This window comes from Vicia villosa, unplaced genomic scaffold (assembly GCF_029867415.1).
Source record: "Vicia villosa cultivar HV-30 ecotype Madison, WI unplaced genomic scaffold, Vvil1.0 ctg.000351F_1_1, whole genome shotgun sequence".
NCBI lineage: Eukaryota > Viridiplantae > Streptophyta > Magnoliopsida > Fabales > Fabaceae > Vicia > Vicia villosa.
The window spans coordinates 680,126-752,214 of NW_026705157.1; the positions used below are offsets into that span (position 1 = coordinate 680,126).

The following is a 72,089-nucleotide window of genomic DNA, read 5'->3' on the forward strand; positions in this document are numbered from 1 at the left end:
CGGTTAACCATAATCAATAAAAAGTAAAAGTACGATAAAAAGGGTAAAATACTTAGCTTCGATTAATGAAGGTTGATGGGCAAAGATTTGCCTTGAGCATGAAGCATTGACCCTGACCATTAAAGAATTGACAAAAGAATAGAAAGAAGGAAGTGAGTGTATGAAGGTTCTTCTAAAATACCAAGGCAAAACAAATAATCTAAAGGAGTAAAAAAGGACAGAAATAATATTTGTGTTTAAATATAAGGAATAATAAAAGAAATTTAATCGAGACTTAGCTTTGTGAAAGGCGTGGCGCGTAATCGAATGAAACCATGTTGCTAACCCTGAAAAAAATGCCCCAAGAAAGAAGGAAAAATTCTCAGCGTAGGAAGGATCCTTGTAAACCCTGATTAGGGCGCAAGTTAACTATAGTTAATAGAATAAATAAAATCGAACTAATTAATTATTGGTTTTCAACCTAATTAATTAAATCGGTAAAATATATATTTTTTGATTTAAATTATCTAACCCTAATAACTTAATCAATGAAAAAATGAAAATAAAAATAAATTAAATAATTAAACAAATAGATTAATTTATTTAATCATTTAAATTAAATAAAATTATTAGTAATAATAAATATTTTTATGTTTTATGTTTTTTTAAGAAAAAGGAAAAAAAGAATTATAATGATTTTTATTAAAATGAATTTTGGAAAGAAAGAAATATATAAACCAAATAAAAATAATGTTGCATAATTAAAATATAAAAAAGAATTAGAAATACTCAGCTTTTATCCAGTGTGGTTGGCGCTGATGACCATGGTATGTTCCTTATCTTTTAGATGCGTTGGATCCGAGGTTGTCTTGATCTGAGAACTGGAATTGAGAGGCTTACCATGCACGTTGACGGGCTAGGAACACTGGATCTTTGATCATGTAATTGATAAAAATAAATTGGCGAGCCTGGGAATCGAACCCCCTCCTGTTGGGTCATGCGCACGTCTCCCTCGCCAGTTATGCCATATTGTGTTGCTGTTAACTAATCCGTTTCCAATCAAGATAAACAAATTCATAATATTTTAAAAAAAACACAAAGCGCTAATACTGTTCATCGTCCCCCTCGTTGTGCTTGTCCTGGATTCGCCCTCGACCATGGTAGGAACCTGCAAGACATTCATGATAAACCCTAACCGAAAACCCCGATCAACCTTAAACACTTCCCCGAGTCCAACGAAACCACTAATTTGGCCTGAAACGGCCCCTATCAAAATTCCCCATTTGATAAACTCTAACCTAATAATGGCAATTCGCCATAACAGTACCGAAACTGCAATTAAGTAATCCAGATATGTTCTAAATCTCAATACAAATGCAGCGATACAATTAAATCGTGTTCAGCATGTATGAATAAACAGAATTAAGTATGGAGACGAATGGCAAACCGTGAGTGTTTGCGAAGGCAATTCTGGGTGCTTTAAGCGCCTGTGACGATCGCGTTTGGTCCAAGGAAGGTTGGGGAGACGTTCTTGATCCTTAAAACAACTTGAATGTGCTTCAAACTCCTTCTGCCATCTCCACTCGGTGCCGCGTCTTTAAGCTTTGGAATAGGTTTACTAAGCCTCCCCTGATGAGAGAGGGGTAGAGAAAATAGGGTTCAATTGTTAGCAGAGAATAGGGTCGGAAAAAAATCTTCCCTCTATGACTAAGAATGCACTTATTTATATTAGTCAAACTAGGTCAACAAAAAGGGAAATAACCAATTCAATCAATCAAAAATAATTAAAAGTTCAAAAATCAACTTTATTTGATTTTGATCTTGTGATTATTTTTGAATCAATTACATGATTTTTTCTATAAAAACATATTATTACCCTGAAAATAAAAAGTGAACATAATCTTTTATATGTTAGGATTTAATATTAAAAAACAATTCTTTTTTATTTATTTTTTTATAAAAAGTGAAATAAAAATTAAAACAAATGAAAAGGGAGAAGTGGGGTTCGAACTTGGGATCTCTCGCCTTTGGACCCTTTTCACCCAAATCCTTACCAATGTGCCGTGTCAATTATTCGAAGTAAAATGACAATTGCAAATATGTGAGGGCAAATTTTGGGGTATGACACACGGTCACACGCCAGTGGTGAAAAGCAACATACTAACAATCACACGCTACCTAACAACGGACGTATGTCATCATTATATGCATTTCACAACCATTGTGAAAATTGTATTCCGTAGTAGTGAATAAGGCAAACTATTTTATCCAATTCGTAACTAGTATTTCTCATATTGACCATGACCGACCACCACAGAAGGATCTCATTGCTTTCCAAATATTCTCAACACACGAGAGTTATCATCTTGTCGTTCACAAAGAATCTCAACTGCAAGTAAATTCGACAACTTTCTATAATCCACTCCTAACAAATAACGAGTGTGTTATTTCGTTCCCTCTCTCTATATATAGAAGATACGCCAAATTGAGGTAACAAGTTTCAAATTCAATTTTACTTCACTCTTATCTCTCATATACTAACTCGAGCATTGGAATGATAACCTTGCAGATCCCCCACTCCATCACATCAGAAGCTTAAATGCATTGTCATCACCGTTTCTAAATGAAGACCTTGCAGATCCCCCACTCCATAGTATAAATGAAGAATAATTTTATAAATATTTTCTTAAGTTTTCAAATACAATAATCATTACATTTTCAAAATAACTGCACAAATGAAAAAAAAAAAGACTTCAAATACAAAAATGAAGATAGTATAATTAATTACGATTTTGAATATGTTAGGCAAAATAAATTACTATTTTAAAGTGTTTGCGAATTTTGATTTTCTTTTCTTCAATAAATTTTTAGTTTATAAAAAATGTTAATCTTCTCAAATAAATTTTTTAAATGAACCAAGACATACCTCAAAAACATCTCGGTTAATCTATAACCTTAAAAATATGAGTTAATTTTTTGAGCTGAATCAACATTCATTGATAAAATGTCTTAATAGTTAAAATTGTTGTAGGCTCTGGTTGGTAGAAATTAGCTAATAGTTGTAAATTATTTAATAGTTTATAGGTGATAATTTATTACTTATAAGTCATAGCTTATGCCAGTAGTTTATTGTTAATGACTAATATTTGATAAGTTAATTAAATTGTTTAATAAATTAATGATTTCACTAACTGATAAATATAAAATGATATAAAAGAATATTATTAATTAGTAATTCAGTGGATTTATTATCTTTTATATATTGTTATTAAATTATTTTTTATTTGATAAAATTAAATGTAATAATAAATATATGTAAAATTTTAAATATAAATATATAATTAAAAATAAAATTAAAATGTATTAAACTCATATATGTAAATTTTGGGGACATGACGAAGTAGGAGAGAAGAGGGACATTGATAAAGAGCAAGTATGAAATTAACAGAGAAAAACTAATAAAAAAATGTGAAGTTGAAACGGTGAGAAAGAAAATGTAGAAAATATTGTAGTAAGATATCCATGATTTTTTAAATACAAAATTTAAAATTTTCCATGTTTGCAATTTAAAAATAGTCTAAATTACAATTTTTATCCTCCATTATTTTACATTATTTGCTAAATTAGTTATTCTATTTTTATTTCAAACAATTTTTATATCTTATCACGATATTCCATAAAAAATCGATGAAATACATAAATTTTTCATGTTTAAAAAAAATTGTCATTTAAAAAATGGAACACCGTTAATTTTAAATATAAAGGTATGAAAGAGAGAACAAAACGGTTTAATTTTAAATAAGGGGACCCATTTTATAAAAATAAAATAAAGAGTAGTGCTATTTAGTACGAAGGAATTTGAAGAAGAAATGCAAGAATGAATATGTGTCACTATTTTAGTGGATAATTTTAAATTAATTTTATATTTAATTTCCTTTTTAATAGAGATCATGGGGTTGTGGTGATAATGGATGGTTGAGATTTATTCTTGCATTTCTTGTTTTTCTATTTTCTTACTAATAAGCATTTTCCTAAAATAAAATAGGAGAACTAAAATTACAATTAATCATAAAAATATTCAAATGAGGAATGCTAACCAATGCCTCATGGACTAGGGATGGCAAAAAAACTCATACCCGCGGATAAAATTCGTCACGGGCACGGGTTGGATAGTTTAATGGGTATCCACGGATATTATAAACGGATATGTAGTTACCCGTTTACTTACGGGTACGGATACGGATTTGATGGTATCCATACCCGCGGGTATCTATATCCGTTAATAGTGATTAAAATTACTTAAATATCATTTTAAAATTAGTATACTTGAATATCTTTTAATATCAATTAGTATACTTAAATATTCTTTAAACATTTTCTCACATTCTACATCAATATTCATTATAAGATGCTTTTGAATTTAATATAATAAATGTATAACACATACTTTTCTACTAATAAAAAGATAAATTTTTTATTCAATATATAAAAAATTATTAAATTTCAATTAAAAAAATATATTCACGGGTATCCGTAAATACCCGCGGATATTTAAAATATCACGGATATGGGGCAGATACGGATATCATTTTTATTAAACGGATGGGTAGCGGGAGACTAGTATCCGTACCCATGGGTATCCATTGTCATCCCTATCATGGACACTTGTTAAGAATTTAAAAAAGTAAGTAATACTTGTATTTAATATTTTACAAATGAAAATAATTGACTTTTTTAAAAAATAACAAAATTTGTTTTATTGAAGTTATTGTATTTAATGCATTGAAAATTAGAATAAATAATTTATTTAAGAAATATTATCTTTATATGAATTGCTTAAAGAATATCCCTAGTTAGCATGACCCTATTAGAATGATGTAACTCAACTTAGTTAAATTACTAAATTAAACTGTACTAGTTAAGTTAAATGAATGAGGGATATTGATCTAGATTCAATCTTTAATATTTATAAATCAATATTTTAAAAAATAAAAAATATACTAACTTTATTTTAAATGATAATAATAAAAAATAAGATAGAGTTATAGTTAAAATATTAAGAATAAAATTAAAAGGAAAAAAAAAAAAGAGAAACCAAAAGTTATAAGCTAAGAGCAGCTCCAGCGCTGGTTCTTAGGGAGAGTTTGCCAGCATGGCAATGCTTTGGGGCCCACTTTTTCCTTTCCTTGAAACTCCACCTGGCCATCAGTGCATAAATAGGTAACGGTTCTTTAAAATTTTTTTTGATTTTAATAATAAAAATAGCAGTTGGTAACGGCTAGTTTCTTTTTTTTTTTAGTTATTTTTTAGTTATAAATATAGTTTTGTGAAAAAAATTAACCAACACAAATTTTACCAACACTTATATTTTCTCTTCAATTTCAATTTTCTCTCTCACAATTTCATCATTTTAATTCAAATTTTCATTTTTTTTACTTCAAATTACAATAGTTTAGGTCAAATGGATCCTAATCATTTTCATTATCAACAAGCTATGTTCAATTTCATGCAAAATTATCAAAATCCTAATCCTCAAAATTCTCAAATTCCACCGATGCCACCATTTTCTACTCAAGTTCCACCATTTTCTACTCAAGTTCCACCATTTTCTACTCAAGTTGGTACTGAAAATGAAGAAAGGGTTGTTGTTAAAAAAAAATCTCGAGAGCAATTTACAAGGGATGAAGATATACTACTTATCCAATCATGGCTCAATGTTTCAAAGGATCCAATTGTGGGAGTTGATCAAAAGGCTGAGAGTTTTTGGGTAAGAGTCGCTGCCAATTATAACCAGTATCGTGGGGAATCGCGGGAAAAGTTAAAGGGACAATTAAAATGTCGATGGCATCGAATAAATGGCTTGGTTCAAAAATTTGTTGGGTGTTACAAACAAGCTGTTAATGGAAAGAAAAGTGGGACATCGGAGAACGATGTCATGGCTGCTGCAAATGCATTTTTTGCTTAGGATCAAGGTACAACATTCAACCTTGAGTACGCATGGAGATTGTTAAAAGATGAACCTAAATGGATGGGAGAATCGATTGAAAGTTCTTCAAAAATAACAAAGACTTATGCTAGTGAGGCATCATCGGAGAACCCAAATACACCTTCAAGTTATGAGTTTAACTCATCATCACCAATGGAGCGTCCAATGGGACAAAAAGCAGCAAAAAGGAAGGGTAAGGCAAAGGAAATTCCAAATGAAACGCAAGATGCAAGGAATAAAAGAGCAATGTTAATGGAAAGACTAGCGCAAAGTAAGGAGGACGAGATAGAATTAAAGGTAGTGCAACTAATGATGAAAGACACTTCTACTATGAGCGATAGTCAACGAGATATTCATGAAAAATATTGTAATAAGATGAAAAAAAATATGGAATGTAGTTAGTATCTACACCTATGTAACATGGTAATTAGTACCACTTTAATTTATCAACACCTATGTAACATGGTCATTAGTACCACTTTAATTTATCGACACCTATGTAACATGGTCATTAGTACCATTTTAATTTATCAACACCTATGTAACATGGTCATTAGTACCACTTTAAATTATAATAAATATTATGTTATTCAAACTAGCCGTTATTCAAACTAGCCGTTATTCAAACTAGCCGTTATTCAAACTAGTCGTTATTCAAACTAGCCGTTATTCAAACTATTATATATACTACCACTTATGTCATTATTTTCTCATTCTCATCTTATTCTTCTCTCATTATTTACTAAAATGGATTCAGACAATTCAGATAATTACGATCAAGAATTTTGGGACTTGGTTGAAGAAGAATTTATGGACGACAGTGATGAAGAACAAGAGCCTCAGAATGAACTTCAATCTGGAAGTTCCTCTAGGCCAAAGAAAAGAACAACGATAGATCGAGGTCGTGAAGAAGGGCATAATCGATTGTTCAATGACTACTTCTCGGAAAATCCAGTATACACAGATGTTCAATTCCGAAGAAGGTTCAGAATGCATAGGCATGTATTTCTTCGAATTGTAGATGCCCTTGGAAATCATGATGAATATTTCCAAATGAGGGTCGATGCAAATGGTAAAATGGGTCTTTCACCATTGCAGAAATGTACATCTGCTATTCGTATGTTGGCGTATGGGTCTGCTGCTGACATTGTAGACGAGTATGTTCGAATCGGTGAAAGCACTTCAATTGAGTGCTTACAAAGATTCGTTCAGGGCGTGAATGCTGTATTTGGGGCTGAGTATTTGAGAAAGCCTAACAACACTGATGTTGAACATCTTTTACAAATGGGAGAGTCACGTGGCTTTCCAGGTATGTTGGGTTCTATTTAGGGGTGTGCAAAAAAACCAATTTGAACCGGTTTTGAAACCAAATTAAAACCATTTTGCAGTTTCTAATGGTTTTTTATAAAAAATGGTTTGGTTTAAAACCAGAACTGCTAAAATGGATTGGTTCTTGAAATATGGTAACCATGCACACCCCTGGTTCTATTGATTGTATGCATTGGGAATGGAAAAATTGTCCTGTTGCATGGAAAGGACAATTTTGTCGAGGTGATCATGGTAAGCCCACAATCATGCTTGAAGCAGTGGCATCACAAGACTTATGGATTTGGCATGCTTTTTTTGGTATTGCAGGTTCAAACAATGACATTAATGTGTTAAACCAATCTAATGTGTTTAACGATATTTTGGAAGGACATGCTCCCAATGTGCAATATACAATCAATGGGACACCATATAATATGGGGTATTATTTAGCAGATGGTATATATCTTGAGTGGGCTACATTTGTCAAAACCATTTCAATGCCACAGGGAGAAAAGAAAAAGTTATTTGCTCAACATCAAGAATCAGCTAGAAAAGATGTGGAGCGGGCATTTGGAGTGCTTCAATCTCGATTTGCAATTATACGTGGCCCAGCACGTGCTTGGCACATGGACACCCTCAAGCATACCATATATGCATGCATCATATTGCACAACATGATTGTTGAAGACGAACGACATACATATGGAGGTAATTTTGATTACTCTTATGATAATGTGGATGACAACAACTCAACAACCGAAACATTTAGCGGTCCTCATCCGAATCTTGCAACAAGACTACAAATAAGAGCAAGTATTCGAGAAAAACAAGTTCATCGTCAACTTCAAGGAAATTTAGTCGAGTATATTTGGGAACGTTTTGGACATGTAGATGATGAAGTTTAAGTTTAATTTATTATGTGATGTTATTTATTTTTATTGTTTTTAATTATATGTCATGTATTTGAGATTAATATTAATTATCATTTTAAATTATAAGTTCAATTTGAATTTTATTTATTTTATATCAATTTTAATTTAAATAATTTAAATTATTATTTTAATTACTATAAAATTTAATATGAATAAAATATTAATAACTAAAGTAAAATTGTGGGACCCAATATGGGTTCTTCAGAGTTGCACCATTGGAGATAAAATTTAGTTGAGTTCCTTCAAGCTGACGTGACTTAATAGGTCCCACAAGGAACCCAAAAATAGGTTCACGGTTGGAGATGCTCTAAGAAACTAATTCAAATAATTTATATAAAAAAAAAAGGCAAATGCTAGTAAAAAAATCTAAACGCTCGTGTTAAATATCTATTACTATTAAATAGAGTTTTTATTGATGTGAGTGATAAAGATAAAAGATAAAAGTTAAAATTTGTATATCAAATTCAAAACTAGATACTCTTCTCTATCTTCTTAAAAAGTACTATTATACTTTTTCTTTTCCAATTAATTATTATTACTCCCTCCGGTCTCAATTATAAGCAAACATTTAATTTTTAGATTCATTCAACAATCAATGTATTTAGTCTAATAATAGGCTAAATACATTGATTGTTGAATGAATCTAAAAATTAAATTTTTGCTTATAAATGAGACCAGAGGGAGTAATTAATAATATCAATATCAATACAATATTTATGATTTTTTTTCTACAAATAGCTCAATTCCATTATAAATATATATTTTTTTAAATTTTTTACACATACTAAAAATGTAAATAAGTTTATTTTTTCCAACAACAATTATCCTTTTTCTCTATAAAACAAATTTCTTAAAAGATTCAAATGTAATATTCAATTTGACACTAAAAAAAACAACATTAAAGTGTTACGGCTACGCATATAATCCCAGTCACCTATTTACCAACTTTATTGTTCTTCTTTTTCTTCCATACTGCCGTCCCCTCTCTCTCTCCTCTTTCTCTCTCTACACACATTTCCACCACCATTGACCTGTCCTGCAAATTTCACACCTTCTTCTTCATTTTCATCAACCCAACCAACACAACACAACACAACTATTCTATGTCTGTTGTTAAATCATTGGATCATGTTTTTTTAATGTTGTTTATTATCTTCTGATCCAATCTTCAACACCAACGTTTTAAATTATGTTTTTTTTCAAGATCTAGTAAACTCAAAATCAACTATTCTCACACAACCATGATGGAAACTGACAACAATTCATCATCACGTACAACTTTCGCTCACTCAGAGTCCAAACCAGTGAGACATGGTTCAAATTCTGAAGCTTTCAGTATGTCTCAGAAGGAAATCAGTGATGAAGATGCTAGGTTGATTTATGTGGATGATCCTCATAAAACAAACGAGAGATTTGAATTTTCAGGGAATTCAATCCGTACTGGAAAGTATTCATTTTTCACTTTTCTTCCTAGGAATTTGTTTGAACAGTTTCATAGAGTTGCTTATGTTTATTTCCTGTTGATTGCTATTCTTAATCAGTTACCTCAACTAGCTGTTTTTGGGAGAGGTGCTTCACTTTTACCATTAGGTATTGTTCTTCTTGTTACTGCTGTTAAGGATGCTTATGAGGATTGGAGGAGACATAGGTCAGATAAAGTTGAGAACAATAGGTTAGGTTTGGTTTTGGTTAATGGTTGTTTTGTAGAGAAGAAATGGAAAGATATTAGAGTTGGTGAGATTGTTAAAATCAATGCTAATCAACCAATTCCTTGTGATTTTGTTTTGTTGTCGACGAGTGATCCGACCGGGGTTGCTTATGTTCAGACGCTTAATCTAGACGGGGAGTCGAATTTGAAGACTAGGTATGCGAAACAAGAGACTCAGTTTAAGTTTCGTGATAAGGAGAGGTTTAGTGGTTTGATTAAGTGTGAGAAACCGAATAGGAATATTTATGGATTTCAAGCGACAATGGAGGTTGATGGGAAGAGATTGTCGCTTGGTTCTTCGAATATTGTGCTTAGAGGATGTGAGCTTAAGAATACTAGTTCTGTGGTTGGTGTTGCTGTGTATTGTGGTCGAGAGACGAAAGCGATGCTCAACAACTCAGGAGCTCCGTCTAAGAGGAGTCGGCTTGAGACTCAGATGAACTCTGAGATCATCATGCTTTCGTTATTTCTTGTAGTGTTGTGTACAGTCACTTCAGTTTGTGCTGGTGTTTGGTTAAGGCAAAACAAGAATAAATTGAATCTATTGCCTTATTATAGGAAATTGGATGTTTCGAAGGGAAAAGAGGAGAATTATCAATATTATGGATGGGGAGTGGAAATCGTTTTCACATTTCTTATGTCAGTTATAGTTTTCCAGATTATGATTCCTATATCCTTGTACATTTCTATGGAGCTTGTTCGTGTTGGTCAGGCCTATTTTATGATCAAGGATTCCAGATTGTATGACGAGGCAACAAATTCAAAGTTTCAGTGCAGGGCCTTGAATATCAATGAAGATTTAGGGCAAATTAAGTATGTCTTTTCGGATAAAACCGGTACTCTCACTGAGAACAAGATGGAGTTTCAATGCGCGAGTATCTGGGGTGTTGATTACAGTTCTGCAAAAGCCGGTCTTGAGAATGAGCAAGTTGAATACTCTCTTCGAGGTACAATTTTTCCTTCAATTATGCTTGTCTGTTGTGTTCTAATATACCGTTTTTCGTCTTGTCATTAACGTGATGTTTATTGTGTCATTATTTGGTCTCAGTGGACGGAAAGGTCTTGAAGCCAAAGATGAAGGTGAAAGTTAATGAAGAGCTTTTGCAATTATCGAAAAGTGGGTTTGCAAATAGAGATGGAAAAAGGATTTACGATTTCTTTCTTGCACTCGCAGCATGCAATACTATTGTGCCTCTTGTTATTGACACATCTGACCCTACAGTCAAGCTGGTAGATTATCAAGGGGAATCACCAGATGAACAAGCGTTGACTTATGCTGCCGCTGCCTACGGTTTTATGCTTATTGAACGAACCTCAGGTTACATAGTCATTGATATTCATGGAGAAAGACAGAGGTAAGTTTATTTTTTCATTGAACCCTGGCCTTTTAACTCCTTGAAATCTTGAATTAGGTTCTAGGGTGATCCTCCTTTTAATGATTGTTCCCATTATGGGCTATGCAGGTTCAATGTCTTGGGTTTGCATGAATTTGATAGTGATCGGAAAAGGATGTCGGTTATATTAGGATACAGTGACAATTCAGTGAAACTTTTTGTCAAAGGGGCGGATACATCAATGTTTAATGTAATCAATAAATCATTGAACACAAATATAATACAAGCAACAGAAACCCATCTTCTCTCGTATTCTTCCATCGGTTTGAGGACGCTTGTTATTGGGATGCGTGACTTGAATCCTTCAGAATTTGATCAATGGCACTTTGCTTTTGAGGCAGCAAGTACTTCTTTGCTCGGTAGGGCTGCTTTGCTTCGTAAGGTTGCAGCCAATGTAGAGAATAACTTATGCATACTGGGCGCTACCGCTATCGAAGATAAACTGCAGCAAGGTGTGCCGGAATCTATTCAGTCTCTAAGGCAAGCTGGTATTAAAGTATGGGTATTGACTGGTGACAAACAGGAAACTGCCATTTCAATTGGCTACTCCTCAAGGCTACTAACAAGCGGCATGACTCAATTTAAAATTAAGAGCAATAATCGAGAGTCGTGTAGAAGGCATTTACAAGACGCACTTCTCATGTCCAGAAAAAATGAAGTTGGCAATTATTTCGACGGAAATTCCGTTGATGTTGTTCCGACTCCGATGGCCTTGATTATTGATGGTACAAGCCTTGTATATATTCTTGACAATGAACTTGAAGAAGAGGTACGTGCTCACAGATCTCACATCAATGGCGTTTACAATGCATGCAAGCTTATCTCTTATGTGCTGATTTTATTCATTGCTGCTGATTCCAGCTCTTTGAACTTGCACAAAGATGTTCTGTTGTTCTATGTTGTCGAGTGGCTCCATTGCAAAAGGCTGGAATTGTGTCGCTCGTGAAGAAAAGGACAGCTGACATGACTCTAGCCATTGGAGATGGTATGATATCTTCTGTTTACTTGTTTCAGATTATCATTTCCCGAGAACAAAACACGAGGATCAAGAAACCGAAAAGAAACAAAGAAAGAAAAAGCACAGATTAAAAATAGTTTTTTTTAACCTGATTTATGTTTTTTGTGAACAATCTTTCACATTGATGTGTTATAGGTGCTAATGATGTATCGATGATCCAAATGGCTGATGTTGGGGTTGGCATCAGTGGACAGGAGGGTAGGCAAGCTGTAATGGCTTCCGATTTTGCAATGGGGCAGTTTAGGTTTTTAGTTCCTCTCTTATTCATACACGGACATTGGAATTACCAACGACTCGGCTACATGGTGCTATACAATTTTTACAGAAATGCCGTCTTTGTTCTTATTCTATTTTGGTAAGTTATCATTAAGGTTATGCATATACGTACGGTGCCACTTTGACTTGTGTATTTTCCAAATAGACACTAGTTAGGCCAAATTTGTTCATAAAAACTCTTCTGAAAACGCAGCGATCATAGATAGATAGCTCTTATTGGCTTTTAAGACGTATGGTTCCAAATTTTGGCATCTTACTATCTTGTCGTGTTTCTTTGTCTACCAGGTACGTACTCTTCACTGCCTTCACCGTGACAACAGCTATAAACGAATGGAGCAGTGTGTTATATTCGATAGTCTACACGGCAGTACCAACTATTGTTGTTGGTATTCTTGACAAGGATCTCAGTAAAAGGACTCTCCTGCATAATCCTCAGCTTTACGGAGCTGGACAAAGACAAGAGGCCTACAACAAAAAATTGTTTTGGTTGATGATAGCCGATACTTTATGGCAAAGCATCGTTGTCTTCTTTGTTCCTCTGTTCGCATATTGGGGAAGCACTATAGATATATCAAGCATAGGGGATCTTTGGACTCTTTCGGTAGTTATTTTGGTCAATTTGCACTTGGCCATGGATGTAATCAGGTGGAGTTGGATTTCTCACGCATCCATTTGGGGATCTATTGTTGCAACTTTCATATGTGTCATGATTATTGATGCTATACCGGCACTTCATGGTTACTGGTACGTCCTCTCTTTCCCGTTCTCTCTTTTTACATTTTTATTCGAATGAACCAACACATTCATTTTGTACAAAACTTTGCAGGGCTATCTTTGATGTTGCAGGCACTGCATTGTTCTGGTTATGTTTAGTTGGAATACAAATAGCAGCATTGCTTCCCCGTTTTGTTGTAAAATTCATTCATCAATATTATTATCCGAATGATATTCAGATTTCAAGAGAAGTAGAGAAGTTTGAGAATCTAAGGATCAACGGAAACGCAGAGATAGAAATGCTTCACATCTCAAATCCACAAAGATAACACATGTATTATTTCTTTTGTAAAGTTATTCATTCTTTAGGCTACGTCACAATATTATTGCGGTTGGTTGCCATGATTTCGCCTATGTTTGGTAACACGGTCACTCACCGCTGCCTCACGTATAGTATCCTTTCTACCGTGATTTTGTGAAGCTACTATTTGTAGTAGCTTCTCTCTCACCGTGATTTGTTACTGAGATTTCTCCTTTTACCAAAACACACACTTCCTTGTTTTCTATCCAAAGGGTAGGGGTAGAGTTTTTGTTTCATAGAAAAAGGTTGTTGTATTTTTATTCTTTTGGGATTGGTAAATTATATTGTTGTAAATTTACAATGATTATAGAAAAAAAAGAAAAAGAGAAATGTTGAATACATGTTACTACTAATCAAATTTTAACATGGAGAGTTCTTTTCATTGTCTCTTTGATGATGTTTCATGTGTTTACCACATATGTATGAGCCTGCTTAGTTCAATTTTGGTTTGATGCAATGCAACTATATACTAGTCCTATCATATGTAATATGAATATATAACTTGTGCTGCTGAATTGAATCAGTATAATGATGGAAAAAAAATAGACCTTAGGCTATGTTTCGATATCGTAAAATCAACGGAATGGAGTGGAGTGGAGTGAGATGGAACGGAACGGAACGAAGCTACTATTCCATTGTTTGAAAATTTTAGGACGAAATAAGTTAAATTGTTCATTCCACCAAAATCGGATGGGAAGAAAAATGATGGTAAGTGATGGAATGGAATGAAATTCATACCATTCCGCTCTGCTCCATCCATATTTAAATTATCTAAACAATAAAATATTATTTTATTTCATCTTATTCCGCTCCGCTCCGTCTGGTTCCATCAATCCAAACATAGTCTAAATTTGGAAATTTTGAATTCGACCTGGTAATATTCTTGAAGAGAAGTCAAACTTAAATCTCTTTGAGTGTTTTTTAAGTTCTAAGGTGTTTTCTTTTGACCGGATAACTATTTTTTCACTCTAGTTTTTTTTTTTTTTTTAAATAATAAAAATGAGATTCTCAATTGTGGAGTTTTTATGCCAGAGAGTTCATTAGAAAATAATCACCACTCGATTTGAAATTATTTGACTTTATGTGGTAAAGATAAATGAGTGGCTGAGATTTCATTAAGAATTGTGAGATCACCAGTTTAAAAAAGAAACAATTGTAGTGGAAAAAAAAATACAACTTGTGTAGAAAGAGAGAAAAATGAAATATCTCTAAAACAAAATTGTCTTATCTGATCCATGTTATTGTTTTTCTTGAAAAATAATTGATGTACTTTATTTCATATAGGTTAGACTTAGGGATGGCAGTTTTTCTTGAAAAATAATTGATGTACTTTATTTCATATAGGTTTTGCAAAAAGACAATTTCTTAATTCACCCCATATTCTCTTAACTAACTAGCGCAATTCTATTTATGTCTTTTGATTTTGGAAATACATATTTGGACGCATCTTTTTTGGCCAAAAATTGTTTTTTGGAGCTACATCTACAAAAGTATTTTAAACTTGTAAATATTGGAAAAAACTTCAAAATAATTTGGTCCACAAAAATTTATGTAGATGCATATCCAGAACGTCTTAGCGCCAGACTTTTCGTAGATATAGCTTCGAAAGTTTCTGCTATATTTTAAACCAGCATGACCACTCCCTAATTGTTGTTTTTCTTCTTCCACACTTACCTTCACCAACCTAAAAAACCATATGTCATCAATACCATTTTTCACTCCAAAAATCTAACTTTTTTATGCAACAAATCAAAGAGAGCAAGAGAAGATTGAATTTTAGGTAAAGATTCAACTTTATCCATTACATCATAAAATAGTACATCAATGTCATCAAAATATATCATAAACAAGAAGTGATCATATGTCATATACATCATCAAAAAATATTACATCATTGTCATAAAAATATAGTACATCAAAATAATCACCACAGTCATTACTCTGTGTGCCAGACAATATCTTCATTCTCTCCTCTGCCTATGCCTCTGCTGCCTCCTCTGCCTCTACCACCTCTGATGCTTTTGTCACCTCCTCTTCCTCTACCGCCTCCTCTTCCACCCGTCCTGGCGCGATGTTTGTGGTACATAAGTGTCCCCTGTGCCACCGCAGTCATGACATCCATTCTACGCCTGACACCAGACCCCTCAGGGAAGAAACCGGTCTCAATGCCTGCTCCCCCATCTTAACTATCTGACGACAGCGAGACAACACATCCTGAGTATGGTCCAATAGAGACTGTTTCTCCTATAATATCTCCTAATGAGCTGGTCTGGGCGATGATCCTTTTGCAATGGGCACCATGAAGGGGTGTGAGACAGTGAAGAACCACATGTTGTAGTCATGCAAATTGACTTTTTGAATCTCTGATCGTCCGTTTAAGACAACAAACAATACGTACATTGTCTCTAAACTATATTTCTAAAACTATCTAAGAATTTCTACCCCTAAAAGTATATTCTAACTCTTTTACGGGAAATACTCGAAAATACCTCGGAAACTAAAAAACTTACCGATTATATTGAGCTTTGAATGATTAGAAGTGTGTTGATCACTAAAGTTGATGCTCTTTATCGAACTCGAGTGAAAAAACCAAGTTTGGTGGAAATAGATTTTTTGAGGTTTGAGAGAGTTTGGAGAGATTGAAGATTAAAAGTGAAGAATGAGGGAGGAGAAAGGACTCTGGCGCGAATGTATCAAAAAAGGTTCTAGAGATACATAACTGAAAATATTTCGTAGATGCACCTCCGGAACAAACCAACGTTGAGTAAACAAAATGTGCGTCTGGAGATACATCTCCGAAAGCATGGGTATTTTTAGAAGCGCACATGGTGCCTAAGAACCCCAAGAGGTGGGGTAAGAAATCCTCTAGCAAAAATTAATCATAATGAGTAGAGTAAAAACTACAAAATGGACACGGATATGGACACATGCAATTATCCATTAAAATAAGCGGATATGAGTCCAGGTACAGGTATCTTAGTACCCACTCACCCCATACTCGCACTATATATATTTATACATTTTTATTTTTATTATTATATAAACATGTATTTTTATTAATTTTTTAAAATATATTACTATTTAACTTGTACATATTTTAATATAAGTGTTTGTTTATTTTTTAACGCAACATAATATTCTTGAATTTTTTTAATGTTGACAAAAGCTTAAAATGAGATGAAAAATTACATTTGATCAATAATTTTTTATTAGAAATATGGATAAATGGATACGAGTATAGGTACATAGATATCCATAGAATACATGCACATGTTTATATGTTGGTGATCATGCGTGTATGAGCTTGGGTAAGAAAATCTTTTCAAAATGCGGATATAGGGATGGATACCATAGTATCCGGCCCATACCCTATCCCTATCCACTGTTATTCCTAGTCAGACATGTCACTAATCATTTCTAAAAATATAAAAATATATGATTAATTTGTTAGAAGTAATTCATATTCAGAAGTACTGTTAGTCAGAAGCAGAAGCTTCTGAGGTGACTGTTCCAGAAGTGGTGTTTAGCTTTTGGAGTTTTGTTTGTTTGTTGCTTAGCTATTAAGCATAGTTTTTTTTTGCGCCTGCGTGGCAATTTAATTTGTCTATTTAAACAAGTTTGTAGCTAGGGTTTTGTAATACAATAACGCCTTTTGTGAATACAATTTCTTTCTCAACAAGTTTGTTGTAACCGTCTTTCTCTCTCTCTTCTTCCATCTTCATATTATTCATCTTTGTACATTTTATTTCGTTGTGCACCAACAATTGATATCAATAGCTCTGGCTCAGATCCACGAGAGTGGAACCGCAAATGTATGTAAGGCATGTATGATTGATTTCATTATTCTTGAATTTGCGTTGAATTTACGATCGAAATCATAGCGAAATCACATTTATTGATTTTGAGGGATTGGGAAACACGAGTGTTTGGTGAGATCTGAGTGATTTCTTGCATAATATCGAAGATGAACGGTGGTAACAGTGGTTTGAGTACGAAACTTCAGGTGTTTGATGGAAAGAATTTGGTGGATGATTCAGATGTTTGTATTGTTTTGCGCTCAAGATGTGCTTGATCTCGTCTACGACGGCTACACATCAGTTGTTGTGGATGCAACGGAAACACAAAGAAACACGCAAAGAGAAACAAAGAAGAAGGATAAAAAGTATTCTTCTACATCCATCAGTGTGTGGATGCGAATGTGTTTAGAATATCTCTGATTCGACGACGTCAAAGGCTGCGTGGGACACACTGGTATGGTGCTATGGCAATGACTCATCAGTGAAAAAGGTGAAGCTTGAGTCTTTAAGTAAGCAGTAAGCGAATCTCAACATGAAGAACAATGAGATGAGATCAAAGTACATCTCTAGAGTGATTGTGATCACTAATGAGATGGAATGTTGTGGAGAAATAATCTTAGAACAAGTGATTATTGAGAAGGTACTGAGATCACTTACTCCTCAGTTTGATTACGTTATTGTAGCTATTGAACATTCTAAGAATTTGAGAACCATGAGAATTAAAGAGCTGCAAAGTAGTCTAGAAGCACAAGAGTTGCGTTTGACTGAGAGAACCTCTAAAAGAGAGGTAAAGTAGGCTCTGAAAGCTTCTTTTGTCAAGAAGGACCAGAAGAAGTCTTGGTCAGAAGCCAAGAAAAGACACGGTGGTTCTCAGAAGTCAGAAGCCTTATACTCTAATGAAAAGAGTTGCGCTTTACAAGAGAATGGTTCAGTATTACTGTTGTAATTGGTTTGGCTACTTTGCTAAGGACTGTTGGTCGAATAAAGAAAGGAAATCAGAAGAAGCAAACACAGCCATATGAGTATTTGATGATGAACCTGTGCTATTGATGACTTATGAATTTGATGAGGAACCTATGCGATTTACGTTTTCTGATTCTGAAGGAGACTTTGAATATGAGTCAGAAGTTGACCCTGAATCTGAAGTCAAGTCTGCTTCTGAAGATGAAGTCAGCAGAGATATCATTGTGAAGAAGTCAAAAGCATGGGATTGGAGCAAGTCTCAATCCAACTCTAGTGTAATGTTAACACCTGAGGAAACTTCTGAAGATGGTTCAGAATCTGAAGATTCTGAAGACGAGTCAAAGTCAGAAGATGATTCTGATTCTGAAGGTGAATCTGATACTGATCTAGATTTTGATGATGATCCAAAATATGGTGGTCAAGCCTCTGGTGTTAGAGGTGCTTTTGAAGGAAGTTCGAAAGTTGTTTATGAAGATGACTCGAAATCAGGAGATGATTTTGATTCTGAAGCTGAAGTCGAGTCTGACTATGAAGGAGAATCAGCGTCTGAAGGAGATTCGGAAGGTGAATTTGACGGAGACTCTGGAAGTTATCCAGACTCTAAAGGTGATCCAAATTCCAGTGGTGTCCATATTCTGGTGGTCAAGACTTTGGGGGTCAAATTTCTGGAAGTAATCATGCTTTTGGAAGTAATCATTCTTCTGTAGGTGGTAATTCTGAACAAAGTGTTTCTGGAGGAGACCTAGAAGCTGACACTGTTCTAGGTTTTGTAGAAGATTCGAAACAAGTTCAGAGACCACAAAGAATGAGATAAACACCCATAAGGTTTGCAGAGTTCGACATTTATTTAGTGTGCCATGATGGTTGACTCTGAACCTGTCAGTATCAATGAAGCTCTCAAGAAGAAAGTATGGATGAAGGTCATAAAATAAGAACTTGAGGCTATCGAAAGAAACAAGACTTGGGAGTTGGTTGAACTTCCAAAGGAGAAGAAAGCCATCAGCGTCATATAGATTTTAAAGGTGAAGTTGAAGCCAGATGGATCAATTGAGAAATACAAAACAGGGTTAGTAGCTAGAGGTTTTGTTCAGAAACATGGGCTAGATTACTTTGAAGTGGTTGCACCTGTAGCCAGACATGAAACAATCAGGTTGGTGATTGCTATAACTGCTAATAGGAATCGGTCTGTGATACATTTGGATGTTAAATCTGCATTTCTGAACGGTCCATTACAAGAAGAAGTTTATGTGTCACAACCTCCTGGATTTATGAAAAAGAATCACAGAGTTTATGAAATGTGAGATGGAATGTGGAGTTTATGTTCAACATACTTTTGGAGGCAATATGATTATGGTGTGTCTTTATGTTGATGACATATTGCTAACTGAAAGTTGTTCTGATGAAATGGTCAAGTTCAAGAAGGTGATGATGAATGAATTTGAGACAATTGATTTGGAAAATATGGTATATTTTCTAGGGATGGAGATTTTGTACTCCAAGAAGGATATCATTCTGCATCAACTGAAGTATGAGCTTGAGCTTCTGAAGAGATTCAAGCTGACAAATTGCAAGTATGCAGTCACAACTGTTGAGACGAATCACAAGTTGGATTCTACTGATGAGGGTGATGATGTATATGCTACGACTTTTAAATAATTGGTAGGCTCGATGATATATCTCTATAATACCAAACCTGACATTTGCTACACAATTGGAATGGTGAGTAGGTTTATGAGCAAACCAAAGTGGTCACATTACCAAGCTACTGTCAGGATTCTGAGGTATATAAAGAGGACTGTGAAGTTTGGAGTTTTGTTCCCTTCTGGATCTGAAAGTGAGTCAGAACTGATGTGCTATTCAGATTTTGACTGGTGTGGTGATAGAGTTGTCAGAAGAAGTACTTCTGGATACTTTTTAAAATATCTGGGAAGTCTCATTTCTTGGTGTTCCAAGAAGCAACATGTGTTTGTGTTATCAACTTGTGAAGTTGAATACATTGCAGGTGCTCTGTGTTCGTGTCAAGCTGTGTGGTTACTGAATTTGTTGCATGATCTGAAGATCAAGATGAGTAAGCCTATGAAGTTGATGATTGATAACAAATCTGTCATAAGTCTTGCTAAGAACCCAATGCTGCATGAGAGAAGCAAGCACATTGACATAAAGTTCCATTTTTTGAGGAATCAAGTCCAGAATGGAGTGCTAGAAGTTGTGCATTGTAGCACCCAGAAGTAACTTGCAGATATTCTGATGAAAGCTATCAAGACTGAATACTTAATCCATTTGAGGGATGAAATTGGTGTTGTAAATTTCTGAATATGAATTAAGGGATGGTGTTAGAATTTATTCATATCCAAAACCATTGTTAGTCAGAAGCAGAAGCTTATGAGGTGACTATTCCAAAAGTGGTGTTTGCTTCTGGAGTTGTTAGTTAGTTTGTTAGCTTAGCTATTAAACATAGTTTTTTTTTTGCCTACGTGGCAGTTCACTCTGTCTATTTAAACAAGTTTGTAACTAGGGTTTTGTAATACAATAATGCTTTTTTGTGAATAAAGTTTATTTCTTAACAAGTTTGTTGTAACCGTATTTCTCTCTCTTCTTCCATTTTCATCTTGTTCATTTTATTTCGCTATGCACCAACATAATTTAATTAAACAATTAATTAGTTCAATTTTTTTAGCCTAAAAAATTCAACCAATCAATTACTCAATATAATTAACTACATTTTTATCGATGATTACACGGATAAAGAAAAGTTCATCTATACATCACTTTTTTTATTAGGTGTAAAGTAGTTGTTTATAGTGTTATATATATATATTGCATTCTTAACTTCTTTTTTTTTTATATGATATAAAGTATGTTTATTAAAATAATAATTTTTTATCTATTAGATAAATGATCGAAATTTTACTTCTTAAAAGTAAATTAGTAAATATTGCAAATTCGTGTTCGTGCATTTGCAATTATATCTCACAAATTCTAGCTTGCGTATCAATAATTAAATATCTCTACCTAACTCTCAATTGAGGTCATTTAATGAAACAAAATTATCATTTTACCATCTCAACATTACATTTATTTTATGGATATTAATTTCAAAATCAGATAAAATTAAATTATTTCCAATTGAATTGTAACTAAGCAAAGTTAAAGTTTAAATACATTTTTTATTAGTATTATATTAGGATCAAAATTAACTTTTTATTACTTTTTTAAAATTCAATTTTAGGTATTTTTTTCTACAATATAATTTTAAAAATTTAATATCTATTATTTTTGAAATTTTGAGATCCTTATCATCAATAATGTTGCTCTCATAAGACAGAACATTTCAACTTACTTAACATCTCTAATATTGTGTCCTCGATATTACAAAAACATCAATTGAATATAATTACTTCCAATCCTATTTATGAAAAAAAATCAATTATATATATATATATATATATATATATATATATATATATATATATATATATATATATATATATATATATATATATATATATATTGAATAATTAATGTATATGTATAATATATTGTCAAAATACATTATTTATTCAATGTATCTAAAAAGTAAATTTTTTCTTATAAATAGAACTAGAAGGAGTGTAAAAAATATATTCGATAACTATTAAATTATGGATTCAAATGTCTTATATACATGAATTGGTAAAATTAAATTATACTAGTCATGCCTCGAGAATGTTCATAATGTCTAGGCCATTGACTAAATATATCTAATGATTAGGGGTGACAAATGAGAATACTCGTCCCGTTTAGATCCGTCCTATAAAAATCTGTAAAATAAAATAGGCGGAGTAGAGCGAACATACTTGAACGCCCGGGCCTAAAATTTTGACCCGCCCCGCATTAAAAGTGAGGGCGAAGCGGGACGGGACCGCAGGCACTGCACCTTTTAAACTTGAAAATAAAAAATTTATGTAAATGTTCGTGGCCACAAAAGCCAGCAAAAAATAGGGCGGGACAGGCACATTAGAGGGTGCTGACCTAAACCCTTGCCCTGCACTCACTAAAATGCGGACAAAACAGACATTTCCTAACGGACTGGATCCGTTTTGCCACCCCTACTAATAATATATTTATAAAGACTTATAATATTTACATTAATAATAATATAATACTAGAAATATATTCTATCACATTCAGTAGTTTTAGCGGCGGGAGGATGTCTTACACTAAGATTGTCCCTGTCTCATTTATTATGAAAGAGCACAAAGAAAAAATCTTTGGTGAAGATGGCTACAATTTAATGATGCAAGAGGACATGAAGGACGCGAACCTGACCACGTACTACTTATTCCCAAACAAATTGAATCTCCATCTCGATGTGTTTGGTTCGTGGATGTTGAACTAGATTAACGAATAAATATATTGCACTGATGTTATCACACTAGACTGATGTTATCACACTAGACCATGACACCTTTGTGAATCAAGCAATGCAACTCTAGAAGTAAGTTAATTAATAAAAAAGATTCAGACACCTCGATTGCAACACCATGGTATTTAGCCATAACACTAGAGCGGGATAGTGCGGTTGGCGTTTTAAGGACTACGAAAGTAAATTATCACAAATAAACATGTAATAACTAGAATGGATCTCCTAGTATCTAGGCAATCTCACCAATCTACGTATGTTTAAAAGATCAAAGATGTTATATATGATGGATAAAGGTGTAGTCCATATTAACTAGTGTCTTTAATGTAGTGCAATATTCATTTAAGAGAGCCTGTATGTGAACATCCATCAGATTATATATAAATAAACAAACGTATTCCATCACATAAGATATGTTTGGCTTTGTGAATGTGAGAAATTGTAGGGTGCCTACAAGATTACGATAAAGAGAAAGATTCTCATGTGAAGTGTTGGTTTTAGTGCTAAGCTTCAGTTTTGGGTAGGGAATGACTTACATAAGAACATGCCAACATGTTCAATAATTTCTTTTATATAATTTTATGAGATAAGAATAAACTATCACCATGTCGAGTATCAAAACATAACTAAGTAGTTTGAAGCCTTCTATAAAAAACTCATAGATGAGAAGTGATATAATGTATTTGCGAATATCATCAATAGAAGTGGTGAAAATGATGTTATCGACGTATAGTAGGCGATGTGTCAGATGAGTGTCTTTCTGGTAGATAAAAATAGAGTTTCTATATTTGCCTTGAAAGAAACCAATATATGAAGAGAATTTTTTTACCCACCTCCCTATGGGGGTCACCCCAGCGAAAACCCCACTTTACCCCTGCTTCGGAAATGTATTTCCGAAATATTTTTTTTCTAAATTTTTTCAGACTTCGGAAGTGCATTTCCGAAAAAATCCCAAAAATTGGGATTTTGATTAATTCGGAGATGCATCTCCGAAAAAACAAAAAAAAAAATCTAAAAATCCCAAAAATTAATTTTAGGATATTAATTAATTCATATATCATAAATTTGATATAATTTATGAGTAATGAACAATAATAATTATATATTTTGATATAATTTATGAGTTATGAATAATAATTATTATATATTTCTATTCTGATTCATATTTTAAAATATAAAATAATTTTAATTAAAAAAACTAAAATAATTTCACTTACAAAATGAGTTATAATTTTTTTATTTATATATTTATATATTTATAATAATTATTATGTATTTACAAAAAAAAATAAAAAAATGAGTGTTTTAATTTATATATTATATAATAATTATAATTATTATATATTTATAAAAATTATTATATATTTATATATTTATATATTTATATAATAATTATTATATATTAATTATAAATATATTTATATATTTATATAATTATTATAAAAAAAAATGAGTGTTTTAATTTATAATAATTATTATATATTTATATACTTATATAATAATTATTATATATTAATTATAAATATATTTATATATTTATATAATTATTATAAAAATAAAAAAAATGAGTGTTTTAATTTATAATAATTATTATATATTTATATATTTATATATTAATTATTATATATTAATTATTATATATTTTTATATTATATATTTATATATTTCACTTACAAAATTAATAATTATTATTATATATTTATATATTTCTATTCTGATTCATAATTAAAAATGAGTTATAATTTTTTATTTAGTTTAAAAAAATTAAAAAAAGATTTTTTCTTAATTTTATGTATTGAATAAATTTTATATTTAATTCTATATAATTCAAAATTTACTTATGAAATTAAAATGTTTTTGATTTATATAAGTTAGTAAAATAATTTTTAACTTTAAAATTGTTTAGGGAATTTTGATTCACCTTGATTTTATTGATTCACCTTCATTTTATTGATTCACCTTGATTTTATACCTACTAATTGTATTGATTCACCTTGATTTTAATTTTTTAATAATTACTGAATTCTTTCGGAAGTGTATATCCGAAACATTCCAAGACCAATTTGGTCTTGGAATATTTCTGCATCTCCGAAGACACCCCTCTCCCAAAAAAAAATGTGTTTTCGGAAATGCATATCCGAAAACCCAAAAGGGGTGTTTTCGGGAATGCATCTCCGAAAATACCTTTTTTTCGTGTTTTCGGAAGTGCATTTCCGAAATAAGACAAATTTTGAAAAAAAAAAAAGCGTTTCGAAAATGCATTTTCGAAGTGAGGGTATTTTGAGTTTTCCACCAGAAGTGACCAAGAAAATAGGGAGGTGGATAAAGAAATTCTCTATATGAAATATAATCTTCAAATCAATTATACCAAGCTCTAGAACTTGCTTGAGGCCATACATTGATTTGCACATAAGATAAACATAATATGAGTGAGTCAAATTCGTGAAATTCAACGATTGATACATATAGACTCTTTCTTTAAGTTCGCCGTGTAGGAGAACATTTTTAACATTCAATTAATGAATAAGTCATGCTTTAGAAAGAGCAAGATTGAGCACAATTTGAATGGTTGCAGATTTAACAACCAGGCTGAAGGTGTTTCCACAATCCACACCAACATAAATTCCAATGTAGAGCATTATATTTTTCATTGATAGCTAGTTTTTGATTTGAGTCTTTAGGGAAAGACATTAGATTGCGAGGAAGGGGGTTTTGTAACATGTGGGGTTGAGTTTAAAGACACCATGTTGGCTTCTAGTGACAAGTTTAATTTCTAAATTCAAATTGGGTTAGTAAATGAGAGGAATATGTTGTCTTTGATATAAGTGTGAGTTGAGATTGACAAACAATGATGATGGCGATTTAGATGAAAAGGAAGTTAGTTGTGGGGCAGGAGAGAGAGACCAAGTGGAGGAGGGATGTCTAGTGGGAAAGAGTATTTAAATTTATTATTTATAGAAAAGGCAATTACATTCAAAAGGAAAGAAACGGATTCCACCATCTTACTTCAAGCTTTCTCTAAATTTTTATTGGTGTCTTAGTAATTAAGGAATAGGTGGAAGAATTGGACAAACATAATTTTTAATTTTTTTTTTGTAAAAATGTACTTTTTCATTACTTCATTTTTTAGAGAAGAAAATTATTGTGTATATTTTTTCTTAATTTAGACTCACTTTTATTAGAGGTGGCAAAATAGGTCTAGATCGTCTAGCATAATTGTTTTATCTGCATTTTTTTAAAATAGTTTAAAATTTTATGTCGGTATTATCTAATGTGTCTGTTCTGTTTTACTCTATTTTTATTTGCGTACTAATTTTGTAAATATGTACATTCAATATAATTTTTTGCATTTGTAAGATTTAAAATTGTAGTGGCCACATATTTCACGCGTTGTTCTTTTTTTTTTTGACAGACTAAAATTTTAAATTCGCATTTTCAGCTATGTCTATTTTTTTACCAACTTTTGAGGGATAAACATGTCCATTTACTAATTCTACTTTCATTTTTTTACCCATTTTGAATATCATTCTCCTAGATATTAAGAATGACTTTATAAAAAACAGAGAAAGTTTATCTTTCTTTAAATTCTCTTTTTTTTTCTTTCTTGGTCCATCTTATATTTTACAATCATCTTTTTTTGTTTTTTTTGTATATGAGACCTTATAAAAAAAAATACCAGTAATGCAGATAAGACCATTTACAATGGTGAGTTGAATTCAAGTCAACATGGGAAAATGACATGCAATGGTGTGTGTAAATGGGTGTTAAGTGTGTGTTGGAGGAGAGAGATGTTGAGAAAACTCAACACCAAGTAATCTGTCCCAGAAGCTGACGTGGCAGCGTGTGAATGGAGCAAAGCTGGCGCGTGTGGGCCACGCGCTGGAGTGAGAGTGGGATACATCATGCACGCGGAGAGAGAATGGGAAAGGAGATAAGTGCAGCCACGTGGCTCTTTCTGATTGGCTGGCCAGATTTTTATCCATTTAATACTTTGAACTCAATTATTTCGCTGCAAATTAATTTTTTTTTATACCAAAATTCATGATTTTTTTTTCTCTATAAATAGAGACTTGGTTCATTTGATTTGGACACAGAAAAAAAACCAAGTTTTTCACTATCTTTCTCTATTATTATCTTTCTATTAGTGTTTTTTTTTTTAAGTTAAGTGTCTTTTTTTAGTGAAATGGATCCCAATAATCATTTTAACACTCAAAATTCTGCTAATTTTCCATTTAACCAAAATCCCAACAATTTTCAAAATCCCAACAATTATCAAAATCCCAACTATTATCAAAATCCAAATCAATTTTCCAACCAACATCCTCAAAACATACCTAGTTTTGGTTTTCCACCAAATTTCAACCAGTCATCCTCTGTTCCAAACTTTCAACCATATTATGGATCTATACCGAGAAATCCATCTCAAACACCCCCGTTTAATGGTTATGTGACAATGGCGAATGCAAATTTTCCAAGTGGTGGTGTACCTGAATTTCCCGAGTTTTCAACACAACTAACTATTGGTGGCATGATAGTTTCTAATGAAGTCGCTCCAAATTCAGAGGATTCAACTCCTAAGAGCAGGAAAACTCAGCAACCAGCATGGAACACTGAACAAAATTTGGTGCTAATTAGTGGGTGGATTAAATTTGGAACAAGCAGTGTTGTCGGGAGAAACCAGGAAGGTGAAACATATTGGGGTAAAATTGCTGAGTATTGTAATGAGCATTGCTCATTCGATCCTCCGCGTGATGGACCTGCATGCCGAAACCGTTTTAATTATATGAACAAAGTGTTGGGTAAATGGATTGGCGCTTATGATGGCGCTAAGCGTATGCAAGGAAGTGGTTGGTCGGAGAATGATGTTTTGGCAAAAGCGCAGGAATTATATGCATGTGGGAAGAATGTTAGATTCACTTTAATGGAAGAATGGCACGCTCTCCGTGATCAACCACGTTATGTTAGTCAAGTAGGAGGAAATATTGGCTCAGGAAGTAGTGGATCTAAGAGATCTCGCGAGAGTGATGCATGTGGCTCAAACACTGTAGAATCCAATGCTCGTCCTATAGGAAGGGAGGCAGCTAAAAAAAAGGGTAAAAAGAAAAGCAAGGAATATGCCTCGGAGGTGGTGGACAAAGAATGGGCTGAATACAAAGAATTCAAGACGAAAGAGCTTGAACGATTGGACAACATAGCCTTGATGCAACAGCAGGCTAACAATATAGCCTTGGAAAAGACTAAAACCAAGAAAATGAAGATGTATCTAAAGCTAACTTCCGAAGAGCATCTAGATGACCGGAAGAACCAGCTGTTGAAAAAGTTGGAGGCAGAACTGTTTGATAATTAATTTCAATGAAGTATTTGTCAGTGTAGTGTTTGCTTTAATTATTGTTGTTTCAATATTGCGGCAAACCAAAGACTAATTGACGACTACTTTGCCAATGAGCCTACATATGACGATGCAATGTTTCGTCGTCGGTACCGGATGAAAAAAATGTTTTCCTTCAAATCGTTGGGGACCTTTCAAGTAGTGATAACTACTTCACCCAGCGAGTTGATGCAGCCAATAAAGAAGGTATATCACCCTTAGCAAAATGTACCACAGCAATGCGAATGTTAGCATATGGTGTTGCAGCAGATGCGGTCGATGAGTACATCAAAATAGGAGGTACTACAGCATTGGAGTGCTTACGTAGATTCTGTAAAGGAATCATACGCTTGTACGAGCAAGTGTATTTGAGAGCACCAACCCAAGATGACCTGCAAAGAATACTGCATGTTAGTGAAATGCGGGGGTTCCCAGGGATGATTGGGAGTATTGACTGCATGCACTGGGAGTGGAAAAATTGTCCTAAAGCATGGGAAGGACAATTTACTAGAGGGGATAAGGGAACCACCACAGTTATTCTTGAAGCAGTTGCATCTCATGACCTATGGATCTGGCATGCCTTTTTTGGATGTCCGGGAACGTTGAACGATATAAACGTTCTAGACCGGTCACCAGTGTCTCCAAGTGTGAATTTCTTTGTGAATCAACGTCCATATAATATGGCATACTATCTAGCTGATGGTATCTACCCTTCTTATCCAACTTTCGTCAAATCGATTAGACTTCCTCAAAGTGAACCCGATAAATTATTTGCAAAATTTCAGGAGGGATGTCGGAAGGACATCGAACGTGCATTTGGAGTGCTCCAAGCTCGATTTAAAATCATCCGTGAACCAGCTCGCTTGTGGGACATAGCTGATTTGGGTATCATCATGAGGTCATGCATCATATTACATAATATGATTGTTGAGGATGAACGAGATTCATATTCTCAACGTTGGACCGATTTTGAGCAATCTGGGGAAAGTGGATCTAGTGCACCACAACCATACTCGACCGAGGTGTTACCCGCTTTTGCAAATCATGTGCGTGCTAGATCAGAGTTCCGTGATCCAAATGTTCATCAAGAATTGCAAGCCGATCTAGTGAAGCACATATGGACAAAGTTTGGAATGTTCCGTGATTGAATTATTTGTGTGTTGTATTGCATTTTAAATTATTTGTATCGTACTAATTACGTTACTTGTGTGTTGTATTGCATTTTAAATTATTTCTAACGTACTAATTACGTTAATTGTGTGTTGTATTTTAAATTAATTTAAGATGATTTGTATCGTATCCAATTATTTAAATAAATTTTGTTTTTATTACAAAAAATTAAAAAATAAATTATTAAGTATTTATTATTTTAATTTAATTTTAATCGATAATTATAATTTTATGTAATCATAAAAATAAAAATAAAATTTAAATAAGAATATGAAAATAAAAAGTGGTGGGGTAGGGTGTTGAATGAAAAACCATTGGAGAGGGTAAAAGTTGAATGAGTGTTGAGTTATTAGGTGGAAGAAAGAGAAAATGATGTGGAGTGTTGGGAGTTGAAAAGTGGGTGTTGAGTTTTTCAACCATTGTAAATGGTCTAACAATATTAGACTCCACTGAATAAATTGGGTATGACAAGTAACCGTTGTTCTTATATGTCACCTGACAATGGTCAGTATGACTTTTTTGAAGCACCATAAATGTCAGTCACACACGTGAGTACCAACAATTCACAAGTGGATTCTCCAAAAGGAGCACAAAGTGTCTTTATTTTGTTTTCTTTTGTTTTGGTACAACAAACACAAAGTGTCTTTCTTTTCTTTATATTTTGTGGTGCCTAGTTTATAATTAGTCATTATTTTTCTTTATGTCTTAGGAGTATATCTACATATGATGTGGGATGAGTAAAGAACAAAATCATATGTAGATATACTCATCGATCAAAACATTAGGACATTGGTTGGTTTACATACCAATGTTTTAAAATTCTAATGAATACCAATCAAAATATTGAATTGTTAAATTATTGATAGAATTGATTGATCATTAATTCAACTCGTAACAAATCCATGCATATATAAGGGTTTTGATTTGGTACACTCATTTGTTTAAATATTTGTTTAAATAATATATTTATATTAAATCAAAAATAAAATTTGAACAAAATTTTTAGATCATGAATACCATTTTCCGTATATAAAAATATTTAGATCAATAATAAATTTTTTTCCGTATACAAATATTATTTATGTTTATGTATCATTTAGAAAAATATCTGGACCAATAGTAAATTTTCGTATATAAAAATATTTAAATTAATAATAGATTTTTTCCCGTATACCATTTTTGAATCAAATTTTTTTGGATCACAAATACCATTTTTCATATATAACAATATTTAGATCATTAATAGATTCTTCCCATATACAAATATTATTTATGTTTAGATATCATTTAGAAAAATATCTGAATCAAATGTAAATTTTCATATATAAAAATATTTATATCAATAATAGTTTTTTTCCCGTATATCTTTTTTGAATAAAATATTTTTCGATCATAAATACCATTTTTCATATATAAAAATATTTAGATCATTAGTAGATTTTTCTCATATACAAATATTATTCATATTTAGGTATCGTTTACATAAAAATATTTAGATCAATAATAGTTTTTCCCGTATACCTTTTTTGAATAAAATTTCTTTGGATCATAAATACCATTTTTCGTATATAAAAAATATTTAGATCAATAATAGTTTTCTTCCCGTATACAAATATTATTTTTATTTAGGTATCATTTACAAAAATATCTGAATCAATAGAATTTGATACTAACAAAATTTGACTATAAATAATAGTACTATTTACATTGATAACATATATTTGTGAAATGACATCAATAACAAATAAATTTTTTAATATTTAATTTTGCAAACATTATTTTAGTTGTATAAAGCTTCATTAATGACATATATTAATATAATAATATTTTGAATCATATAAATTAAAGTTAATGATAAGTGACACACATCTTTATATTTTATCCAATAACACATATTTTCAAGTATATTTTTAAATTCATTTTAATTGAAATATTTTTTTTAAAACTAAAACTATTATTATTTTCTTAAAAAATATTATGTCTTAAAATAAAAATTATTTCAAATTATTTTTGTTCGTTATTAATATTCAAATTACTAAAGTTAATTTTTAAAAATCAAATACTATTTTAAATGTAAACTAATAATCATTTAAAATGATCATAATAATCTTTTTATTAAAAAATAATTTATTGAAATATTTTGATTAATAATTTATTAGAAATAATAATAATAATAATAATAATAATAATAATAATAATAATAATAATAATAATAATAATAATAAAATAATAAAAAGTGAAAAGAGAAAAAGTGAAAAAGTGAAAAAGTGAAAAGTGAAAAAGTGAAAAGTGAAAAGTGATTTGGAAAAAAGTAACAAAAGATATTTTTTGCCCCCAAATTAATAATTTAGACTAAGATATCAAAAAAATATTTTTGTGATTTTCAGAACAATAACTTTTCTTGTATTATAAATAGTATAATTAATGATTTATTATTAAATTTTATAGATTAATTACAATTTGGTTCTCTTTTTTTTTTTAAGTTTTAATCTTTCTATTTTAAAATCCATTTTATTAGTTCCTTTATTTTAATTTTTTTTGAGATATTAATTTCCACTTTATTTGTTATTATTTTCTATGACATAACAATTGAATTGATAAGTTGATAGAGATTATCTGGCATTATTAAATTATATTAAAATTTTAAATTATTTATTTTTAATAAAAAAACATTTTAATTATATTTTATTATTGATCGTACCTGATCAGACTAGTTCGTCAATGGTCTTTAACTGTTGGGATTCGAGTGAATGGAGGAGTGTACCTCCAAGGTACTCCGATGTCAAAGTGAGAATACGAGCAAGGGAGATGCAAGTACAAATATTAGGTTAGAATGAATGATTTACCTAACCCTCTAGTGAAAGAGGGTATTTATATCCCCCAGCGCGGGGCCAAGATTTCCATATTTTAGGCTGGATCGTAGGGCAGAGTCAGCAAGTGATTCACGTCCTGGTTGAACCGCCTGTAGGGTTCGTAGAGGAGTTTGACCGGATTTCCCTCTACTAGATGACCACGTGCTCTTCGTGGAGTACGTGGGGCTGAAACTCCAACGGTCACTGGAGAGCGCATGCTCACTTGGACTTGGGCCCTGGATTGTGCTTGCTTGCTATTGGGTCTGGTCGGCCCAGATTAGAACAATTATTTTAAAAGATTGATTTTTTATAAATTACTTAATATTTTTATAGCGAGGGGTTCAAACCTTGTCCTCTTAAAGTGAAAAAGAAAGTTCTGCATGTAATAAACTTGTTCACCATGTAATAATCTTGTTCACCATAAGTTGTGCTTTTGATTTTTTTATGAAAACTATTATGAGATTTTAAATTGATATGTTTTAATTATGATTTCGTTGCAAATATACCAAATGAGTTGGATGTTGTATATACATCCCAAATACATATCAGATGTGTTGGATGTTGTATAAACATCATAAGTATAAACGTATGCATTAAAGTATTTTGCTGCATGTTTGTTTAAATTAAGTGTTACATGATCAACGATTGTGTGTGTTTCTAGAGGTGTAACATCTTATGTGCAAATGTTTGTGAAAAATATCTAATTTAATTATAATTAAATGTTGGGGAAATAGGGGGTTACATTAACCATTCTTCGTGGGCTGTTCTTCTCACAATTTATAATATATCTCCTTGGTTTAGTATGAAGTGCAAGTATATGATGTTAAGCATAATGATTTTTGTACCAAGGCAACATGGAAATGGCATAGGTGTTTATCTAAGTCAATTAATTGAGGATTTAAAACTTTTTTTCGGATAAAGGTGTTGACGTTCGCTGATTGCAAATTAACCTGAGACATTATGAGGCCGTATTTGAAAGGTAGAATTACATGAAGAGTAATTATGCATAACTATTTTTTAAAACAAATGTGATAATTAGGAAAGAAAATATTTTTTCAAACAGAATTACCAAACAATGTTAGGGAAAATGATTTGAAAAAGGGCCTAATCGCCTTAATTCATATAGTTTCTAAAACCTTTATTTTTACACACTGTTCTCTACTTTAAACCATAAGTCGTGCATTCTTATTTCTCTTCATTTTCTTTACACAATCTTAAATTTAAAGCATATATTTTATTATTTGAAAGAGCGGTTACCTCATCATATTCTTTGCATGTAGTTTTAAAACATACATTTATCTCTTCATATGATTTTATAGATGATGCTTCTAATGATCTTACGAATGATGCTTGATATGATTCTTCAGATGATTCTTTTGATGATATTTCATATGATTCCCTAAACGATGTTATATCTGATTTTCTAGATGATGCTTCTAATGATGTTTAATGTGATCTTTTAAATGATTCTTCTTCAAATGATGTTCTTAATGATGTTTAAGACAATTCTTTAGTTGACTTTTGTAGTTATATATTTGTAATGGCCCACAAATGGAGCGACACGTGACCTATCTTCATCAGGCGCCCGCCCTAACATATTTTGCCTAAGCATAAACCCTATGCGGTAGGTGGCTTGCCTTAAGGGTAAACATGGACAATGATGTGTACAAGAGCTATAATTGCATATGCAAGAAGTTCTTGTTACTCAGGTGATGCATTAAGACTTGAGTATCTGGGATAAAACTTTGATCGGATCTCTCGGGAGAGACTTTAAGTTGAGTCTCTCGGATCAAACTTCATTCGAGTTCCTTAGGCGAAACTTCAAGATGAACCCGTGAGAGGAGATTCTAAGTCTTCCAGGAAAGATGTTTAGATGAGCATGTCTGATGAGACTTTAAGTCCCCCAAGTGAGGCATTTAGATGATCATTTATAATGATAGACTAAGTCCCTAAAGTGAGGCGTTTAGATGAGCCTGTCTAATGAGAATCTAAGTCCCTAAGGTGACACGTTTATATGAGTTTGTTTGATGAGATTTTAAGTCCCTCAACCGAGGCATTTAAATGAGACTGTCTGATGAGTCTCTAAGTCCCTCAAGCGAGAAGTTTAGATGAGACTGCTTGATAAGACCCTAAGTCCCCCATGCGAGGCGTTTAGATGACCCTGTTTGATGAGACTTTAAGTCTCTCAAGAGAGGTGTTTATATGAGTCTGTTTGATGAGACTCTAAGTCCATCAGGCAAGGTGTTTAGATGAGCCTATTTGATAATACCTTAAGTCCCCCATACAATGATTTTAGATGTTGGTTATCTCCATGCATATAAGTCACTCGTACTTCCTTTAAGGGTGGCAAGGATTTTCCAATGGAAGTCCATCATACTCGTATTACCTTGGGAGGAAGAAAGAATCTTCTTGTGGAAGTCCATATTACTTTTACTGCATCAAGAGGCAGTAAGGATCTTCTTGTGGAAGTTCAAATTTTTTTTTTACCTAAAAAGGTGGTAATAATCTTGTGGAAGTACAGTGTTCGTGTATCTTCTTAAGAGGCACCAAGGCACCTCCTGTGGAAGTCCAACATCCCTAATAGTAAAGCAAAAATATTTTTCATGCTCATAAACATTCAGAGATTCTTACATAGTGGGCAACATGCCCCCTCTGAAAATAAATAACTTAACTATAATAATATTTTAAACATATGGAGTTTCAAATCCTAGGGACAAGTCGCCTGATGACACTATGTCATCATATAATTTTTAGAAGCATTTGTTGTCATTTAGAGTTGTTTATGAGTAATTAAGTGAGAAATTAGAGAAGAAAGGGTGGATATTTGATTAAGGAAGAAATTATAAGTGATTCGATTTACATATAGTCATGAATCGATTCATGACTGAGATTTTTCTATTTTGTTTTTAGTTCTCAAAACGTAGCCCGGGTCATGGTTTTTATGAATCGACTCACGTGACTTATTACATGACTCAAATGCTAGCTTGAAGATTTAAGTTTTTTTTACCACTTGATTCGATTCATTGGACATCGTTGACTCGAATCACTTATAATTTTTTATACTGATTTTATGCTATTTCTCAAGCACATATAAAATACTTTACTATCATTTATTTCATTTAACAAATCAAAATTAATGGAGTGATTTTTTTTTTTAGAAAAATTTATCATCTCTCTCAAAAACTAAAGGCTTATGCATAAAGAATACAAGGCCAATCTTGTGCCTATGCAAGGAGACTCATAACACATGGTTTCAAATAATTAGAGCCCCCAATTTTGTGTTGAACTTTTTAGAAATATAATGAAATAGATAACATATCACTATGTTTATGAAAATAAGTAATATTTAACCTGTAGCCTGGTGGTTAATGTGATTTTTACCGTGTAGAAGGTCGTCCATTTGAATCCCTCTACAAGATATTTGTATTATATTTTTTTAAAGATCATATTTTATCATTTATCTCGGGCCTTCGTATGTGTTGGGTCGGTCCTGAAAGAGTGATCGACCTAATGAATGAGATATTGTGTTGCGAGAAATTAAAATAATTTGATATTATGTGTTAAGTGAATTGTCTCAATTTTATGGATGTGGTGTGAAATCCTTGCAGTGAAATTTCATAGAAGAAAAATAATTGTCTTCTCCGAAATTGGAAATTTCTTGCTTCCATCAACCATTTGCTCAAGTCTTCCAAATAGTATTTTGAAGAAATTATTGCAAAATTGAAGATTAAAAATTCTAAAATATTAAAGGTATTGGAATCAAGATCAAGTCGATGACCAAGATTTGAAACTTTTATCTGAGTCCATTTAAAAAAAAAAGAAAAAAAAATAGCCAAGAAAGAATTTAAGGATCAGTTACTATTGAGCTTTTATCTGAGTAAATTTCTTTGATTTCTTATTGTAACAAACTAAATTAGCGGAAGACAACTTAGGATGGTTTATCATCAAAGTCTCTATTTTCCTTTAAAGGTGAACAAGTGAAATATCGTGGGTTCGAACTCACGTTTTTACATTTAATATCTCTGCACAACTATCAATTAAATTGGTTTAACTGACACCCTTAAAATATTTTTATGAAAGAAAAAATATTGTAGAATTGGATTCAAATTCAAAACCAATAAACCTGAATATTGTTTTTATCATCTATTGTGTTTTATCCAATTCATAAGATTAATCCATATCATATCCAGAGATACCAGTTTAGGCATAAAAATTCAAAGTCAATAAGTAAATTGAAATAAAAATGAACTGTCTTGTTGCTTTACTATTTTATTAAACAATTTGATTATTTTACTCTACAATTATAATAGTTAATTTCATTTGACTTTGTTATATATCATATATATACAAAAATAATAATAGAAAATGATGTAGCATAAGAAAATAATATAATAATATACAAAAAAAAAAGAAAATAACAAAAAAAGTATGTTGATTCTTGTTATGGCAAATAAACAGTTTATTTGTCATTTCTATGATTTTGGGTTTCTTTCTTTGTTTTGCCATCTTTTCTTCTTTTAGTCACTTTTTTGTGCCCTTTTTTCCTTTCTCTCTCACTCTTTTTCTATCCAACTAACAACAAACAAACTTCCATTTGAGGCATGTTCCAAGATCCTTCAATCAAGCTTTTTGGAAGTGATATTCATATTCATATTCCCATTACCACAGATTCACACTCTTTCTCCTCTCAGATTCACTCTCTTCCACAACAACATCAACAACCCATCTACATCATGGTCTTGCCTTTCTTTTTCCTTTACATCTTCTTGCACCTTTTTTGCTTTCTTAATGCTAAAGTTTGCATTTTTAATCTCAAATATCAAAACCCATTATTTCATTTTTTATTATTCATATATAGTTCAAATTTATGTATACTTAGTTGTATAATATTCATATTTATGCTCTATGCATCTGAATTTTTTTGATAATTTGGTTGCAGACTTGAGTGTGTTACTATAGGAATTGTGATGTAGGGTTTAATTTGAATTAAGTGTGTTTGAATCTGATTTTAATTTTAAGTTGGACCTAAATGTTTAACCAATAATTTTTAATTAGCATGGAAATATGTGTTCTATCAACTGTAACAATGGAATAGATTTTGTGAAATAGGACCTTTTTTTTAATATATTTTGTTATGTTAGAAGTTTTAGGTCAAATTGATTCTTAGTGTTCAATTCTTTAATGTACTGTTTGATTAGTTTTACTGGAGCAAAAGAAAGAGATATTGGTATGTGTTTAATCTGTTGTAGGCTGTTTGACATGGACACCTTTGAAAAATGGTTTTATGCGTCAGTGTCGGTGTCCGAAATCGACACCGACACATGTGATTATGTTTAATTTATTCATTTCTTCAAATTATTATCGGTGTCGACATGTCAGTGTGAGGGTCGTCTTTTCAGCATCCGTGCTTCATAATTTGTAGGTATTTCATGGATATTTTGTGTGTAGAAATCAATATTGTTAAAGAGCGGTGCAATAGGATAGCAGAATTCGAACAAATCAAAATTGTTCCACGATATGTTATTTTATACAAAATATTGTCAAATAGCCGTGTTATTACACTATTGCATAATAGAATTGGAATAAGTTTCCATTTTCCGCGATTCATGATTGACAACACCGGAAAAATGCAAATTTTGTGCCACCCTTTGTATTATATGTATGAGTTATAACTTTTGTTTACAATGCAAGTTGTCGAATCGGCTCAATGTATGCTAGCTGACACAGTTTGATACTCATTTGCAGAATGGACTTGAGGAATCGACTAATGCTGATGTTAGTGTTTCTTTGAATGAAGTTTCTTGCAATCAAGCTTATCCACGAGATGATGCTAATGCTATTCCAAACATGTACGAAACCGGCACTTCAAAACCGGGGACGGAATTAGTTCATAGTACTTATGAACAGAAGACTGCCAAAAGAGATATTGACAATCAAGGGAAAGCTTTCAAGAAGCCAGACAAGGTTCTTCCATGTCCTCGCTGCAATAGTTTGGAGACAAAGTTTTGCTATTTCAACAATTACAATGTTAACCAACCAAGGCATTTCTGCAAAAATTGTCATAGGTATTGGACAGCTGGGGGAGCAATTCGGAACGTTCCTATTGGAGCCGGTAAGCGTAGAAATAAGCATTTGCCTTTGCAGAACGTTCCTGTCATACACACAGATTCCAACCCTGCTAGTCACATGGAAGAAGTTCCTCTTAGCGAATCACTAGAAACTGTGTTAAATCTCAAGAGCCGTAGAAAAATTGAAACGGACTCTTCTACTGTCAAAGACGATATTGAAGACCCTTCTAACTTTTCTGCAACAGCGGCTAATTCCGGCGAGAAGGAGCATTCTGAAAATGGAATAGAGCATGTTGGTTTGACACCACAATACAATGGCTTAATTCCTTTGCATTCACTTCATTATTATTCTGCTCCTCCATGGACTTATCCATGTTGGAATCCTACGCCGTTTCAGCCAGATAACATAACCTCCAGTCCTGCACCCATGATGGCAGTAGAAATACCGATGCCACCTTCATCATATTGGGGTTGTATGCCAAATTGGGTTGGCCAAATGGATGGCATTCAATCACCTTCATCTTCGGTTAGTAGTGGCACGTGTTCCGGTAATAGGTCACCAACTTTAGGAAAACATTGGAGAGATGGAAGTACACAAGCAGAAGATACGACGAAACACAATATTTGGGTGCCTAAAACTATCCGAATCAATAATCCAGAAGAGGCTGCGAAGAGTTCTATATGGTCAACTTTGAGAACAAAATCTCAACAGAACAAACCTATTATGAAAGGAGGTGTTTTTAAATCATTTGAACCTAAGTCAAGTGCAAGTTCTCGAGATTCAGACGATAATCAAATTCTAAGAGCTAACCCTGCTGCTTTCTCTCGGTCCGGAACTTTTCAAGAAAGCATTTAATATCCTAACTCAGTCTTGGTAGCATTTATTTTTAGATGAGGCATTAAGAATTTCTCTGAGTTTCATTGTTGTCTTTGGCTAATTCCATGTAATTGAAGTTTTAGAAGATAGCCATAATAAGAATAGCAGAGGAATTTTAGGGTCATATGTTCTCTGATCTGTTAGAATTTCAGTTTTGTGACAGCAATTGCTCCATGATAAAACTAGACTTGTTAGTTTTCACATCAATTTCATTGCAATAAAGAAAGAAACTCATGAAAGTTGATGAATCTTTACTTTGAGGTATGATATTTAGGCTTCCAATCTGAAGCAATCCTGATAGTAACTACTTTGAGATGTTTCTTAGTTCCATGTAATCTTCATTTGTTTCACCATCCATTCAATTCTAACTTTCGAGTTCGCGCGTATCATTCGTTTTTGTATGCATTTCACTTGTTTTCGTTTTTGTATCGTGCTGATTCTCGAGTTAGTTATAGCATAAAGCAAAATGCTCTGGCTTATTCCTGTCGCAAATTTCTTTTTCTTGTCTGTTTTGTTATATTAGCTGTTAAGATTTTGCAATTTTTTCTGACCGTCATGAAACTTCATAAACATAATTTTCAACCTCGGTTGGCCAAACTCAACCATATAAAATCGTATTGTAAGGCGAGAGTTGTCTTCCGCTTGTAAACAAACTTTTGACTCCACATATTTTATCTACGGTAGAACTTTCAAAGATAATTTTAAATAGAAATAATCATGCTTATACATTAATCTGTATAAAATGAAGCTTAATGTACATAGTAGCATACACCATAATAGATCCTCTTAATTTCATTGTAACTTTGTCTCTCTTGAGGATGATTTAGGTGAGTCTCTATAATCACTAGTTTCTCTTCTCCATGAATTCTGAACTTGTGCTGCAAACTGCAAATTCCAAAGAATATCTTCCACAGAAGGTCTTTCATTCGGTTCACTTGAGAGACACCTTACACATATCTCCATCATTTTCAGTAATGATTCATCTGAACATTCCTTGTGAACAAATGGGTCTACAATACTCCTTCTTGCTATATCATCAGTTTTTATGCTTACATGTAACTGCGTAAGAGCAACGCGTACAACATTTTTAGGATTAGTGGACATTTGGATAAACAGCTTAATTAAACGCTTATGGAAATAATACTCACGAGATCTTTTAATGTTCCCACTTCATTGTGGAACATTATTGGTCGACCGAGAATGATTTCTAGCAAGATTACACCAATATCGTACACATCATTCTTGTCTCCATCGTTTATCCTGCAAATAATTATAGCAATCATCTTAGAGCAACAAATTCGACTCTAAAGTAAACAGATAAATAAACGCACATGAGAACATCATGATTCATCAGAGTCTGACTTATCATGCCGAAGGTAGTTTTTCTTGAATGCAATATTTCGGATTGTAAAATGAAGTCCTTCTGTGTTCAACTCGCTACATTTTCATACTCTCTTAGCAGCTAAGATTAAGCACCATTGTAATATCAAGGAACCGATTTTTTACCTTGCTTGGAGATTTCCTTTTACTCCATGAGAAGTTCCATTGCTGACCTGAATATTTTGAAGAAAACCATTAGACTGAGCAATATCGTAAAACAAATGAAGATATATTAATCGGAAGAGGAGAGCATAAACAAACAGATATTTTATCCATTTACCATTCTTTTGTTTTCAGCATAGATCGGCAGATTATAACTGCTTATTTTGACATTATGATTGTTATCCAAAAGAATATCAGTTATCTTGATATTATTCGAATATAGTCCAGGCACTATCCCTGTATGCAAATATTGAATGCCTTTCACTACTCCAATTGTGGCTGCTATTCTCTGTGTCCAACAAAGCTTCTCTCCATTTGATCCTATTGAAACAAAATGTTATTAGCGAACATATTCAGTAAATTTATGTTAATTTGCAGACGATTGTTGGTAGCTACGGTGCCAACATAGTTGAGATGTCAGCTACCACAAGTTGAAGAAAGACTGGAGCAAGACAATATTCCTTACCGGAGATGCGGCTTCTTAAACTTTTGTCTTGAACAAACTCGAAAATGAGAAATATAGTATTGACACTTGAATCATCTTGGTTGCACTCAAAAGAATGTCCAAGTGAACTAACCAAGTGTGAATGCCTAAGTTTTGAAATCAACTCAACATGGTGCATATAAGCTTGAGGGCTATGCTTCTTTCTTATCTTCATTCCTCTAATAGTAATTTGCATCCCATCAGAGAGAACCCCTTTATATATCTGACATCATAGTACAAGAACTTGAGGATTCCTATGCATAATTGTTGGGAGAACTATATCAATCTTGACAGTTTCAAATGCATACCTGACCAAGTGGACCTTCACTTATTAGACTTGACTCATCAAAATTATTTGTAGCTTCCTTAAGTTGCTCCAAAGAAAAAGTCCTATATGCAGGAAGACCAGTTCCCATCTTCATTGTTTCTGATATACACCCTGTTAACAAAGAATATCATTAAGAGACTATATGTGATGCGACGTGTTTATGGTGTTCGTACTTCATAGGTTTTAATATTTAATAGATTGTGCATTTTTGTGGAATTGAAGTTATGTAAAAACAAGGCAAAGGATATGTGGATTTACTTGCATCTGTGAGTAGTTTTACAGTGTTTACTGATGAAACATGTTCGATTATGGACCTTGAAGGTGACCTTGAAAGGCGTCGGTTACCGAGTAAGCTCGCGATATGCTCCTTTATGAATCTTGTTAGTGTTTTCATAGCGTTTTTATCAGGTACCTTTCTGATGATATGCTCTACTATAGACCTTGCAGTAGTTTTCACTCTATCTTCATTCTGTATTTGACTGATAATAACATGCTCCAAAGTAGCCATCGAAGGTGTTTTCGAAACATTTTTCTTATGAACTTGATTAACAGCCAAGACAACAACAGCAACAATCAACACTCCAACAACTCCAATACTTGATGAAACAAGTACTGTTTTACTAGCTGTTCCTTTATGTTTCTGTTGTTGACGCGGCGAAATATTCACCGCGAGCGCTTCACTGCTGCAGAAACTATAACTATGTTGATCTTGTTTCTTCTCATCAGATAAACAGTTTCTAGCATACAAAACAACCTTTTCCTTTTCTCTCAAACAACTAGGTAGTTCACCTTTCAAAAGATTTGAAGACAAATTCACAAACCGAAGATCGCCATTACACGAAAAATTCTCGAAGAGCATACCAGTAAACTTATTCGATGAAACATCGAGGTAATTTATCGAAGGAAGCGACAACAAAGACGGCGGAAATGGCCCTACAAAGCCATTCAATGAAAGGTCCAATTCTTGAAGCTGATAGAAAGAGCTTATATTAGAAGGTACACCAAGCCTAAAACTGTTGTTCCTAAGCACAAGTGAAACTAGCTTTGTAGGAAGAGAAGGAAAATGAGGTCCTAATCTGTTGTTTTCCAAGTGAAGAACTTGAAGGTTAACCAAGTTATGAAGATGAGGTAATTCACCAAATAGTTGATTATTTGACAGATCCAAAACCCTAAGAGTAACAAGATGATTCACTGAATTAGGCAAGTTACCTGTAAGAAAATTCTTCTTCATGCTAAGAACAACCAAACCTTGAAGAGAGGTTAACAAGTTTGGAATCTCACCATTGAAGTTGTTATCATCAAGTACTAGTGATTGAAGATTGGTGAGATATGAAAGGTGAACTGGTATTTCTCCACTGAAGTAGTTTGAGCTAATGTTGAGTATCTCCAATGAGGAAAATTCACCTATGGTTTCAGGTAGTGGACCCCATAAGCCAAGAGAAACCAAAGAGAGGACTTTCAAGGATGAAAGAGTGGAAAGTGTTGAAAAGAGAGTGTGTGAGTTGAAGTTTTGAGGCAATGAGGTGGTGAAGTTGTTGTTGTTGGTATTTCCAACAAGATGTAGCTGTGTTAAGTTTTGGTCATAGCAGACTAGTGTTAAGTAAGGTGTAGGTTCAATGTTGCAGAAATCTTGGGTGGTGGTTAAGGTTGATAGGGATGAAGGGTAGCCTAGAAGTTGTTGGAGTTTGAGGAGGGTTTGAGAGTGTGAGGACTGTAACTGGTGTGAAAAATGGATGATGGAGAGGAAGAAGATTAGAAGGAGTAGGTGATGTGAATGATGAAGTTGTTTAGCCATTTTCTGTTGAATTGGAGAAAGAGATATGAAGTATGAACATAGAACAAGAGGTTTTGAAATTGAAACCAATGATATTTTGTTAATGTGATGCTCAATATTTGAGGTTATGCTTATGCATTCACGAGATTAACTATACATGAATATGTGGAACATTAACCTGACAGAGATATAAAAGTTTTTTGTCAAGTACTACCTAAAAAGTTGCATATGTGATATGCCAAAAATGTGATAGGTGAATTTTCATGTTTTACTTATACTTAGGATTGCTGATTAAGTGTTGATTAGTTTATGTTATAGTATTAGTGGAAGAAGTTAAGTAGGGTTGATGATTAAGTTGAATAGGACACTGAGCCAATGAACATGTCACAGGGAGAGGGTGTGTTGTTAAGCTCGTGACACATTTGGGAAATGCCAAAACATGATGTGTGTGTATGTATTCCTTTATGCTAGATTGTGATGTTATTGTGAAAGGGACAAATCAGAGTGGGACCTAACCTCAATCACGGGTATGCTTCTGTAATGTTTAGTCAAAAACGATGCTCCTATATAATAACAAAAATATATTTTCATATAAAAACATAATAAAAATAATAATAAAATAATGTTTTTTTAAGTCGGTATGGAGAAGTTGGTTGAAAATGGGCATTAAACGCCATGCAAAAACGGGTAAAAGATTAGGGCGGATGACATTGGTGAGGTTATAGATCTAAAACTTTATATTACTCTGCCAAGAAAATGAAAGTTGAGTGGATGCAGGATGCCAACCAGCCTTACATCCGCGTCTCTAACGTTGCAACTTATTTTTTTGGGTTTTTTATAAGACCCATTAAACCACGTCATCTTTAACCAATTCATTTTATTTTAACTTTAATGGTACAACTCTAAAAAACTGATGTTAGATCCCACAACTTTATTTCATATATTATAATTTTATTCCTATTAAATTTTATATGAAAAAAATGAAAAATTAAATTATATAAGAGAAATAAAAATTTTAAGTTTTTATAAAACTAGTAGATTAAAATATTAAGTGAAACTTATGTGATGAAAAAATCAATATATTTAATTAATTATAATTGATATATAAAAAAACATTAATTTTTATTGGAAAATGGGTATCAACGTTGCTTTAGCATGCAACGGATTTTCATTCTGGCGGACTCCAATAGCAAATTTTTGAAAAAGTTTGGTTTGTTCATTGAAGAACTTGCAAAGAACCTCCGTGGGAGGTGGTCTAAAATCTACAAGTTTTAAAAAAATTATTATAATGTCTGCATGCAAAAGAAAAATATATATACACGCACACAAATGTGTCATAGTAACATGACATTGCTGGTAACTTTTTACCTCATATCTCTATAAAGTTTAACATCAATAGAAAATTATTTGACATGTTAACGAGATGCATAAAAACTAATGTCTTACAAAACTTCATCAAAATAGTTAATTTTGATCATTCTCTTTAACATATCAAATGATTTTTTATTAATGTTAAATTTTATATACATGATATATATGATAATAAATTTCAATCCAACAGAGAATTTTGTTATACGGATATATGATAAAGAGTTATCGGATATGTCATGTTACTAAGTTTGACCTATTGGTGTTATTTGATTCTGACCCATATACATATGTTAAATTTATGGCTTAAATAGTGTTTTAGTCCTCGTAAGTTAGCGAGTTTTTGCCTATTACAAAAATGCCTACGTAGTTAACGGTGCTGACTTGACATGCTTTTTATTTATTTTTTATTTTTGATATATTCCACGTAGGTCAATTTATTATTATTTAAATGTTTGAGTGTTAAATGTTAAATGTCAAAAAAATTTAAAAATTGGTCCCAAGAGGGTTCAATAGTTAAGTGTCATTGATTTGAAGTAGTATTTGGATGGGTGGCCTTTTTGGAAGTTTCTCACGTGTTTTAGAGTTGGTTGCCGTGGTGTTTGTGCTGAAAATTTGGAGACATTATCTTTTTGGCTCTAAGTTTGAAGTGTTTAGTGATCATAAGAGTTTGAAGTATTTGTTTGATCAGAAAGAGTTAAACATGAGGCAGGGAAGATGGCTTGAGTTGTTGAAAGATTATGATTTTGATTTGAGTTACCATCTGGGTAAAGCAAATGTGGTAGTTGATGCGTTAAGTAGGAAGTTGTTGCATATGTCGATGATGATGGCGCATGAATTGGAATTAGTTGAACAATTCCGAGATATGAGTTTGGTATGTGAAGCAACTCCTGATAGCGTGAAGTTGGGAATGTTGAAATTGACAAGTATTCTTGACGATATTCGAGGAGGACAGAAGTCCGACTTGAAGTTGGTTGAGCAATTGACATTGATTAACCAAGGTAAAGGAGGTGAATTCCGAGTTGGTGAGAATTGTGTGATGAGATTTGGGAATAGAGTATGTATTTCAGATGTTTTAGAACTTCAGAAGAGTATTCTTGAAGAAGGCCATAGAAGTGGTTTAAGTATCCATCTAGGTGCTACGAAGATGTACCAAGACTTAAAGAGATTATTTTGGTGGTCGGGTATGAAGAAAGATGTTGTTAAGTTTGTTTACGCTTGCTTAACTTGTCAGAAGTCGAAGATTGAACATTAGAGGCCTTCCGGGTTAATGTAACCGTTGAACATTCCATGGTGGAAATGGGATAGTATTTTCATGGATTTTGTGATGGGTTTACCAAAGACTGCCAAGGGCAATGATTCTATTTGGATAACTGTGGATAGGTTGCCTAAGTCGGCTCATTTCTTGTCGATGAAGATTAATTATCCTATTTCTAAATTGGCTAAGACGTATATCGAATACATTGTGAAGTTGCACGGAATACCTTCGAGTATTGTGTCTGATAGAGATCCTAGGTTTACATCAAGATTTTGGGAGTTTGCAAGATGCTTTGGGTACTACGTTGAGGTTGAGTTCGGCGTATCATCCACAGAGGGATGGTCAGACTGAGAGGACTATTCAGTCATTAAAATATTTTTTAAGAACTTGTGTGTTAGACCAAGGAGGAGCTTGGGATAGCCATTTTCCATTGGTTAAGTTTACGTACAACAATAGTTTTCATGCGAGTATCGGTATGGCACCGTATGAAGCGTTGTATGGTAGGAGGTGTAGAACTCTGTTGTGTTGGTGTGAATCAGGCGAGAGTGTTGTGCTCAGATATGAGATTGTGCAAGAGACGACTAATAAGATAAAGATGATCCGAGAGAGGATGAAAGCTTCTCAAAGTCGTCAGAAGAGTTACCACGATAAGAGGAGGAAAGCACTTGATTTCAAGTGGAGGACCATGTGTTCTTAAGGGTTACTTCGGTAACAGGTGTCAGTAGAGCTTTGAAATCGAGGAAGCTTACGCCACGTTTTATTGGCCCATATTAGATTTTAGAGAAGATTGGTGAGGTGGCTTATCGAATTGCGTTACCACTGCCACTTTCGAATATTCATGACGTGTTTCATGTATCCCAATTGAGGAAATACATTCTGGATTCTTCGCATGTGATTCAAATGGATGATTTGCAACTGAGAGATAACTTAATTGTTGAAGTACTACCCATGCGAATAGAAGGTCGGGAAATGAAACAATTACGAGGTAAAGAGATTGCCTTGGCGAAGGTGTTGTGGGGTGGACCAACTGGTGAGAGTTTGACTCGGGAACGCGAGGATCGGATGAGAGAATCTTATCCGTTCTTGTTTTCGTCAGGTCATTTTCGAGGGTAAAAATTCTTTAAGTGGGGGAGAGATGTAACACCCCGAAAATCTAGAATAATTATTTATTTAATTATTTTGGGGTGATTATGTGAGTCTTTGCGATGTTGTGATGATTTAACGATGATTATATGATGTTTTGGTGATTTATGTGATGTTTTGATGAAGTTTGGTAATGCATAGGTGTTTTGGGGAATTATTGAAAATTAAGAGTATTTTAGAAATAATTAGAAGGGATAAATAACTGTTACCCCCTGCCATTAGGGTGAGTTTTGATTTTCCCTCTTTATTAGTTTTTTTTCTTAGATTCCCCTCTTATAAAACACAGATTCTGTTTTCAGAACACCCTATCCCTTGTTTGGCTGACTTGGCATAGGGAATCTGGTGACGTGGCATCCATGTGGCGTTTGGGAAAATTAGAAAATGCAGATTTCTAAAAAATGGCTGAACTAGGATTCGAACCCACATCCACCCACATTATAGTTAATGTACATTATATATTTTTAGTATATACTGTACATTAATTTTATTTAATGTTTTCTTATATTTTTAGTATATACGTACTTTAATGCTGTACATTAATTTTATTTAATGTTTTCTTATATTTTTTTTATAATATTAATTTTACTAAACCAACTCATTTTATTTGTTTTATTCTTACTCATTAAATAATATATTATATGTTTGTTTTCCAACTTTTATATTATATTGTAGCTCTATTTATTTAATATTTTAACAACTTGTCTAATATAAATAATGGTTATAGTTAACATTAAAGTCACATTATAAAAAACGTTAATTTATAAAAAATATTTGTTAGTTTATAAAACGTTAAAAAATTATAAAATGGTAATATTTAAAAGTATTATAAAATATAATAAAATGTTAAAAAATTTATAAAACGTTAATATAATATATTAATTTGTAAAACGTTATAATTTATACAATTTTACTGAATAAAAAAACTTTATAAAAAAACTTTATAAAAAAACATTATAAAAAAACATTATAAAAAAATGTTATAAAAAAGCGTTATAAAAAAACGTTATAAAAAAACGTTAAAAAACATTATAAAAAAACGTTAAAAACAAAAAAACAATTTTAAAAAAAATACTGAGTTAATATATATAAAATGTTAATATATGTAATATATCATTTCAATGATAACATATATAATATATCAGTTTCAGTTCAAACATTAAACATAATAAACAAGTTGGCCTAGTGGATGTGTCCAATGCCTTTTACATTGAAGACATGGGTTCGATACCCATTGCTTGCAAGATTTTGGGACAAAAACAACTTATTAAATTTTACAAACTTAAAATAATAATAAATAATTTGCCAAATCATCATTAAAATAAATAAAAAATATAAAAAAAGCCACCTGGGACATTACCAGAAATAAAATAAATAAAAAATATTTTTAAAAAGCCACGTAGGACACAGTCAGCGAAATAGTGACAAAGGGGAGACTGCAAATGGAATGTGGGAGTTACGAGGGCGGAATCTCAATTTTATTTTTAAGGGGGCGTAAATCAAAACTCGCCCTAATGGCAGGGGCTAACAGTTATTTATCCCTAATTAGAATAATTAGTTAGGGCTATTTTAATTAGATAAATAGAATAATATTGGTGTTATAAGTAATAAGGGCGAAATGGTAAAATCAAGAGGGTTAATTGGAACAAAAAGAGAAAAGAAGGAATATGGGTTCTCATTCAATCGTAAAAGTTTGGAAGGACGTGAAAGAGAGGAGAGCTAGGGCTTGGGAGAAACTTGAAGGCTTTGTAGAACGCGAAGAGGAATTCGAGATCGAATTTCAATTTGAGGTAAGGGGATTCTGTCCTAGTTATTATGGTTGACTTAAATGAATGATAATTGTGAGATTAGTTTTGGAGTTTTGGGTTTATGATGAATTGTGATGATGTGATGGATGCAGAGGATTTAAGTGAGTTAATTGGTAATATAATGATATCTATAATGTGAAATACATGGGAGTTGTGTTTGTGCAATGAAAATATGATTTTAGATGATAATTTAGGACTAGTAACATGAAGGAATCGCAGAAATTGGATTGGTTTTTATGCAAGAATCGCGTCAGAATTTCTCTAATAGTGCATTTTCGCCGGGCAAAGCGATTGTCTCGTCAGGCGAGAGAAGTTTATTCAGGGGCGTCGGGCGAAGGGTGCAAGTAAGGAGGAGTGTTGGTCACTCTGCCTTGTCTCGTCAGGCGAGTGAAGTGGCTCGCCGACCCAGAGACTTGAGAATTTGAGAGGTTTGGCTACTGTCTTTTGTTGTCGGGTGAAGACGGGTGCTCGTCGGGAAAGAGGTGTCAGAATCAGAAAAATTGTAGAGGTCATAACTTGAGTTTTCGGACTTCGTTTGATGCGTCGTTCGAAGCGTAAGAGAGCCAATGAAATAATCTGGAGGAAAAAGTGAATCATAAGATGTATATTTCTAGGAGTGTTTCGTGATGAAATGATGATACTTTGTGGCGAATAGTAGTAAGTAATGCTTGCTATTGTGGAAATAAATCAAACTTGTCTTGTTATTACTTGACTTGTATATTGTAATGTTTTGATGATGTTGTGACAACATGAGTATTATGATGTATATGATGAATATGATGTATATGGTGCATATGATTATTATGATGAATGGTGATGCATTGTTGACTAGCCGTGGTCGTAATGTGTGTTGTTGTGCATCATGCATTCATAGCATTTGTGGAACAGGTGGTCTAGTGAAGTTTGCAGGATGATAATCCAGTGAAGTTGTAGGACAATTGGTCCAGCGAGGACCTTTAATCCCATCTTGTGGATTAAATGCAAATTGTGATGTACTGCGACTCAAGTGGGAATCGATCCTATGGTGGGGATCTTTGGAGAATAACGATGACTAAGTCATCAGTGACGTTTGGTACCACATGCATGAATCTAATGACGTTGTATTTCATTATTTGTGGCATTGCATACTAATTGAATTATATGATGTATGTGATTGTCTTTGAATTATGATGGTATATGTGAAGACATTAGAGACGATGATTATAATGTGGATGTAATAGATGATGTAATGTTGTGTTTTTCCCATGCTATGACTAGTATATCTATTACTTATGCTTTTTATAATGATTGTGATTTACTCTTTCTGTTTGAATGTTGTCTCCACGTGGGTAACGCACAGGTGACAAAGATTAGCGCAAGAGGCTTAGGAGATAGCTTTACAGAGCGCCTATTTGATTTTCCGTTAAGTCTATGGGTCTTGCTCTGATATGTAACATTTGGATTGGGATCGATTGATTTTAGAACGATGATTTATTCCTTGTTATTTTTGAGAAATTTTGTATTAACTTTATAATCATGTAGACTTAACATGAGGTATGGTGATTGGTTGATGTTGAACCACCCTTCGTGTTATTGGTTATTTATGATGAAGACGCTTGAATTATTTATTCCGATGCAAAGCTTTAGGCTTTGTTTGCGAGTTTGGAGGGGAATGGAGGAGAGGACTTTGGTAAATATGAAGGATTGAGTGAAAAGAATATAAAGGTTTTGAGTAGGAGGGTTTTGGAGGGTTTGATTTTATTTATAACACCAAAAACCCCATAAAATGGGGGCACTAAAAAATTGTATTGAAGGAGGGTTTTGGAGGGCTTACATAAATTTTTCAAATATCTTTTAGGTTGTTATAGTATTCTGAAAATTAAAAATTTACTAATGATAATGACTCTTTTATCATTCTAAACAAAATCATTTTTTCAAAAAATGTCAAATATTTTCCTATAACTTTTTTAATTTTCATTTTTGGAAGTCTTCCCCTCCCCTTCCCTCCAAACTCGCAAACAAAGCTTTAAAGTAATATGTTTGATGATAATAAAGAAGTTATCTAAGATTTAAATGTTTTTTCAACCTGTGTTACGAAGTAGGGCTATTTGTTGAATGAGATTATTATGAAGATGTGACACCCTTGTTGATGTTTGTTTTGTTTTTTGTTTAAATTATATGCGAAATTCCATGTGGGATAGAAGGGTGTTACATTGACCCCTGCCCTTCCTATTTGATTTCCAAGAAAGTCACAGTTTGGGGCGTTACATCATCCAGATCATTTGTAACTTCTAGAAGACATCCTAACACAGGATGTCGGTGGCGCTTCCTAGATCTATCAGGACCCACTTGATATCTCAGTTGTCATGCTAAATGGTGAGGGATCGTTGTTGTAAGGATCAATACCTATGGTATCCTCTTTAGAAAAAAGAGGTTGACATCTGCCCTTCCTATGGGGTTTCCAAGAAAGTCGGGGGATATGACTTTTGGCGTGAACAGTTGCTTTGCGTATCTTCTTCAGGCGGCTCTGGAGAGGCCCTTCCCGGAGATACCTCCAACAATGATATTGACATTGTGACTTAAGGTCTTGTTAGTCATCTCCAGAAAAGGGATGTTAGTGTTGGGGTGAAAAATGTGATCCAGATTAGTTTTACCGAGGCTCCACGGTAGGTGTCAATGTTCTAGTAAAAAATATAGATGTGCATGTCCTCCTGCAAGGGCAGGGAGACTCAGTGGCCTTAGTAGGTGTATAACATGTTTTAGTAGTGATGACTTGCTCATGGAGGCAAGAAGCCATGTATGGTGGTTTTTGTGTCTGTTTAGGGGACCAGCTCACGTGAGGTGAGAGACCTTATAGACGGTCGGCGCTGCTTAATTTTAGGTGGGCGGTTTGGTTAATCTTGTGTTACAGTTATCAAGAGCGTATAGCTCCTTTAGATAGTAGAAGATGTGTATGACTTAGAGTTTGTCCCTTCCCTTCTTGAAAAAAATGTATTTATATAGGTATCTAGGGTTCAGGGTTCCCTCAAAAAAAACCTCCACCCAATTAGTCAAATATTGGACAGTTGAATCCCTATTTCTAAAAGAGATATGAGTTAGTAATGACCCTGAATTTCTCTTCATCCAAGACACATCTTATCCCATGTTTTTTCTACATGGATGAAGAAGACTTAAGGGCGAGGCGATATTTTTCACCGAGTGGCCTTACAACGTCGCCTCCTCTTGAAGTCCTTTTACATGGGAAACTAACTTGTTTTCCTAACAAGGATACAAAACATATTAGACTATATTTGAATCATTAATCAAAATTATCTCTTAACTTAATATGTTTAATATCTCAATTCATTTTCTTTATGTTGATGATCTTATCTTCTTTTCCTTTAATACATTATATTGGTCTTGATGTTTGAGGAAATATCAATTTGTTAGTATTTTTCTATAAGTGGAAAAATATATAGTCATTTTAATTTTAAAACACTCATAAATTAAAAAATAATAATTCAAATAAGCTATGATAAATATGATTTTAAAAATTTACAACTCGGTATTTTCCGAACCTTCATTCTTTGACAGAAATTCGGAGTTCGTTTACCACTCGAGTCTAATTAGTTATACACATTATATCTTTACTTGCTCTATTTTTCACATCAAAATCCAGCACAAAAGATGATTTATCTATTTTAGTCCTTTATGATTATTCATACAAAGTTTAACATAAAAATGATATAAATAATTTAATTCTTCTTAATTGTTTAAATTAATCATTTGCTAGCCATCAAATTACATGTCCAAAAACAGAAATTTAAGGGAGACCCCACATCTCAATTATACTCAATAATTGAGAAATCTTGAAACTCTGTATTGTTTCTTTTCCAAATTTGTTGTCACAGAAAATTCCACCCGTGACTTCTTTCTTGGAGCTTCTCTCTCCCGTAGAGATACAACGTGTTTCAAAAACAGTGAACTGAATTGCATTCTCAAAATGTTTTTTTTTTTTAGTAAACAAGAGATATATTGATAGGAGAACTAAGGGTTCTCAATCCTGTTTACAAAAGAGCGGCACTAGACCGGAACACAAGAAGAAAGGCCGAAAGAAAAAAAAACGAAGAAATTAACACCCAATTAAAATTATGACAAGAACCGCAATGGTTCCTTAACAAAATCATAATAAGAATAATTGGCGTGGGTAATTTCTCCACAAAAAGACCACCTCCAAACCAAGCATTTAATGCTCCAAACCAAGTCATCTAAATTCCAATCCTCCGACCTAAAACACATCCCATTTCGGCTCAACCAAATGGACCAAGTCGTGGCCAACCAAATGACATCTAATTTCTTTACACCTACTTTTTTTGATTTACAAAAAGAGTGCCAATCCATAAAATTTGACAAGCTCTCTTCCTCCCCTAAACCATGTTTTCCTATCCAAAAAGCTATATCCCTCCAAATACGCTTTACACAAGGGCAAGCAAAAAAAGAATGATCCCGGTTTTCCGGAACAATACGACAAAAGGAGCAAAGTAAATCATCGGGAAGGATAGGAATACCTCGAATAACCAAGAGATCTTTTGTTGGAAGTCTATTAGCTAGGATCCTCCACCCAAAAGCCTTAATCTTAAAAGGAACATCCGCTTTCCACACCAAAGATTTAGCCTCATAATATCTTCCACACGGGCCAAGAGGAGTCCGGTGCATAGCATAAGCTTCATAACAAGATGCTACCGAAAAGGAAACAACCCCTATACGGTCCCACGCCACCTCATCCTTAAACGCGCCCAACCCTCCAAACGCCTCCAACAAAGTGCACAAGGATCCCCATTCGGTCAAGACACGAGGAGAGTACATCCGGTTTTCCGGAATACCACATTTCCCCCATAACCACTTATCGTCCACCCAACCTCCCATCGCCGCCACCGAAACTCCCTTCAAGCAAGAAGCCTCAAAAAGATTTGGAAATTCTTCCTTCAAAACCAATCCGCCTAACCACCTCGCTTCCCAAAAGGGAGTGTTAAACCCATTATGAACAAAGAACCTGCAAAAAGAAACAAACGGGTCAAAAAAAGAGTTTGCTCCCAACTTCATGATGTCTTTCCACCACACGGACTCCCCGCTCTTACTCCTCGGGGAGATAACTCCACCCATAACCTTCACCCCTAAATCACCATATCGCGCCTTAAGAATATTAAGACACAAAGAATCCTCCCCTTTAAGAATTTTCCACCTCCATTTACTTAAAAGAGCCAAATTAAAGTCCGCCACATTTTTTACTCCAATTCCTCCTTTCTCGAACGGTTGAGTTACCTCCCTCCAACTAATCCAATGTATGCACCTCCTACCTTCTCTTCCACCCCATAAAAAAGAGCTTTGAATCCGTGTGACCTCCTTTACTACCTTGCGAGGCATTTTATAAAAAGACATAGTGAACACGGTTAAAGAACTCAAAATAGATTTCAACAAAGTTATTCTACCACCAATGTTAAGGAACCGATTTTTCCACCCCGCCAACCGGTGCTTCAACTTGGAAATAAGCGGACCCCAAGTTTCATATTTCCTTGGGTTGAAGCCAACCGGAATCCCAAGGAAAAGGAAGTTGCTCTCTTCGATCTTGCAAGAAAGAACATAGGAAGCGGCTTCCAAGAATCCTTCATTGACATTTATCCCAATCAACTTACTTTTGTGGTAATTAATTCCCAAACCCGAAACCAACTCAAAGGCTTTTAGAACCGCTCTTATGGCCCACACATGTTTCCATGTACCTTTCCCCACCAAAAGAGTGTCATCCGCAAATTGGAGAACGTCCACGTCACACTTCCGATGAATTGAAAAGCTTTCAAAATCCCCCACTTCAATAGATTTCCTAATCAACCCCGTTAAAGCTTCCGCTACTATCACATAAAGAAACGGCGATAAAGGATCTCCTTGCCGCAATCCCTTGCCCACCTCATAATCCTTCGTTGGGCTTCCATTCACAAGAACCGACATATGGCTTTTGAACACAAGTTTTTCCATCCAACCACTCCATATTTTGCAACATTCATGAAAATTTCTCTTTATTTATGCATTAGTTCATTTGATGAAGCTGAAATAGGTTTATCAATGTTATTGTAAAGAGTCTTTGTCACCACTTAAATCAAAGATGATGATAATAATAATAATAATAATAATAATAATAATAATAATAATAATAATAATAATAATAATAATAATAATATTATTATCAGAGAAACTCTAACCCCACCCCTTTGGGTCTCTTATGCACCATGCGCGTTGACAAAAATGTTTCCTGCTTCCGTAGATGTACCGCCGGAAGCACATTTTCTATTTTGATCTTATATTCACGTCAGACTCTTTTCATCTCTCATTCTTCACTCTGCTTCTTCTTCACTCTCAAACTATCTCAATCTTAAAAATCAAAATCCACCAAAGTTGTTTTTTTCTCTCGAGTTTGGCGGTAAACGTGTGCATCAACGACCAACACATTCCAACAACTTCAAAACTCAATCTAGTCGTTAAGTTTTCGAGATTTCGAGTTCTTTTAGAGTATTTTCCGTAATAGAGTTTGAATACACTTTTAGGTGTAGAAATCATTAGTTAGTTTTAGAAACATAGTTTAGAGACAATATAGGTATTTTTTTTATGTGTAAAACGGACAATCAAGCCACCAAAATGGGGTCTTATAGTGGTTGGAACAGTGACAGACGCCATTGTTGCGTCCCTGGAGTTTTAGAACCTTTCGTAGGTGCATCTACGGAACAAATGAAACATTAGATTGTTCTGTCGATGCACCTACGGAATAATCCTAGTTTTTGAAATGCTAGGTGCTTCTGTAGCTACATGAAAGATTTCTGTATTTGCACGTACGGAGGTAAATTTTTTTTTTCTTTTCTTTTTATAACTAAATTGTATCTAACTCGATTTTACTTGTAATACAATGCAGACATTATGGCCGACCAGTCAGACACACTTATCCGTGAGAAGGCTGCACAACTTGCCTTTGTCCGACGTGCACGACAGGTGATAGATGGATCCGCCGTTCCAGCATATGTACCTGATACATTCGTTCTAGTAGAGGTACCTGTTACACCTGTTCCACCAGAGGGGCCTTCCACATCTACTACTTCATCCCGGAATCCTCAGGATGATGGTGAGAGTTCCTCACGGACGCCCTCCGCCCACAATCGTTGCTGGGTAACTTCTTCTACTGTTGTGCCACCTCTGACCGATGTTGGAACTCCCGTGCCACCTCCAGATGGTATTGACCTGTTACACGAGGAGGCTGATACAGCTGAAGCGCCTGTGCCTAACCTAAGGGGTCCTTCATATTTATCCCGGTTGACAGGGTATGCAGATCATACAGTCAGACATGTCTAGGACGGAGAGGTAAAATTTCTTAGACTTATTACTTTTTTGTCCTTTGTGAAAATTTATTATTTCTAATTTTGCTTATTATTAATAGTGTTTTCTTTGGAAAATTTCAAGATAGGCATCCCTAGAAGTTCTGCAACCATGGGCGGAAGATTGTCTTTCTGCAACAGCCTACGGAGTCGTGGTTCCAGGATGTCCTCGCAGCTTCTGGGCTGAAGGACCTCTGTCATATCGGGTACTCCACCATACATAATAGGATGGTGATGGCATTTGTAGAGAGGTGACACCTAGAAACGCCATCATTCAATCTGCCTCATGGTGAGGTTATCATCACTCTTGACGACATTGCATGCCTCCTTCATATATCTATCAGGGGTACACTGATTGAAAAGGTAAGACACAACAAGGGGGGTTGAATTGTGTCCCTTTTAAAATTTGTTTATATATTAAAAGTTTACTAAAATTAGGATGTATGTTAAAGAAATAAACTAACAGTTTATGTCAAATAAGGATTCTTAGTATGTGAGATTAAATATAATAGTGAATAATATAAGTAAAAGACAATAATAGAATAGCACAATAACTTATTCTGGTTCACCAACTTGGTTAGTCCAGTCCTCACACCTTGTGAGATTTTCCTTTTATTGGTTCTTCTTGTGAACACTCTTTCTTCTATGCATTCTTAGCCTCACCAGACTTACACTTCTGAATGTTATAGCTTACAGACAACATACAAGATAATTGGTTTTGTATATCTTTATTGTGATATACAATGTGGTATGAGGATGCTTACAATATGTTTCTAGATACTCTCGATATGGAAATGAGTATATGAACTGAGTTTTGGAATCACAATATGATAACTCTAAGATTTAAGTGCTCACTATTTGGTAGTGAGTATTGGAAGTGATTTCTAACGTGAATGATATTCTTGGCTTTTAGATTTTGCTTCTCTCGTTATGCTTAAATGTGTTATGGATACAGAGTGTGTAACTTCTATTTATAGAGAGCCAAGACTTTGTGGCATATCTTTATCATAAAGAAGATTGATTTTTACCAGAATGACCTTGAGAATATAAGTGACAAGTTCTGAGAATTACTTAGGATATGTTAAGAGTAACTCTTGTCTTATTCTGGAAAGACTAAGTCTAATGCTTGACAGATGCTGAGAATTACTTTTAGAAGTGTTGAGAGTAACTTTTGTCTTATTCTATAAAGACTGAGTCTGATGCTTGATAGATTCTGAGAATACTCCTGGTAGTTCTGAGATTAACTCTTGACTTATTCTTGACAGATGCTGAGAATTACTTTTGGAAGTTCTTAGGGTAACCCTTGTTTTCTAAGTCTGATGCTGAGAAGTACTTTGGAAATTCTGAGAGTAACTTTTGTCTTATTCTTGAGAATGCAACTACTTGTTCTTGAAGGACTAAGTTTTATACTCAAGGACCAAGTCTTATGCTCATATTAAATCTTTGTTGAATAGAGACCATGTTATATATGTAATATCAAGATTAATTTAATGATGATATATACTTAGAGTTTCTATAATAAAATAGTTTGTAATATTCAAAACACTAAAAGAATATGTTTCAAAATACCCTCCTTGGTCACTGTAGACTAACGAATGAGGAAGCGGGGAGGATCTAATTGAGGAGCTTAGGGCTCATCATGAGGAGGTGGCGAGGACCCGTAGCGCGCACGTGAGGTTTTCCTTCTTGACACAGTAGTACGAGGTCGAGCTACTTGCGACACAGCAGGATGGTGGTGACCCAATAGAGTTGGAGATACACAGACAGCGAGTGCTGAGATGTTACTTCCTATTTTTGTCAGGCACTCAGCTGTTTATAGACACAAGCTCCTTGTACACAGATGTCGTTTACCTGAGGTACTTATCGGACGTATCCATGAGTACAACTGGGGAGCGGCTAAACTGGCGTACAACTACCATATACTCGAAGAGGGATGCCTATAGAAGGCAAGGACTGTGGCTGGCAGTTGTTCCTTTTTAGTGGTAACAATCTTACATCATTCTATTTTTTTCAAAGTTGTTCATTATATATTTGTGATAATGTTTGATCCCCGTATTATTTTAGGGTTGGATATTACAACACTTCTCCATGATCATTGGTTGGGGAGAGGTTCCTGGCTACACTAGGGAGCAGATACAATTATTGGTACAAGATGGGTATTCAGAAATAAACTTGATGAAAATGGAAAGGCAATTAGAAACAAATCCAGATTAGTGGATCAGGGATACAATCAACAAGAAGGTATAGACTATGATGAAACATATGCACCCGTTGCAAGGTTAGAAGTTATTCGAATTCTCCTAGCATATGTTGCACATAAAGGTAGTAAACTCTTTCAAATGGATGTGAAAAGTGCTTTTTAAATGGTTTCTTAAATGAAGAGGTATATGTTCATCAACCACCTGGTTTTGAAAAACTCTCATCCTAATCATGTCATTAAACTAACAAAAGCAATAGATGGTCTCAAACAAGCTCCTAAAGCAAGGTATGACAGACTTAGTGTATTTCTCATTAAAAATGATTTTCTTATAGGAAAAATTGATACGAATCTCTTTAAAAAATCATATAAAAATGATTTACTTATAGTCCAAGTATATGTTGATGACATCATTTTTGGTTCAACATATGAAAAAATGTGTGATGATTTCTTAAATCTAATGCAAAGTGAATTTGAAATGAGTATGATGGGCGAACTAAATTTCTTTCTTGGTTTACAAATCAAACAACTCAAAAATGGAATTTTCATATGTCAAGAAAATTACATTAAAGATTTGTTAAAAAAAATTGGAATGAATGAAGCAAAAATTATGACAACTCATATGCATCCTTCCTCAAACCTTGATAAAGATGAACAGGGTCTATCCATATCAGAAAAGGAATATCAAGGTATGATTGGTTCATTATTATATCTAACTGCCAGTAGGTCTATGTGCACGTTTTCAAACTGTTCCTAAAGAATCACATTTAACTGTTGTCAAACGCATCTTCCGATATCTCGTTGAAACCACTGACATTGGTCTACGAAAGAGGAAATTACTTCAATTTAATAGCTTACTGTGGTGTTGATTATCTTGGAGATAAAATTGAAAGAAAAAGTACAAGTGGAGCGTATCAATTTTTAGGGCAAGCTCTCATTACTTAGTCATGTAGAAAGCAAAACACCATAGTCATATCAACTACTGAAGCTGAATACGCCTCTGCTGCCAATTGTTGCTCACAAATACTGTGGGGCAAAAATCAATTGGAAGACTACTCGCTTCAATACTCAAAGGTATCAATTTTTTGTGACAATACTAGTGCTATTAATTTATCAAAAAATCCTATTCAACACTCTAGTTCTAAACATATTGAAATAAAACATCACTTTATAAGAGAGCTTGTTCAAAAAGAAAACATAGATCTTATTTTTGTAGATACAAATAATCAATTAGCTGAAATTTTTTTTAAACCATTGGTTGAAGATAGATTTAATTTTATAAAGTCAGAATTATCTATTATAAAAATACCACATTAAATGTATCATTCTCACTACAAAAATGGTTTCTTTAAAAAGAAATATATAGTTGTATGAGAATATATTAAATTGAGGATATCAAGGACTACATCATGGTCACAAATAGGGGTGGACAAGGAACCGCAACCCAATTTAAACCGCACAAAACCAAAAAAAATAATGATATTGGACGGGTTGTAATGGGCCAGTGGATTGACGGGTTACATATACGGTTTGAAGTGGGTGTGAATGGGCGGGACCGGGTAGAAAAAACTGAACCGCGGGTACCCTAACCCGCCCAAGTATGTGATATGTACAAAACTCTGCCGTTTTGCAATAGGTTTAATCCCTTACTCTCATCCTGACTTCTCTTTCTCAGCCTCACTACTCCCACTCTTGTTCACTCTCAGCCGCAACAAGAAACTTCTCCTCTCTTCTCCCTCTCATTACTCACTCACCTCGTATAAAACAACACCACCGTCCACTACCATCACTCACCCACAGTTAACCACCATCACTTTCCTTTTGTCATTCGTTCTAATAGATATGTTAGGGTTCTAAGTTTACTTCTAATATTTAGGTTAGGGTTCATAGTTTCGTTCTAATTTTTGTTCTAATTTTCGTTCTTCTTGTCTACAGGTAAAGGTAAAGATTTAGCTTAGCATTTTCTAATATTTTTGTTTTAATTTTTGTTCTTGTCTACAGGTAAAGATCTAGATTTATGTTTGTGAAGTTGTTATTTATTATTGTAAAGTTGGTTGGAGTGTGGAGTGGAAATAGGGAGTTGTGGGTTTTATTTATAGGTGTGTTTTGCTTTCTTCTTCACATAATTTGCTGGTTTTAAAATGCTCTCCAACTGTTTTTTTTATTTCCAGGTTTATTGATTTAAATGATTGCTTTAAAGGATTGGGGAGATTTAAGAGGTAATTATTTTCATTTTTTTATTATAGAATATTGGGTTAATACCACTTTACCCCCTGCCATATAGGCGTGTTTTGCTTTACCCCCTCTAAAAAAAAACTTATTGGACAAACCTTGCCAAATAAAGATTCCATCAAATTTGACCTTGATCAATTTTTTTGGCCAAGATTCTTAGAATCTAGCCTACGTGGCATTTTTGGTAGTGCTGACTGTACAACACATAAGCGATGTGGCACAGTTAGCACTGCCACGAGGAAATAAATTTTTTTCTAATTTCTTTAATTTTTTTTAAAAAAATTTTTATTAATTTTTTTAATTATTTTTTTAAAGTTTTTTTTTTAATATTTTTTTAACGTTTTAAAAAAATATTTGACAATACTTCCGGATTTACCTACGAATTTGACAATACCCACGGATTTGACAATACCTGCGGATTTACCTACGGATTTACCTACGGATTTACTTGCGGATTTACCTACGGATTTAAAAATACCTGGGGATTTACCTTTAAAAATACATGCGAATTTGACAATACCTGCGGATTTACCTACGGATTTAAAAATACATGCGGATTTACCTACTGATTTGACAATACCTGCGGATTTACCTACTGATTTACTTGCGGATTTACCTACGGATTTAAAATTACCTGCGGATTTACCTTTAAAAATACCTGCGGATTTACCTGCGAATTTGACAATACCTGCGGATTTAAAAATACCTGCAAATTTACCTACGGATTTGACAATACCTGCGGATTTACCTACGAATTTAAAAATACCTGCGAATTTACCTACGGATTTGACAATACCTGCGGATTTGACAATACCTGAGGATTTATATATAATAAAAAAAATTTTAAAAATAATAAAAAAAACAATAAAAAATTTTGGAAAAAATAATAAAAAAAATTTTAAAAAAATAATAAAAAATTAAAAAAATTTGGAAAAAAATAATTAAATTTTTTTTTAAAAAAAAAAACACAATGGAAATTAAATATAAATAAAAAATAAAAAAATGCCACATGTGCATGCCACGTATGCAGATTCTCTTGGAATTTTGATCCAGAGTCAAATTTTTTGGAATCTTTATTTTGTAAGGTTTGTCCAATAATTTTTTTTTAGAGGGGGTTAAAGCAAAACACGCCTATATGACAGGGGGTAAAGTGGTATTAACCCTAGAATATTAATCAACAACATTATTCGTTGTTGAAATTTGATTTAGAGTTTGTTTTTTATGAACTCTCCTTCTGTCAATAATACTGCAAAGTGTGCAAAGTGTTTAGTTGTGGAGGTAGATTTCTTAAAAATTATAATGTTTGAATAATTCATAGTGGATTTTGGTTTTTTTTACTAATTGAAATATTTCAGGGTTGCTGGTTATGTGGTGGTGAATTCACATCCTCTATTACCTTTGTAAGAATTGTTTTCATCAATCAATCATCCTTTTGTTAGTTTAGAAAAGATCATGATTCTAATGTATTTCTCTTTGCATAAATAAGAAGAGATCATGATACTTTTGTTGAGTAGTAGTATTTTGTTATTCAATTATTTTAATTTTTTATTTTCAAGCTCTAACTTGAACCAATATCAAGTGCTTGTAAATATTGGAGGCCATGAGTTTTCAATTGTTAGAAATATGAAGAACTAAATATATTCTTGTTGTTTATGGAAGCAGGAGGAGTGGTGACGGCCTAGATGGCATGCGGTGATCCGTGCAGGAAGATCGGATGCAGTGTATCGTGACATGATAGGTTTATGAAACAAAGCTAATTAACTGTATTATACTTCTTCCTTTTCAGAGTCAGAGTGATGAAGAGAAATTGACGAAGGTGATATAAATCCAACATTGATAAAAGACTTCAAATGTTTAGTTAATTTACATTTAGCACTTATTTCATTTAGCTTTCAATTTCTATTGGCCATTGATATGTTTAAATTTGAAATTATTGATTTAGTTTTTAATTTGTTTTGTCTATTAATGTTTGAATTTGACATTATTATGTTAAATATTTGGCAAGATAATTTTTAAATAGACTGAACCAAAAATTTTCAGAGATGAGATTTAAAATAACCTTAAATGTTATTGGGCTAAGCAATTAGATCAACCCAATAACCCGAAATAGTTATCCAAACTAAACCGCAACCCGTTTAAAACCAACCCGATAAAACCGAATATAAATTTGGGCGGAATCCGGCCATAGTTTTTCATTCGCGGTTTCGGTTGGGTGGAGGTTTTAGGCCCAAAACCGCCCAACCCGGCCCGTTGTCCACCCCTAGTCACAAAACAATTTAGTCTTTCTCTCTCGTTTCTCAACACTAAGCCATCATTACAAAAATATGTCATTTTCTCCTTCCAATCAAATCAGCCTATTTTCTACCAACTTGAGTCTCTTCTCTCTTCCCTAGACTGCATGCGCCAACATTTTGACATCTATTACACTTCCCCATTTCTCGCACTGTTTCAACTTCTCATCCTCTTAGTTGCTATACTATTTTTCAATGTCTTCAAAATTATTCACATTCATTGATCTCATATTTCCTTTCTCTCTCAAAACAAAAAATCTCTTCCAATGGACCGCCCTCCAACCAAACGACGAACCACCGTCTCTCGTCCCAAATCCTCCATGAAATCAAATCCTATCCGACGATTATCTCGTCATGCTGCTACATCCACTTCCGATTCCCTTCCTTCAACCAACAACGAACCCATTTCCCAAAACCCTAACAACCTTATTCAAACTTCTAAACATTTCTCGTCTCACATATCAAATCAATCAAGTGAAGGAAATCCCCTCGTATCCGCTTCGTTTCAAGCTTATGACTCTCCTTCTGAAAATTTTGTTGATATGTTCATCAATGATCTGCTTATTCGTGAACTCTTTGATAACAAATGGCGTTCTGTTCCTATCATCACTAGAAAATCAATCAATCTTGATAGCTACAGTCACTGGGGTTACAATTTGAAAAATCTTGCTGATGAAACAGGTTGGGCAAACTTTCTCCAACTTTCAGATGTTTTTTACCCTAAACTTGTTAGGAGCTTTTATGCCGCTGTTGAACCTACTAGCACTGATACCAAACTAGTGTCAACTGTTAAAGGCCGTAAAATAACCCTAAACCCTTAAATTCTTTGCACTATTCTAAATGTCCCAAACGACAGTCTTCATCTGTTTTATGATGACTGGTTTGGTAACTACAATACTGATGTTGACTCTTTTAGATTCTCCATCACCAAAGACCCTTCAGAAAGATTTGTTTCAGCCAACCTTGAATCCTTAAGCCATATCATCTACAAGTTCTGTGTACACACCATTCTTTATAGGAAGGGTAGTATGGAAAGAGTCATTGAACAAGATATGCTTGTCATACATCATCTCTATAAGAGGATAACTCTCAATATTGGTTATCTGGTTCTAAACTACATCAAACATGCCAGCCTCCGAGCAAGAAGCGCCCCCTATGGTATGCTTAATCGGTTTTCAAACACTTCAACATTCCTCTGGACAACGAACAACCTTTTGAAATCAATAAAATAATGGATGCATCTAAATTTCGCCGCGTGAAAATTTCATCTTTGAAGCCTTAGTCTTCCCCCAAACCAAATCCCAAACCCAAACACAAGCACCTTGTTAAAACATATGCCCCATCAAAATCTCTTAAAACAGGTCAAAACTCATCTAATTCTCCTAGTAGCTCATTTCCAAGTAGCTCAATTTCACTATCAGTTGCTCTCCCTGCATCAGTTGACATAGCCTCTACACAAATCTCTCTAACTCCCTCACCTGAAACACATCCTACTGACCAACCCTTATCTCCACCACTTGAGGCAAAAATTAATCCCTCTATCACTGAAAGTTTAGAGGACATTAGTACAAACACCGGCTCGCCAATTATTGTTATCCTTGAAAATCTGACAAATGTTGCAAAGTCTCCTAACTCGGATGTTCCTAACCCTGAAATGGGAAATATTTTTGCTTCTGAATTTCTTCTTCAGAACTCTGAGAACAACTTACAAACTTCTGAGCCTAACCAAGACCCTCATACCACCACACCTACTTCACCTCACACTCCTACCTCTCCTATACTTCCCAACAATCAACTATCCTCTCTAATCTCTATGCTTGAAACCGAACTTCTCACCCCACTATCTTCAGCGGTTCAAAACATCACCATTAGCTCCCCAATTGTCACTTAAACTTCTCCAACTATCTCAACTAATCCTGAAAAATACTGCATCACCATTACTCTCCCCTGATTCTTACAAAGAACCATCTCCAAAAAGGATCAATATGTCATACCCAAAATTTGCCCACCATATTTTCATGCAAGATTCATCCAAGTATCAAAAGCTCAAGACTTAACTGAATGCACACTCTCCTAATCAAAGGCTCCTAAACTAGGATTTTGAATTTCTTGGTGAAAAAGGATAAGTCAAGGTCTCCAATGGACTTCATATGACTCCTTAGGTTTCAAACTATCTCTATGAAAAAATTCAAGCTTCAGTTCCCAAGATTGCTCAGTCAATTGCTCAGATAGTCAACAATCGACTAGTTTGACCTAAAAGTCAACTATGGTCAAAATAAAGTCAAAATAAAGTCAAAATTCCTAATTTTTGGTCAACATCCTTATTTTGAAGTAACATTCATCATTTGATCAAGGGTTGATCATGATTCATCAAGGAAAGTTCAGAAATCAACAAATTCAAAGTTTCTAAATTAGGGTTTTTTGATCAAAAGTCAACTGAACTTTGACCAGCCATATCTTTCACATGGAACATCATAAATTTCGCAACCTAAGCCTATTTTGAGGGAAATTAAATTCTCTACAACTTAGTCTCTCTAAAGCCAAGATCAAAAAAGCTTCATTTGGGAGATATGAGCCAAAACATTATAGGTCCTTTTTGAAAGTCAACCAAAAGTAGTTTTTTCTCAAAGCCTATATCATCAAGATAAAATCTCCAAATTCAAAAATGGTTCCAAAGTGGCTTGTAGAGGACATCTTGGGATTTCCAAAAAGTCCAATAACACTTCCATATCTTAAAAATTGAGGGAGATATGCCTTGTCAAAGTTGGTCATTTTTGGAGTGAGGTGTATGAAGAAAAAAAGGGTCAAATGGATTTTTTGTGAAGAAGCCCAATCTTTTATGGTCCAAACTTATTACTTAAGCAATCAAGGATACCATATCAGAAAACCACAAATTTTTGGTTGAAAATTGATTTTATATGAATTTTTATTCATTTAAATCATTGATTAATCAAATATTTGGAAGGAAAATAGAAAAGATTTGATTTGATTTATTTTTTAACCATAATCAATCACCAAAATATGCATCATCTAATAACAAATTCGTGGTCATGTGGATTGGTTGAAAAAGATTGAGATTTGGTCATTTTAGAAACATTTACAAATCAATTTCAATGAAAAAACAAATATTTGATTTGGTGAAGATTTAATCAAGTTTTATAACCCTAAATCCTTCACATATAAGTAGACAATCATTCCAGATGCCAGGGGGACAAAAATTCTGCAGCCAAAAGCCATAGTGGAGCTCTTAAAAATTCAAGAAAAGTGGGAGATCAAATTCAAGATTGGAGGCCAATTCAAAGGTTTTTGTGGATTCTAATACGTTCCTGGAGACTTCCTGAAGCTATCCCGATCATTACCAACGATTGAAGCGTTCAAAATCATCACTTGTACCCCACGGTTTGTTCACTTATTGCCAAGTTCGATTCCAATAATTCATGCATCTTTAATGTGTTTTGAGGATATATTCGTGTTCATAATCATGTGTGCAAGCTTTCTGGATATTTCAATTGAGCTTTAGACACAGGTTTGATGTTTCACCATTATTAGGGTTCAGAGCTTTGAATTAGGACTTTACGATTTAGCCAAGATTGGACTAAATCGAGGCCATAATCGTATTTAGGGGACTGAACCCAATCAATCCATGGTCCTATATCAAATGTTGCGTGTGTATTTTCTTGTTTTCATTTGTGCAGGAGCTATGGCGATAGTTTGTTGACCGTAGGTAGAAGCTGGGGTCTAAGACGACGGCCACAGGAAGAAGATGATGCCGTGTCACGAAGGCATTGGCTCAATTCAAAGGAAAAGCGCGTGCGTTTTCAAAGTGACTAGGGATCCAGTACGAAAACTTCTAGTGTGACCATGGTACAGCTGCGTAGGAGGACCGTTGGATCATGTCAACTCCAGATCAGACGCCTTGGAGCTCGCGTCTATGCCATGCGCTCTCAGCCTTGCCACACCTGATCCATGACGCTGAGTTTTATTTTTTTTTTATTTTCCTTTTTCTTATTTGTGTTTTTTTATTATTTAAAATTGTTTTTAAAACTAAAATCAATGTAGCTTTTTAGATTAAGGTTATAACTTAGTTTTTTAGGTTTTTTTTCTATTAAATTTTATAATCAGTTTTTTTTATCACCAAAATTATTAAAGTTGTTTTGAATAAATAAAATCTAGTTTTTTTAGGTTAGATAATTTAGTAAATTAATTTTAGGGTTAATGATTAATATTTGTTTTTTTAATCTTAATTTAATTTTATAATTAGTATAATTTAGGTTTAATTGTTTTTGATTAATAATTAGTTAATAATTAATTAGGTTTATAATTAGTCTTTAATTTTATTAATTAGTTTTCTAGATTAAATAATTTAGGGTTAACATTAATCTAATCAGGATTAGTCGATTAAAATTAATTAGGTTTATAACCAATAATTAATTTTAGGATTGTTTAGCCTTATTTTTTAAAACTCTAGGTAAACCCTAGAAGTCTTAGGTAGATGTCGTCCCTTAACTCATTTTTTCAGGTTTTGTTATTAACCTTGTCATTATAAAATTATTTATTTTAAAATCAGGGTTCGCCTTTTGGTTTTCAAAAGAAAAATTCTCTTAAATTTTTAATTTGCTTTTATCATTTATTTTCACCCTGTCTTATTCTTGTGGTTTGCCCTTGTGGCTTGTAATAACTAATTAGGTTTTATTTTCGCGCTCATTTCTTCACTATACTGTATCTTCCCCAAAGCCTTGTAATAGTTGTAGGTTTATTTTCTGCATTTTTTATTTTATGCTTTTTCCCGGGTTTTTGGCCTTGTAATAGCGTATGACTTTACTTTCCGCATTTATATTTCTGCCTTTATTATACTGCGTGGTTAGTAACCTAGGGAATGATAAGCCTGCTAATTGAACCTAGATCACTAATTATAAGATAAATATAACTGAATTGAATCACGTGATTGTTACACCCACACACCTTTAATGGTAACCTCTTTTATGTTGCCTTCGATCAAAAATAGTCAAGTCCCTCGAATACGAGGATACCTTAGCAAATGTTGCCCTCAGTTCATTATCATCATCAAAGATCATAAGTCCCTTCGATGTTTCCTACAAATGAATATGATTTTGTCCTTCGATGTTGCCTACAATAAAATGATGATCGTCCCTTCGAATGCTAAGGTGTCCTCATTGGTTGCCTAAAATGACTATTATATTTTTCCCTGAGACTTCCTACCCTCTTTATGGTATGGATAGCCATATGGCGAACGATAATTCTCGATGACCCTTTTCAAATCCAATGAAAAGACTACATACCCTTCTTATGGTATGGATAGCCCTTTCAAACGAAAATCTTAAAGAACAGAAAGACATTGAACTTAGGGTAGGTGCTTTTAACTGCTTACTCACTATTCAAACTCAAATTACTTTTCACACCCCTTTTTTCAAATCAATTCAAAAAGGCTACGCTTATTTACAAGCTAAAGTCCTTATTCAAATCTTTTCAATTCACACACGACACACTTTTAAACAATTCAAACAAACAAGTGAGCTAAGCAATTAAGAGCCCATGGATAACCATGGATGCAAAGGGTGCTTACACTTTCCCTTTGTATAACCTACCCCCCGTGTAACACCCCGAATTTAATTAAATTGGTTAATTAAATTATTGAAGGATTTAAATATGGATTTAGTGGAATTTGGATGGCCGATATTATTTTAAGGGCATATTTGAAATTATTAAATTAAAGTCGGATAGTCGGAAAATAATATTAAGAATAATATTATTTATAAGTCGGAATTATTATATTGAAGGAATTATTATTATAAGTGATATAATTGATTATTTGAGTTATATCTCTTATTGGGCCTAAATTGATTTTGGAGGATATTAAATAAAGAGAGGATTTAAACACTAAGCCCAATCGGTTTTATATTAGGGTTTTAGAGATTTGGGAAAGGGGGAGTTGTCATAATGAAGAAACAAGAATAGAAGAGAAAGAGGCAAGACTATGGAGAAGAAGAAGAAGCTTGAAGATTTTTCATTCATGGTGTCAAGTAAAGATGCAATTAGAGACCCATTGAGTTGCTTCTATTGATAAGGTAAAGGTGAGGTTCTCTTCCTATAATGGGGCTTATGAACAATTGTATGCGGGGATTGAGTGTGTAGATTTATTGCATTATCTTGTGTTGATTGTTGCTGGAAATTATGAATCTACCCTGAATATCATGAAATTGAAAATGTTGCTTTATGTTATTTATTGTTGTTCGATTGAAGAACGTTATAAGGAACTAGAAATACTACATAACCGTAATAATAGATTGCTATTGTATGGGTGTTAATGAAGTCTGTGAAGTGGGAATGAAATGAGGGAGTGAGAGATTTAGAACACTAGTCTCTGTGTTTGGAAACGTGGGCCCTAGGGTGTCTATAGTTTGGACGGCGGTATTGCTGTGACTTTGATTGTCGGCGACACTTCTACGTCATATATATTACTTTCTTTTGTCTAGGGGTGTTCGCGGTGCGGTTTGGGCGGTTTTGACGAAAAAAATCATCCGAACCGCAAGAGAAAAAATCGTGCGGTTTGGTTTGGTTCGGTTGACTTTTAAAAAAAATCCGAACCAAACCAAATTAACCTAATGCGGTTTGGTTCGGTGCGGTTGGTTCGGTTTTTTAGAAATATTTTATTGAACCATTCATATACATATAGATGATAACATAACTTTATATTTAGACATTCATACACTATCAAATAACAACAAAACTCGTCATATATTTTGACAATAACTTTCTATTTAATATGTAAAAATTAAATTAGACAAAAGTGGAATAATAAACATAAAATAATAGTATAAAACAATATAATAATTATTAGAATGAAACAAAAAAATGGAAGATACGAGAGATTAGTGAAGGTGAAAAAGAAAAAACAAAAGAGTTGAGAGATTAGAGAAGAAGATGTGCGATAAAGACGAAACTGAAATAGGGAACATTTGCATAAAAATGAGAAGGTGAAAAAGAAAGAATATAAGAGATGAGAGATTATAGAAAAAGAGGGAAGATGTATGTGGCAAAGAAGACGCGATAATGTTATTAGAGATTTGAGAAGATCGGGACTAAAATCATGTGTAAGGATGAGAAAATTGTTCGTAATCATAAGGTTAAGGTATTATAGATTTAAGTTTGGGTTGGATGTGAGTTAAGTAAAAGTTAGGTTGAAACATAATGCGGTTTGATTCGGTTTGGTTCGGTTTATAAAATACAAACCGCAAACCAAACCGAACCATGCGGTTTTGTTAAAAGATGACCCAAACTAATCCGAACCAAATGCGTTTTTTTGCGGTTTCGGTTTGGTTTGGTTTGGTTTGCGGTTTTCTATTGGGTTGGTTTGGTTTTGATCACCCCTACTTTTGTCACTTGTTCTCATTTTGTTCCACATTTTTTTTATTATACTATTATTTAAAGAATTATACTATTATTTAAAAAAGGAATGAACTATAATATAGTAAGAAACAAAATATAGTATGTAACAGTCGCATTATGGAACATTATGAATTGTAAAACAGTCCCGTTTGATCGAAATAACCGAATTAAGCGGTACAATTAATTATCTGGAATTTGATAAAAATTTACGTGGTAGTTAAGTTTAATGAGTAGATTAACATGGTAGTGTTATTTTGTTGAAATTGTGATATTTTACTAATCGACTGAAATTGTGTTTAATTTAAATATTCTTTATAAATAAATTATAATAATTTAATAGAATTGTCAATAGAGTTATTAGAGTTATCAATAGAGTTGTTAGAGTCGATAATAAGTTGTCAGAGTTGTTTTGAATTATTAAGAGTCATATTTTTATTTGTTTTGAGTAATTCTGACATGTTTAGAGTTGTCATTGTATAACGTCGGTGTTTGTTTTTTTCATTGGAACCTTAACAATTCATATCTTTTGAACCGTAACTCCGTTTGAGTCTCCGTTCGAGGCGTTAGAAAGCTAGCGTGACATTCTTTCCAATAAAAATGGTTTTGAACAATAGAATGCTAGAAATTGGAAATGGAGTAGAAATTGAAGTGAATTAAATTAATATAGTTTGATATTAATTGGTTAAATTAATAGTTAAATTAATTGCAATGAGTTTAATTGATTCGAATATACTTGAAGTTGGATCAATTATTCGGTTTGTCGGTAAATTACGGTATTTTGAGGATTCGTCCGTAATTGTGTTTTGGCTTGAATATGTATGTTGAGAATAATATATGTATATGCCATGATGTTGTGCTAATATTGATTCTCTGTGGTTAGTTGGTTAGCATTAAATTAATAATTAATTGCTTGATGTTGAAAGTGTGTGTTTATGTATAATTGGCAAAAATGAGAATTAACATGAGATAGTATGGTTACTAGTGTTAATTGGATTGTGTGAATCGTAATTGATTAATTGGCCTCTTATATGTTAATGATGTGTGTGTTGCGAATGTTGTGTACAATTGGTGGATAATTCATAGAGTTGAATTATTGAGATATGCAGAAAGTTAAGATGGTAGAGATGATCTTAATTGCATATATTTGTGACATTGTACATACATTCATATCATAGTGTGCCTTGAAACACAGGTGGATTTGCTTTGAAACACGAGCGGGCTTGGATTCTAGAGTGAATCGGAAGCCGTAAACTATATGTTTACAATTGATGGACTTTGGTCTTGTCCGGATCGGAAGTGTGGCTTAGATTCTAGAGTTATGAATCGGAGGCCGGTGAAACTTAGAATTTCACATTGGTACCACATGCATAGTGTCACATGTTTCATTGAGTCACATTAGAGTTATGTGATAGTTGATTATGTGCATTATGTTGTGATGATGTGTGTATGAATGTGATAATTGATTATGTGCATTATGTTGTTGTGATAAGTGTACGAGTGAACAATTGATTATGTGTATTGATGTTGTGATGCTATGTGTATGAGTTTGGTAATTGATTATGTACACTTGGTGTTGTAGTGATAATTGTATTAGTTGATAATTGAGAAGGAGTGATGTTTGAATACGTAATTAGTTAAATGCGAGAATATGTGATAATGATGGATTGTGTATATATTTGGAATAATAGTATTGAATCATGTGATTATTATACGA

The 72,089-nt window shown here is 33.4% G+C and overlaps 6 protein-coding genes across 6 annotated transcripts; 5 read left to right on the forward strand and 1 right to left on the reverse strand.

Moving 5' to 3' along the window:
- The first annotated feature begins 5,440 nt into the window (after window positions 1–5,440).
- On the forward strand, window positions 5,441–5,944 carry LOC131627175 (glutathione S-transferase T3-like). The gene has a single exon (XM_058898008.1). It carries the CDS (start codon window positions 5,441–5,443, stop codon window positions 5,942–5,944), a length of 504 nt encoding a protein of 167 aa, XP_058753991.1.
- A 768-nt stretch (window positions 5,945–6,712) lies between these two features.
- LOC131627176 (uncharacterized) lies at window positions 6,713–8,178 on the forward strand. Its single transcript, XM_058898009.1, has 2 exons — window positions 6,713–7,282; window positions 7,447–8,178. The coding sequence occupies exons 1-2, from the start codon at window positions 6,713–6,715 to the stop codon at window positions 8,176–8,178; spliced, it is 1,302 nt and encodes a 433-aa protein (XP_058753992.1).
- A 972-nt stretch (window positions 8,179–9,150) lies between these two features.
- On the forward strand, window positions 9,151–14,058 carry LOC131627190 (phospholipid-transporting ATPase 1-like). The gene is made up of 7 exons (XM_058898030.1): window positions 9,151–10,860; window positions 10,962–11,268; window positions 11,377–12,076; window positions 12,169–12,292; window positions 12,461–12,680; window positions 12,887–13,345; window positions 13,428–14,058. The coding sequence occupies exons 1-7, from the start codon at window positions 9,447–9,449 to the stop codon at window positions 13,642–13,644; spliced, it is 3,441 nt and encodes a 1,146-aa protein (XP_058754013.1). The 5' UTR covers window positions 9,151–9,446; the 3' UTR covers window positions 13,645–14,058.
- Window positions 14,059–28,445: 14,387 nt separating this feature from the next.
- LOC131627177 (uncharacterized) lies at window positions 28,446–29,354 on the forward strand. The gene has a single exon (XM_058898010.1). The coding sequence runs from the start codon at window positions 28,446–28,448 to the stop codon at window positions 29,352–29,354; it is 909 nt and encodes a 302-aa protein (XP_058753993.1).
- Window positions 29,355–36,699: 7,345 nt separating this feature from the next.
- On the forward strand, window positions 36,700–39,762 carry LOC131627192 (cyclic dof factor 1-like). Its single transcript, XM_058898032.1, has 2 exons — window positions 36,700–36,964; window positions 37,974–39,762. The coding sequence occupies exons 1-2, from the start codon at window positions 36,830–36,832 to the stop codon at window positions 39,150–39,152; spliced, it is 1,314 nt and encodes a 437-aa protein (XP_058754015.1). The 5' UTR covers window positions 36,700–36,829; the 3' UTR covers window positions 39,153–39,762.
- Window positions 39,763–39,891: 129 nt separating this feature from the next.
- LOC131627191 (probable inactive leucine-rich repeat receptor-like protein kinase At3g03770) lies at window positions 39,892–43,566 on the reverse strand. Its single transcript, XM_058898031.1, has 7 exons — window positions 41,786–43,566; window positions 41,508–41,638; window positions 41,182–41,422; window positions 40,834–41,036; window positions 40,680–40,726; window positions 40,322–40,433; window positions 39,892–40,232 (listed from the first exon to the last, which is right to left on the reverse strand). Exons 1-7 carry the CDS (start codon window positions 43,320–43,322, stop codon window positions 39,966–39,968), a joined length of 2,538 nt encoding a protein of 845 aa, XP_058754014.1. The 5' UTR covers window positions 43,323–43,566; the 3' UTR covers window positions 39,892–39,965.
- Window positions 43,567–72,089: the final 28,523 nt, after the last annotated feature.

Excerpts from the sequence above, each read along its gene's own strand:
- LOC131627191 (XM_058898031.1), bottom strand. The coding sequence starts at position 43,322 with ATGGCTAAACAACTTCATCATTCACATCACCTACTCCTTCTAATCTTC. Across the intron at positions 41,423-41,507 it reads GTGAAGGTCCACTTGGTCAG|ATATATAAAGGGGTTCTCTC; the intron begins GTATGCATTTGA and ends CTATGATGTCAG. Across the intron at positions 41,037-41,181 it reads TTTAAGAAGCCGCATCTCCG|GATCAAATGGAGAGAAGCTT; the intron begins GTAAGGAATATT and ends TTGTTTCAATAG.
- LOC131627177 (XM_058898010.1), top strand. The coding sequence starts at position 28,446 with ATGCGAATGTTAGCATATGGTGTTGCAGCAGATGCGGTCGATGAGTAC.
- LOC131627176 (XM_058898009.1), top strand. The coding sequence starts at position 6,713 with ATGGATTCAGACAATTCAGATAATTACGATCAAGAATTTTGGGACTTG. Across the intron at positions 7,283-7,446 it reads GTGGCTTTCCAGGTATGTTG|GGTTCTATTGATTGTATGCA; the intron begins GGTTCTATTTAG and ends ATGCACACCCCT.
- LOC131627175 (XM_058898008.1), top strand. The coding sequence starts at position 5,441 with ATGGATCCTAATCATTTTCATTATCAACAAGCTATGTTCAATTTCATG.
- LOC131627192 (XM_058898032.1), top strand. The coding sequence starts at position 36,830 with ATGTTCCAAGATCCTTCAATCAAGCTTTTTGGAAGTGATATTCATATT. Across the intron at positions 36,965-37,973 it reads AACAACCCATCTACATCATG|AATGGACTTGAGGAATCGAC; the intron begins GTCTTGCCTTTC and ends ACTCATTTGCAG.
- LOC131627190 (XM_058898030.1), top strand. The coding sequence starts at position 9,447 with ATGATGGAAACTGACAACAATTCATCATCACGTACAACTTTCGCTCAC. Across the intron at positions 12,077-12,168 it reads ACAATGAACTTGAAGAAGAG|CTCTTTGAACTTGCACAAAG; the intron begins GTACGTGCTCAC and ends TGCTGATTCCAG. Across the intron at positions 12,681-12,886 it reads TTTGTTCTTATTCTATTTTG|GTACGTACTCTTCACTGCCT; the intron begins GTAAGTTATCAT and ends TTTGTCTACCAG.